Genomic DNA, 72,089 nt, shown 5'->3' with positions numbered 1-72,089 from the left:
ACTACTTTCAACCTAATTCATCAACCCTTAACATACAGCACAATACAATAAGTAAAGAGGGACAAAAAATTATGTAAAAATATGGCGATACCTAATAATTAAGTGTGGCCCAGAGCAGAAGGCAGGAAACAGAATATATGTTCTTAAGAGTTGAGAAAAGTGGCGATGATGATGAGTAGACACGTTGTTCAGCCAGGAACAGGGGGCTACGTTTACGGCTCTTGTGGTAGGGAGGCACAGGCACGAAGTCTTCAACCGTAAAAAAAAAAAAAAAAAAAAAAAAAAATATTAAAAGGATGCCCACGTTGTAGGCTGGAGTGAACAGCACCAGGGGAAGTGTACAGGAACGATCAGTTACCGGAACCGGGGCAGGTATGAGCAACCATCTCCGAATTGTAGACAGTAACAGGTAGTAACTATAGATGGTGAAGGCCAGGTCATCGAAGGGAGACTGAGGAATCGCGCTCCGTTGACCCAGCATTCGGTATTTCCTCCGTTTCTTCACTTGCGATGCTTTCTACTGTGAGGATGAAGTCTTGATCGTTCGGGTCCTTTATATGTTATGACACAGGGCATGTAAGGCTATAATACCACCAGAAATCATGATACATTCTCCTTAGAGAGAAAGAAAAATAATTACAATAATTATCTAAGTGAGGCAGCACGGACAGGGTAGACGTGACGGTGAGCACACTCGGTTAAGGTGTCGGCACACTATAGGCAGTCCTTACTACGTCAGCAAACGGTCACCACTCTGTCCTCAATATTCTATGCTCTCGCTACGTTAATTTTGAGCAGAATCGAAACTGGTCCACGTTCATGCCGTCCTTTGAGTCCCCACTGTGTCCAAGCCGGTCCTCACCACGTTCTGGCAATTTTGTTAGGACGTGGGCGGGACAGGCTCTGGTGCGATTGCCCTATCACATCACCACACCAGATAAAAGATACTGGCCCACAACTGAAGTTACTGGACACAAGGCAATATGGTTACGTATCGTAAAGGTCTAAAACGAAGTTTTATAAAATTCTAACTTACTTTAACAGCTAACCTAACTTTGGTTACAATAATGAAGGTGCAAAATATGAGAGTAACCATGACGTCACGATTTCCTAGTACTGGGCGCGAAAATTGTGTTACTTCAATGAGCACATTATCATTCCCGACATACGAAAATGACATGGCTAGGTCAGGATTCAAATTGGAGAGGGGCATATACGACTTTCCTAGCTAACAATTGTTTATTTCTATATCCGTGCACCAGACTAACCGTTCCAGTTAGTGACGTCATCGTTGTGGGCTGGGCTTCCAGACTATGTTTCTCCGTCAACAAATCACGTAGACATTTTTAAGTTGTTTTTTTTACTTATACATTTAATTACCAGGTACGGCTGTTCTAGTAAACCATGTTCGTTTTCATTATTGCAATGCTACATTTAGATCCCCATATGGGATACTGATTGCATAAATACGCAGCAAATATTGTAGAACCTGAGAAGACTTCGCCAGGGGATGTGGAGCTGCCTCCGAAGCTTGACATTTTGTCCTATACACTTGCACTGTTGGGACAGGTAACAATCACTACTGGGAAACGGAGAGGTGTACGGGATTCGGACCCACAACTATGCAATTCCGAGACCAGCGCGCAATTTGAAGACTTTAGTAAAATCCCTTACGGCCCAGAGCTACGCAGCATTCCTCCTTAGAACTCTACCATCTCTACGATTCCACATATTTGATGCAATATTGTCTCAAACAATTACCGCTCGCAGAATATTAATACTCCTTTTCAAAATATGTAGCCTATCACATCAGGTCACCACACGACAAGTAACCAATTATTTCACTTTGACTAATACATCCATACATGCTCAGACACGTGCATGCGCGGCTTGGTAGTGTAGTGGTTAGCGTCGGGAGCCACAAGGACGCAAATATGAGGTCGAACCTCGCTCACGAACGCTGCAATTTGTTACTATCCCCTTGAGCAAGGATATGGGTTGTACATGTAAGATCACTCACGGTATTGATCGTACATTTGTCAATATACGGTCTATGAGTTATCACCCGGAAGAGTAAAAGTTGTTGCGCAGAAATCTAGCAACGATGCAAGACCTTGATGAATCACACACACATACGCATGGAAGGGTTTTAAGAGGTTATGAAAATAAACTGAGTGATATAACCCAAGTTAGAACAATACATGATTTCAAATCGAAGTATGACAATTAAGAAATAAGGATATAACCCAAATTGAAACCATACATGAATTTGAAGCTAATTATGACAAAATGGAGAATAAGAGACAGGACCCTGAATACTACAAAGTGGTCCGAATGCCTTGCCCCTACCAATAGAGATACAAGTATTACAGTAATACAAAATGCATATCTTGGATTCATCTTATTTATTGTAAGAACAATAGAACAAAATAAGAACACTGGAACAACATGTTCCCTACGCAGTAATGTCATCTTCGGAGGAGCTGGTTTGCTGAACCTTTCAATGACGTCATGTCGCACAGCCCCAATGTTCTTGCCTGAATGCACACGCTCATGTGTCCATACACTTACAAGCAACCTGAATCCAGGACATGCATTTTGTATTACTGTTGGTAGGGATAACAAGATATTCGGGACACCCTGTGCAATTAGGTAAATATACACAAGCACCCTCAAGTTCTGTAAATCGTTAGAGAGTACTCGGTAGAGAGCGCCTATATCCTGTTTAATACTGAGGAGGTGACAGAAATCAATATGCTTGCCGGAAGGTGCAAGATCGAGACACAGTAGACTATCTTGGTGAGGTGGACAGTATTGATATGGGGAGTGGCTGCCAACCGCTAGGGAAGAGGCAAGATGAAATAGAATTTAACTTCTATTCTACCAGTGAATGTCGTAAAGATATTTCAATAGCCTTCAGGCGGCAGCTAGAATGGAAGGTATGGTGTCACAAGGTACAGAAACAATTGAAAATCTACCCTTATCTGTAAAAGGCGTTTTCAATTAAATTTAGTTATTTTGTGTATAAATCTGTAATAACAAAATTGTAGTTTTAAATTTCATTATACAAAATACTGGTTTTCTCTTTAAAAAAATTATCTCATGTTTTAACTTTTTTCCAATATAATCTTGTATGCATTAATAAAATTTGTGACGACATATAACCCTGCAACTGTAGTGTCAAGTCATTATGGTCCCTTGATCTACTAATGGTGGGCGTCTCATGAATCACAAATCACGTTTGAATTGTTTGAATAGTCTCCAAATCGAAGTTCGAAAGAAAACAAAAAGAAAAGAAAAATCGTTACACCTCATCAAGGGAAAAAGTTGTCAGTCTTTGGAAACCGTATGGTACTGTGGGAACCTGCACTGAATTACGTCATCGCTTCCTGGCCCGTGGATGAAGCAACAAATGATGTTCAGCACTCGTTTCCCATGCTCTAGCACACACTGTGCGTCGTGTGGGTTTTGTCGACGACTTCCGATTACAGTCGACTCAGGTGCCGCCGACGTCAATCCCACCTCCACTACCCCATCGCCACACTCCCATCCAGTCACCAACGGTCTGTTATGATCCATTTTCCTTCATGATATCCATCGGGTCAAGGAGGCGTCTCTGGTTTTGATAAAACCGATACCCAGTCTCTAAAACATATTGCCAGCTCTACGGATTCTATTCTGTCCAACGAAAGACAGAATTCTACTCAATTTATTAGAAACTCGTCCGATCTTTCATGTGTAAAAATGATCTCGATTAGCCCCTTAGAGCACATTATTCACACGGACTTTATTCTGGATAAGGTCATACGATAAACGTAGAGAAACCTCTGCCTTCGTGGGTGAATATATAGAAAACACACCACCAGTTCGAAGGACAATTCTGGCGTCGTTTAGTCCTTGCTGGACTTCCAGACGTTTCACCGGGAGCTGAAATGAACGGAGTGAAGTAGTAGATAGGAAGAGAGAGAAAAAAAACAGGAGAAGCAGCAGATGTTTGTTAAAGAGAAGAGTGGGAGAGAGAGGAGTAAGGAGGAAGATACATACAAATAAAATGGAGGGAGGGAAGATAAAGCATGGCAGAGAAAGGAAACGAGACCTGGGGAATACGGGAGTGTGGGAGGGGAAGGACGCGAAGAGGTGACGGGAGAGACCGACAACTCACGAGCGGGGATAATACTGACTCTGCCGCTTCGTCATAAATACAACGTAGTTTCCAAGGAGCGTGGATGATAAAGTCGTAAGATCTTACTGTATCCTGCTTATTGTGACACGGTCTGACCAGATGCTCGAGGGTGTGCAGTGAGGAAGAAGGAAGAGGGACTTTACTGGACAGATATCTTTTTATTATTATCATCATTACTATTGAGGTTATGATCACCATCTTATCACAATAATTATTAATATTATTATGACCAAGGGCATGGTTAATTAAATTCCACGTTACAAAACCCTCTGTAAGGGGCACCGTCCCAGCCTCCTCCTCATCATCATTATTGCTAATACTACTACTATCATTACTAGTGTATTGGTTGCATGGTAACAACCAGTCAGTACTTTGGGGGACTGCTTTTAGGATATCACTACATACCAGAGCCACATTTTATTAGCCTATGTTAGAATAAAATCACTATTGATAAAGAAATTACAACAAGTTTTCTACTTCTGTCCTTCCTTTATGCTGTCCCCTTTGAATATATCCTTTACCACTTCTATAACTCTTCTTCTTCCTTCTCTTATCCACATGTAGTGCCACCACAATATCCATTGTGTGTCATATAAAACAATTAAATGGGGCGGAGTGAGGGAAGTAGGGATCCCCCACTTTTATTTTTTTTTTCTCCTACCAAATGTCAAGGCATAAGAGTGTCTAGGAGGACTCCAAACAGAACACTATTAATTGGGTCACTGAATATGGGTGGGTGTGGTACGGATGAGATTCAAAGAAAAAATATATATATGTTTATAAAAATAAAGAAGGATATGTTAGCGTTGAACGCAACGAAAACGAAAAGGGTGAGTTGGTATTTGGGTGTGGTGGTAGGGAGTCGGGACTGGCGAGGGGCCGGGGGGTCTGAAAACGTATCTGTGTTTGTGTGTATGTGATTCACCATGGTCTTCGATCACGTGTTGGACTCCTGATCGACTGCTATTTCCCTCCCGGGAGAGAGCGCAGAGCTCGTATATGACCAATCTATGGGTAATCCCGTGACCTTACACGCACGCACACCCCTAACTCCCCGCCCACGAAAGTTGAGATAACAACCCGCTGCGCAGCGACACTGAAATTATTTCAGCCCTGGGCGGGATTCGAACCCGGACTGCCGTAGTGGCAGCCGGGAACTGTGCCATGAGTGTCTTTAAGTGTGTGCATGTAATATGACACCATTCAACGGCGATACCAATCGTACCACCAGGAGGCCTATTGCGTACATGGTAGTGCTGATAATGTCATCTTAACAAAGTAAACATGATGAATTGAAATAAAACAAATAATCCACCGAATAGTTGCAAGAAACGGAGCAAACCCAAGAAGAAAAGGGGTGAATAGGGGAGGAGTTGTGTATAGATGATGCTGTGATGCATGAGGGGGAGTGGGTGAGGGATGGGGGGTGAGGAAGTATGTATGAGAAAAAAGAAATTGGCGCAGCCCGACGGGATTTCTCCCCGTCTTCTCCTTTTCTGCATGGGGGGACGGAGAGGGGGGGGGGGTCGCCGAATTTATGAAGCGGCCTTGTTGTGTATAGATGATGCTGTGATGCATGAGGGGGAGTGGGTGAGGAAGTATGTATGAGAAAAAAGAAATTGACGCAGCCCGAAGGGATTTCTCCCCGTCTTCTCCTTTTCTGCATGGGGGGACGGAGAGGGGGGGGGGGTCGCCAAATTTATGAAGCGGCCTTGTTGTGAATGTGCTGTGTCTTGCGAACCTGCTTCTGACCCAGGGCAGTGGACAGGATGCAGGGATGACCCGTCATCCAGGAGGTGCCAAGATAAGAGGGAGGGGAGTGGAATATATAGGAAATGGAATGGGTGGGAGTGGTTTCTATGCCTTTTTCTTTTTGGCTACCCCCCCCCCCGTGTAGGGGGGAAAAGCCTTTGGTATATGTATGTATCTATCATAATAAAGTAGTAGCCTCTGTCTGATTGTTTATTTGTTTGTTTGTTTGTACACGAACTCCTCCTAGGGTTTTAGAGATAGACCCCCATAACCATATATATTCTGATACCCTATCACTCCAGGTACTTGGATAACTATATTTCATTTCGAAAAAAAAAATTGGTTAGGGTTAAGGGTTAAAGTTAGGAGGTTTATGTAGTATCCCCTGAAGTCGCGTAGTATTTTTTGTGACTTAAACAAACCATTGTATGTATCCATATTATTTACATTTGTGAAATTAATGTTGACACAAACCATGATAGCTTTTGTAAGAAGAAAACATGTTTATGGAAAATGATTGTATAATTTTACCAAATGTTGAAATATTGGTTATTTTCATTTAACTTTTGTACGGGCGGAAATAGTTCATTCACAAACTCCTACGTTTTTGCAGATAAACCCCTATAACTATATATATTCTGAAGATACATAAACTAGATACATTTCTTCACCTTTCAGCTGTAGACATTTATTGTCAATCCACACACACATTCACATACACACGCACACAAAAGAATGTGTACCAGGGCTGCCGTTTCGTAGAATTTTGTACCAAAAAGTAGAAAAACAGCGGCATGTGGCAACTGCACAAGGACATGAGGAAAAAATTTCTACATATCAGCGGGCTGTTCAAAACATTAAAAAAATCAAACTTTTGTTTAAAAATCATAGAACTATTTATCAAATAATAAATGGTACATCAAAATATGACTTTTATTGGTAATTGTGTTACTTATAAAATATTGTACCCCAAAAGATACGTTTTTACGGCGTAGAAAAAAAATTCTACGCTAAAGTTTCAGCTTTCTTTTAGCGATAATAATATAAAAATATATATATATCTTACTGAATATTTAGGGCATGGGGGCCTTATATACATTCAAGAATAAAAAACTAGAACCAACATTTTGACCAAAGTTTGAAAAGTATATCTTGCTATGAAAGTCTGCACACGCCCGAGAAAAATGTATGCCCCGGTATGGCAACACTCCCATTCTACACGGCAGTGTAGAAAACGCGGCAACCCTGATGTGTACACATGATATTTGTGTTTGTGTATGCATGTATTTTCAAACTAGGGTTTCCCAACCTTCGGGTAAGGGGTCGCACATTTGGGAGGAGGAGTGTTTAAAGCTATATTTCATTTAAAAATATATTTGGTTAGGGTTAAGGGTTAAAGTTAGGTATGGTATGCAGCAACGCGCGGGTAATTGGCTACTGTAAGAATATAATGAAATCTGAAGGCAAGTGTCTGTCATTATGTGCCTAATTGTGTGTATGAGTTTCCGTATCTGTGTCGTGTGTTTGTTGTGGTTCCGTGTGTTTGTTAAGCTTGTGTGTCTGTCCCTTGTGTTTGTTTGTCTGTGCTGTGGAGACGATGGGACTATAAATTTAAACATGGTCTTGAGTCACGTGTGTTGTTGCATATGCACGTGTATCGAACATATGTGTGTTTTGTATACGTGTGTGTATGCGTGTTGTATACGTGTGTGTGTGCGTGCTGTATACGTGTGTGGGTGTTGTACACGTGTGTGTGCGTGTTGTATACGTGTGTGTGCGTGTTGTATACGTGTGTGTGTACGTGTTGTATGCGTGTGTGTGTGCGTGTTCATGTGTTGTATATATGTGTGTGCACGCATGTGTTTATGTGTTGTATATATGTGCGTGTGTGTGCGCGCGTGTATGCATATGTTTGTACTATCATTACTATTGCTATTCCCATTACCGTTATTACTAATATCATTGATATTTTGGCCACCCCCCTATATTGGAAAGGGGACCTTTGGTATATTATTATCACTATTGTTATATTATAAATTCTATTGCTATTACTACTATTATTATATCATTATCATCATTATTATTATCGCCATTAGCTGCTCTCGTATTCGCTTAGTTGCGGGTTTGAATCCTGCACTTCTGCCCCCAACAATCCAAGTACAAAGAAATATATCTTTATTATTACAATTATTTTTTATTGGTATTACTATCATCATCATTAGTAGCCCATCGTAAAAAGTTTCTAAATATTCATCCTAACTCTACGGTACACCGATAGACGGAAAACAGTCAAAGGTAGAAAAATAATGAGCCTCCCCCTTCCCTCCCCCCACTCCTTCGGGGGGAAACCATGCCCCCACCCAAACGATGGCAGGTCGCTCCCACAGGACACTTGTGATGTCACGGGTTGTACAAGGCGGTTTCCGGAGTCGGAGTAGTGAGTGCGTGGGACAGGATGCCAGCCTACGGGGACACGGTGGGAGTGCCACGTGAACAGTATTTTTTTTTTTTTAGTGTGCGCGTGTGCCCATGGGTACATACACACACACACACCTGCATGGAGAAATGCGTACATATGTTTATTTCTTGATTTATGCAAATACGCCACACGTTTATGGTTTGTATTGTATTGCCATACAGAGATTCATGTATTCTTTTGGAAGTGGGGGATGGTGCCAAATTCTGCTGGGAAATGCTTCCTCCATTAGCTACCGCGTTTTCCACAAAGGGAAACGGGTGAAATATCATGACTTCTTTATACTCTTCTATGTTTACCATACCATCAACAATGGCAAGTCGTTCAGGGCATGCAGCAGTGGAAATACCCTAAACAGGAAACATATGTGCATATGTAAAGTATGCACTAAAACACAATAGAGGCCAAATCAATGGATTCGTTGTTTCATGATGAGCCTTGAAAAAGAGGAAGCCCTGTTCCCATTGTATAAAATATAGTCATTAGCACTCCCAGCCCGCGGTCCTCCCGCTGCTGGGTTGAGACCCTGTTCAAGGTGATGTCTCTACGGCCGCTGCAAGGACCTAAGAGAAAATGCACTGTTAATGTTTTCTCTATTGTACACCAATGACTTCTTTCCGTGCCGGCTGATCCTTGTTTCCTTCCCTTGCTCTGGCTGCCGCCAGCCTGTTCCGTTAATTTACGCGGCACCTTCCCCTTCGGTAGCGTAGAGGTGAATTTCTGATGGCAATCTCTTTTCTGATTCTCTAGTACAGTAACCCCCACCCCCACTTGTCATTAGCCAGACCAAACAGACAAAACTCCCCAAGTTCCTTAAATGTACTGTCCGGCGTGACGGCAGCCAAAGACTTCGGTTCTTCTGCCTGAGGTTTTCCTGGTCACAGCTATGGATGATCCCACAGAGGAGCTGGTGTCCCTCCCGCTCCATTCAGAGACCTTCGATCCGATGAAAAACTCGGTACTCCTTCTCCTGCACAATACGGGTAGTGAATTACTTAACTGTAACTCATTGCTTCCTTCGCTGTCGAGGGTGGAGGGATGTACCACATAGATGAAAGAATTAGCCGAAACATAGGTTGAAAAACCACACGGCACGGAATGGGTTGGTTCCAAACAGGCTGCAATAACAGCGTAGCTATTGAGAGGACGAACAGGATTGATAGTCTGAAACGGCGCCACCGAAGGATTAAACAAGATGTAATATACACATTCTGCTCTGGCTCCTGAAGAGCAGCCTTGGCCAATGCCAGCCTTAGTGATACAGTCGTGTTAGTGCAGTGGAGCTAGCGCGGGCACACGTACACACAAACAAAACATCCATATCTACCCGCCTAATCTAACGGTAAGAGTACAATAACTTTGCAAAATCGAAACAAACTCATTTGTTCATAAGCGTAACTTAAGAAAATTACCAGAGAAGACACAAATATTGCTTAGAAGTTATCAGACCATTGCGAAAAGATAACGGGAGGAGGCAAGTCGATCGTGAGAAGAACGACGTGACTCTTCACCTAGACCAAGTGGGGGAATGACCGGTCGGACAGAAGAACCACTGTCTTTTTTTTTATTAATGTGTTTTTGTTTGTTTCTGGTGTCTTCTTGTTGTCACATTAAGGGCCGTAAAATGGCACAAAAATACTGCATGGGTTAAAATCGAATTTGTCAAAGACCGATGCTGTGGTGGGAAATGGAGAGTTGGCTCACTAAAAAGTGGGGAATTGGAGAAAAAAGGTTAAGAACCCCTGATCTAGACGGAAGGAAATGACGAGAAAGAACCACTAACCTCTGGTTGTGGAGGTTTGCATGCAAGACGACAGTTGGAAGTAAACAGGTAGCAAGTTTTTGCTCACTCTTCTGTATTTTGCTCAAGTAATTTTATTATTTTTAGCGCTATGATAGGAATATGTAATTTGTGATTTTAGATATCAAAACATATATCACCAACATTTACTAAATTCATATTATGGAATATGTATATAAAATTATACGATAATGATACTGTAGGCACCGTACCGAAGTCATAGGTTGGCTTGTACCCGACTCATGCCGGAATTTCCCTTATTTCTCTGATAATCAGGATGAAGCTGTCGCGAGTACTGAGAAGGGACGATGTCGGTGCGGTGGTACCGATATCATGAATGAACGGAGTAAATACAAATGTTGATAAAAATACAAATTTCTTGGTGCAGTCCAGCAGCCGTATTCGCTGTAGATAATTAAATATGGCCAAATGAATAATCAGTAAATACATATAGACCTACATGAATGAATGAAATAATACAATTAGATTATTTATCACACCAGTATATGATATCTGTCTATAGAATAAAAAAGGAATTAAATAAACAACAGACAAATGAAGACATGAACATGGAACAAATAAATACATACACAAATAAAGAGTAAATAGGTAAAAAATAAACATGAATAATAAACTGATTGACATATAAGTAAATACACAAGTGAATAAATAATTTAAATAATTCATAATTATATGAATAAACTAATTGATTATAGCATATGTGTTTTAACACGAACTTTGGCCCCCAGTGTTCCGCGTTGTACCAGATAACCCAAACATATAAGAGGGGCTCGCTACGAAAACCGACCCCATGGTGGCGTCTCTGTCAATGACCCGACCTGCCAAGTGCGTCCAGGTCAAGTACACCTCGGGTGGCGGCACGTCGCATTAGCCATGTTGCCAAATCAAATTTAAATTTTACTGCCACTTTTTCCCTTCAAATCCCAGCCCGTTAACGCCATGCAGTCGTGTTATGGAATATATATATTCCATAAACAGATACTGAATAACAGTGAGGCAGATAGTCTTGCGCAGGTCATCGCTAAATATGTAACCAATGGGGGTTCCCCGGGTCACGGCAAAAGGGTCAAGTTAGGTTACATTTACTATAATAATTAATATAGGAATTATACATCCGAAGTGTGTCGTATTCTTCCCATGCCGCTTGCCTATTCACATATTTAAAATACATAATATATATATACATAAGCATCCATATACAACATAGAAAAATCACATAAATGCGATTCTGAAAAATGCAGAAAAACCGAAGGATAGGCGATTTCGTCTTATTTGGACACACAGGGAAGGTACTGGAGAAGCTTGTAGCTTCCACGCGTCACCGTGACCTGACACCATGTCTCTTCATAGGTCACGGATGTTTGGGCAACAATTTTCTAAACAAATGGAATTACCCAATTTGCACAATTCATTACTTAACTACAATTTTTCATTAGTTGAATGTGTTATTAAACGGAATTCACCACAACGATTTTCTTAAAAATAGAATTATCTAATTCGTTCAGTCCATGATTCAAATAAAAAAAATCCATTAAATGTATGTTTTATAAGACTGGATTCAATACTGTTTCTACATGAGCAAGACTTACTTTTCACAATCTATTTTGAATCTTTCCAGTGGATAGAATCCCTTGTGGGCACAAAGAAATCGTTGGATATTTGCCCACCTCCAACGCTATATTTGTATTGGTCTATCCTCATTTCAAATTCTTTTCTAGTCTGATTCATACAACATTTGTCACTGTTTACATGGTGTCCGATTGTCCGATCCACATCCTTATCATTCGAGAAATTTTTAATGATAAGGTTTTTCACTGTGTTGAGGAATGTTGCTTCAATGTTGAAATTCTTAAGAATATGACAGAGTATCACTAAATTCTCTTGAAAAGGTAATACTAGAAGATTTCTATTTTTTCATAATAAGTCTTCCTGGCTATTTTGAGTTAACTGTCTACAAATTTATTAGGATATTTCAACTGATACTGCATTAGACATTTTTAAAAGTCATTAAAAAACTCCGGACTAGCTGGTTCTTACCACTATCCCTAAAGATGAAGTACCGACAATATTTAAATAATACAATTATAAATGGAAATAAAATATTTCAATATTTTATCTACTATCCACGATATTAGGCCTATATAAATGAAATCTAGACATATGTACTAAACATGATATATCCCCCAAAAGATGAAAAAATATGCAGTCCAAATTGTAGCCATTTTATTAATTTCACTTGTGCTTTGTAAAATATGTCAATATTATTCTTTGATAGGATATAAATGTAATTGTTTATTACAAAAACATTTGCTATTTTCATACTACCTCCCGTGGCCCAAACGTCCTGGATTACAGAAAACTTACAGAATTGAAAGACAAATGTTCAAACAATGTAAACATTAATCAAATAATGCTCCACACTGCATATTTGTGTCATATCCTGCCTCTGGTCGGTTTTGGTAGGTTGTTTGCGAGACAACCACCATAGAATATTAATAAATGTACTGCATAAGAATAAATAGTGAGAATGAAAACAAAAATATATGAAATAAATATTATATATTTTGATATGCGATCTACATGGCCAACATAATCTACACCACAACACCCTTCAAATCATACAAAACAAAGCCCTAAAAACAATTACAGGCTGCACAAATACATCACCTACAGACCATTTACACCATGAAACAAAAGTCCTCAAAGTCAAGGACCACCTCGACATGAGAGGCACACAAACACTTGCTGCAGCCACCACAAACACATCACACCCGCTACACTACATAGCAGAACACCCACACACACCAAGAAACATTAAAACTACACCCAAAGACCTTTATTACGCACAGATACTCTCTTCTCTTCCTCCACAACCACCAAATACCAGCCTCCGGAAACATATTCATAATCATATCACTCACCGCTCCATTAACACACTGAAAGACAACACACTGCTGCATGCCAGACCCCCTGATATCCACCCTTGGCCAGACTGCGATGCGGTCACCACCCAGCACTTCTAAGCTACCAGAAGAGGCTGGACGACCGTGTTGTGAACAGCTGCCCAGGATGTAACACTTCACCCCATACCATACAACACATAATGGAAGACTGCATTATACACAATCATGCACGCAAACAATACAACATACACTCTATAAAGGATTTGTGGGAAAACCCAGTTTCGGCTGTGGCCTTCCTTGGGGAGACGGGACTGCTCGGACAGACAGTCTAGGGAACGACAACAACAACAACAACATAATCTACGTATAACTTGCATGGATACCAGCAAGGAATATTGATAGATTTCCTGCATAATAATAAATATTGAGAATGAAGACAAAAATAATATGATATAAATATGATATACTTTGTTATCCAATATAAATTGGAGATTGAATACCAGAGTACCTTTATTACAGGTACATCGCAAAAGATTTTGAACATTTGTCGCTTTTTCCATGAGCCTGCAACCTAGATATACAATTTCTCTACATATTTTGTGTTGGTTATAATAATCTAGTCCAGATAACTTGTTTGTACACATTATCTACAAGCTATTCATATTTATTTCTGTAACTTAATTATTATTTCTATGCTTTTATAATGTTTTCGGTATTTTGGGTTTCATTCATTTGAATTCGTTATTATGACGTTCGGTATTGAATTTCGTCATTCCGAGATGATACCGGATTAGCATACAGTATTTGTAGTCTGGAGTATTTGGATGGTTAGCAGCTGTATCGTTTCCTAGTGTATAGCTACGTCTTGCATTGGAACATTACGACTAATCCTAATATACTGTATACAGGTGTATACTTTTACGCTTAACGTCGCTGAAAACATTAGGAATAATAATCGGGTGAACTAAAAACACCCTAACTGAACACCTACAAAAAAAAAAAATCTCCCCAGAGTCTAACGCATGAAAATGATGGACACGCAGTTCTATGGAAGAACACTCAACAAAAGGCCACTTTTTAAATATGGTAGTCACCCTTTTACTTTTTTTTCAAAAGTGGGCGGCAGAGAGGTTTTTTGCAGTACGTAAGACAGAATGAGTGGTAGGGTGGTGAGGTAAACTCCAAAAATCGTTGGAGTTTTATTACTGACGTTTCGTCCTAGAAGGACTTCTGAGTGTACGCAAAGAAATAAATTAACAGCTTAAATACTCCCAGCTTATCCTGGTGATCGGGGAGGAACAGGATAAGCTGGGAGTATTTAAGCTGTCATTTTATTTATTTGTGTACACTCTGAAGAAGTCCTTGGACGAAACGTCAGCAATAAGACTCCAACGGTTTTTGGCGTTTACCTCACCACTCTTTCACAGAGAGGTTTTTATTTTTATTTTTATGAGAATCTAGGGTTTATGATCTGATGACACCACCCAGCCTTTACATAAAACTTGCCCTTGCGATAGAAAATTAAGGGGGAACTGAAATCCCTAAATGGTTGTGCATGGAACTACAAGAACTAAAATCAAGATTCAAAACATATAATATCATTTCAAGATTACATGCTAATCACTAATGAAATAATATAAAAAAAAATTGGGAACTAATTTCAAGGTTGGTTTGATCCATGGAGTTCGGCAAAATCAGTTTCTGCAGTGACCCTTTAAGAATGTTGTAAGACATCAAGAGTACACTAGGCGGCAAAGACTTATGATAATAATAACAATAAAATGGTCGGGCGTATTTTTATAAACGGGTGGGGACAATCACCAATTATTTTTTCCTATGGCCTAAATATAACCAACTGCACGCAAAAGAACATACTACTCAAATATCTAGAACTTGCTACCTACTGTATATCTTACAACGCATCACACTCCGATCACAAAACAAGTGTCCTTGTATCTAAAATGTATGAAGAAATATTTTAAAACTATTGGACCCACCAAAGGGAGGGGTTATTGTTGGTGGTGTTGTTTTGGTGGCAGTGTTCGGGTCATCGATGAGAGCAGGTAAAAACATCTCTTGGGCCAGTAACCGAAGAGTCACATGGTCATGGAAACATTGAGAGATCTCATGTCTGAAGGACGTCGAGATTTTTTTTTTTTTTTTTTTAATATAGATGCTTCAACTCAGACGAGTCCAAATTAATATAATAAAAAGGACCAAAGAGGTGTTATACTTGGGGTAAAAGAGACAAGACTCTACAAGTGTAACCCCTGTCTTTTATATGTTACTATCTCTCTTGAGCAAATGTATAGGTATATGTATACAGTTGTACTAATACGTACTAAATTTTTATTTGGAAGGTTAATAGTTGTTGATCAAGAGTCCAGCACTAATAAAAAACATTATGCGGATTAATAAACTATCGGGCATTTAATTTCTCCCACGGTAATCCTGAGATCGTGGTGTTATCGGAAATTGGTTCCAGCAACACATCGAAAAACCGCGTTGGGATTACTTTTCGTGTTGTGGGAACTGCTCTCGCATTCGTCATGGCGGGGTTACCCAGCACAGGACTCTGTAAAGGTTGCCAGAGGTAGGATGTTGTTCTTTTTATTGCTGAATTCTATATAAAAAATATCTAAGATCATCACTGTGTTAATAAAAACTGATTATATTTAATCTCGTACTACGAGTCGTTCATATAGAATGTTCTAGTCTAGCGCACGACTAGAATGTGTCACTTTTTGACAAGATATACGATGCGCGCGTACAAAATTCTGTGCACGGCAACTGTTACGACCATAAATACCACTGTGCAGGTTTGTACCGTCATAGTCTCCCAAGCTTACGCAGTAGCAGGGCAGTGAAATATCGAAAAGGGATACAGCCTTTGGGTCAGAAGTAATCCGAGTGACATTATTTAGTGACAACATTACCCTTACTTGGAAATAACTTTAGCAAAAGAAGAAGACCTTGCGTACTACGGAACCAAAGACTACAACGACTGGCAAGGAGCGATCCAAGGTGAAACTTCAGTTTTATTTATTGAAAACCACACATAAGGTCATTATTGTGCCGGTAAATTTCTCCCTTCTAGGGCGTCCGATGTGTGGGGCGGTGGGCAGTTGTCCTCCCCCAGGAAAATTATACGATGTTTGTGCCAAAAGTTGTTTAAACCAGTCATGATTCATGTGAGAATGGTCGTGCTCAATATTCCGATTAAAATGATTGTTGATCTAGAATTTATATAGACAAGAGGTAGTGTTTATTTACAGGGTTCCCCCATCCTTTGCGAAAACTCCAACAACGGGTGTTCCCTCTAGTCAATGTTCATAGTATTCAGTTTCCACCCTGCTAGCTCTAGTACCGCGACTCAGGTTTTTTGTGGTTGACGAATTCACTCTGATTCACCTCGGTCATGACTTACCTGATGAAATCTGCTGCTGTCATTTTACCTTTGATATTCACAAAGAACGTATCGTGCGTGTGTATTTACCTAGTTGCATTTTACGGGAAGGGGAGCTATGCTCGTAGTGTCCCATCTTCATATCTCATTTTATCTAAAGTGTGTGTGTGTATATATATATATATATATATATGTATATATATGTATATATATATATATATGTATATATATATATATCTATATATATATATATATAAATAAACACACACACAAACCATTCAGCGTGTCTTGAAGAGTAGATCTTTCAGTCCATAATTCAGTGTTTATGTGCTTGGCCTTACCCCACTTGCATGGAACCCAGTTATGCCTCATATTATGCCAGCATTTTTTTTTTTTTTTTAGCTAGACTGAATGTGTATGTGTTTACCTCATTAGCAATATACAGGGAAGGAGTTGTGTCCATTATATCGCCCTTTAGTGTCTCCATCTGTCATGTGTAGCCTTGAAATAATTTAGGGATTTCGTTTGGGAAATTATTAGCATAGAAGTTACTTCTGAGGTTTATGCCTGTGGAAAGCTTTCTGACACCCTTTAGCAACCAAGGTGATGACACTCATCGATTATATTATCTTTAATATACCCAACACTATCTACATATTATAGCATCTTAATATAAATACATTTATGGTTCCGATCGGTTTATCTTCTCCGAGGTTACTGCATTTCTCGATGCGCGTGTGTGACCGAATGAGTGTACGCGCGTCTGTGTCAATGTACGAGCTCGCTGTAATGTGTGTGTGGGTGAGTCGAGAATGTTACCAAGACTAGAACTGTTCCTTCCCCCGTTACACGACCAACGGAGGAATTCTCCTTGCCCCATAAACAGACCGTACTAACGTTGCACGAGAGCTGACCTGTACTTAATACATTCATAAGACCCTTTGCCTCACACTAAAAGTGAATCTCCCCCAACTACATATACCCAAACAACACCGGTGTTCGGTCAAGCTGGAGAAAGTAGTGGTGAGGCGGGGTGGGGTGGGGGGTGGTTGACCGGATGCCCTGGAGATGGATCGAGTGGCCAGGGATTGTTTGGACATCAGAACTATTCCCTGAATGTGTGAAACGATATACTAGCCCCCTAGTAAATTGGTATTTTCATACCCACGTATCAAAACCAAATCCCTGGTCAACAGGGCATGTTTGTATCTGAAGATCGAATCGTTCGTCTGTAGTCTTGTGTATGTCTTTTATGAAATAATGATGGGTGTGGCGAATGAATATACATGAATTTGGAGAGATCACTACATAAATATTTTCATGCTCAAAGTGAACCACAATAACTGAATGAAATCCATGCTGATTGGTTAATGTTTGTATTTACCTAGGCTAATTTTAGTATACACGAAAGGAGCAACGATAGTCGAGTTCTGTATCGTTGTGTTCTCATACAATTGTAGGCGGGAACAGTCATCGGGCTGTATATCACAGATGTGATCGTAATATACGTATCTTCATACGTTTTCCACTTTTCTCCGATAGTGGAATCTACATTTCATCTTACCAATGTGATAGAACACATATCGCTTGGATGTATTGTACATTTTCGGGATTCCCTGAATCAAGTTGATAACGTAACCTTTTACGATTGTGTATAAGTTGGTAAACAAAGGAGAATATTCAGTCACCCTGTTCTGTCCACTCTTGTCCACACTTGTTCACTCGGGTGTAAGACAAAACTAGACAACCGCTCAAAATAAGACGTTTTATTTTTGCTCTCATAAAGGTAGATAACTGTGAACCCTGGAACGATTGTCATAAAACTAAGCACCTGGTTACCGACACTTCTATTTCCATTATTACCCCCACGCTTGCGCGCTCAAGTATATCACATAATGTCGGAAGTGGAATGGTGTCAGAACACCATTCATCCTCAACAGTTAAATGAAAGATTTACAACGTTTCAAGTTCTCATTCTAGAACAATTTTATAAGTCTTGGTGGGAGAGAAAAATAGTTTAATATCTAACGTGTTCGTCCCTCTGTAGCATAAAATCAATTGGCTTTTGATAGGTGGAATATATACACAATTGTAGTATACGTGGTTGGACTGGACTACATTTGCTCTGGGTTGTTCCATCTATAAATCTCAATTTGTCAAACTTTGCTGCTAGCCTGGATTATTTCTTCTTTTTTTCCCATAAAAAGATGCATATGTGTGAAAAACTACTGTCTTCTCATCTACCATTTTGCTAACCTCTTCATACTATACTTACAGCCTGTCATTTTTCCCTTTTTTCAATTCTTAGTATACCTATCCTCTTCTCTTCTTGCTCCTCCAATATGTGGAGCAGCTTTCCCAGTCTGCCCAGTCTTGTTAGACAGCCTTCTGGTTGCCACACTTTGTATTCTAACATTTGTGTGTTTATCCATATTTATATAATTTTCTTTTTTTTCAGATACTGGATCATGGCGAGATATCTTCTATTAGCTGTGCTTGTGGTTCTGGAAACCTGTTGGGCCATGCCACAAGTTGGGGACTTCAGCAATTCTTTCCATGCCTTCACACAGCCTTCCCCTCCTATAGTCCCCAGGGCTGTGCAGAGCCTCACCCTCGACCTAGCGTTTGAGTCATGGGCCGCAGGCAATACTGGGAACGTGATGATGTCACCCTTGAGTGTGGCCTCTGTGTTAACACTGCTTATGTTAGGGGCCAATAATTCCACTCACAATGAGTTGCAGGTTCTCCTTCACTACAGTGGAGCAGTAAATGAGGATGAACTTCATGAAGAGTATGCCGACATCCTTAGTGAACTAGCCCGCACAGACCGTGGTATTATAGTAAACTTGGCCAATCGTATCTATGTACAGACCGAATCCAGGTCAGATCATCATACACCAGAATAGCTGAGTCACATTACGATGCCAAGGTGCGTGCTCTCGACTTCAAGAGGCAACCTAATGAGGCAAGAAATACCATCAAACACTTGGGTCAATAAGAAAACAAAGGGTAAAATTCCTGATCTCCTCAAGCAGCCACTGTCTTCTGATACAAGTGTAGTTGCTGTCAATACATTATTCTTCAATGGTTCCTGGTTGTACCCCTTCCCAGTTAAGGACACTGCTATTGGAAACTTTAGGGTAGGGAACAACAACAATGATGTTGTAGAGGTCCCAATGATGAGAGCACCTATCAAGGCAGACTATGCAGTCATTTCACAGCTTGATGCAGAGATCATTGCCCTTCCTATACGGGCAACGAGTTTGCCATGTACATCCTTATGCCCAGAGGGGATGACAACCTCTTGACACGCTTGTATGGAATAGAACAAAGTCTTACACCTGAGAGCCTCCAACACATCTTAGCCTCAATGAAGCCCACACTTCTGAATGTTCACCTGCCACGCTTTAGCCTCCAGCACGAGATATATCTAAAGGACACTATTTCCAAACTACTGGATAACAAAGTTAGTATGTTTGGCACATCTGCAGACTTCTCCAATATGGTGGTGAGCAGAGATACGTATCTGACTGACGTTGTGCATAGGGTAGTTGTGGAAGTAACTGAGACAGGCACAGTGGCTGCTGCAGCAACAGCAGCCACCCTTACACGCCTGGGCCCTTCTGCTGAATTTATTGCCAACAAGCCCTTCCTAATTTTCATTAGGGATATCCCACAAGATCTGACCCTCTTCTGGGGTCGTGTTGTCAACCCTGAACCTGTAATCTAAGTCAGGCACTATTTGATAGACTGCTGTGAAGGTCTTTCCCCTCCATCCTCTTACCCTTTTGTGTGAAGACAAGACATATCCTGTCCCTGCTGGATCCCAAGGAGCACCCTTGCACCTGGAGGTGCCGCCGGCCGGTTAACCCTGGCCTTAGTCTAGATACAGCCAGGTTCCTCCTTTGTACATATTTATATTTATTCATTGAACATAAACACTGATGTAGTGAGTCTTTGGTTTTGCACACATGCACCTGTGGTGGTAACAGTCTTCTCTTGTTAACAAATGTATACCAAATCCCACAGTTATAAACAGTGGTGAAAGTTTTGACTACAGTGTGTACAAATTATGTGAGAAAAATATAATTTTTTTTATATATTAAGGAGTTTGATTTAAACCAAGTAGTCAACAGAAAATGACACATCCTTCCACTGTCATTTGTTATATTAATAAATTGGTCTGGTTTTATCCTGACTACTATCAAGCAATCTGATTCAGTTATATACTGATGTAGGGGTGTTGCTATACTGGTGGGCCATCAGTCTATCATAAGTCTCTTCAGTATGGTGATATCCTATGTCAATTTCATTCTGGCTAAAATTTAGCTGAGATGTTCATGTAACTGCCATCTAGCTTTAGCAAAAATATTTGCACAATGGCATTTCAGTGTTCGTGTTAACACTGAGGTCTCGCTACAAGACTGAAATGGATAACTAGATAATGAGGGAAGAAGGTTACCACATAAATGAAGTGGTAGATGATGAGGGAGGAATGTTGCCATATTAAAGAAGCCATACAGATGGCAACATCTAATGGAATCAATAACATTATGCTAGAGGTGTAATAAGAAATCCAAAGTCAGCTGAAATGAAGGACAGTACATGTTGAAAGTGGCCAGCATTATTTTTTGAGAGTTCCGTCTCCAATTATGATGAAATTATGTCTATGGTTTGAAGGAATGTCAAGCACAAAACATGCAGTCCATACCCTGTATAATAGGAAACAGGAGTGAGGGTTAAGATTGTTCTTGATTTCCAAAAGCAAAATTATACAAAGTTCAGTATTGTTTTTCAAGTAGTTATGAACCTGAAGCATCATTGCTAATGATTCACCAATTTCACAATATGCAGACTCCCAAGGAGTGAGGAGCTTATGCCAGAAGGCACACAGCCATGGCAAAAGCAGTATTTATCTACTCACCTGGTTGTAAGGAGCTCCATATGAATATCTGTTACTATCAATAAAACTTAACCTTATATTTATTTGTGGATTTTGACTGGGTCATTTCCCCTTTCACTGTTACAGGTTTTTTTTAAATCTGTACTGAACTTTTTTTTATGTCATTCCAGCATGAAAGACATTTTCCCCATCCCAAACCAAGATACCATCTTTGTCAATTTTGTCTATTTCCATTCACCATGGTTCTTCAATGCATACATGGATTAGGTGGTACAGGAAGTAAATGATGGTTATGGTCGGGATTGGAGATATTTAGTGTGAATTGAGGGAAGGGGAAGGTGAGCCAATAGTCGTTTGCACATGACACTGCCTGGGTCAGAGAGTTTACCTCTCGCACCACCCCATATATACATTGAACAGCCATGGCGACATGACACATCCCTGGTGAAGTCCCATCTTTACCTCAAACTACTCACTCTCTCCATTTCTAATTCAAACATAGGCTCCACTACTCTTGTAAAAATTCTTGACTGCTCTCAACAGCTTTCCACCTATCTCATATATCTGCAATACCTACCACAGTGCTTTCCTGTTTACCCTGTCATAAGAGGGAGTTGCTGATTAAATGAAGCGGTCTTGCTGTGGATGTGCTGTGTCTTCCTGTATTGCTTCTGACCCAGGGCAGTGGGCAAGATGCAGGAATGACCTGTCATCCAGGAGGGGCCAAGAAAAGAGGGAGGGAGGAGTGGAATCTGTGGGGATGTAATACGAGGGATTGGATTTATGCCTTTTGACTTTGCCTACTCCTATAAGGGAGAAAAAGCCTTTGGTATATGTATGTATGTATGTATATACATATATGGAATGGGTAGGAGTGGGTGTGTGCCTTTGACTTGTCTACCTCCCTAAGAATCCCTTGTTGTCTGTATATGAATAAATGTATTACTATATTTTGGCAGAAAGTCAAGCATAAGTACACATGGGAGAGGGTGGTGGATGGAAGAGTGGTAAATAGTGTTAATGGACTATATAGTAGTAACCAAGAGAATAGTATGAAGAGTTAAGGATGCACATATTTTAAGGGGAGAAAGTGGGGGAATATCAGATAATTTTTTGGTGGAAGGCAAGTTGGGAGTGGAGGGTAGATGGTGAAAGAGGAAAAGGACAGAAGGTAGGGAAGTGCTTAAAGTAAAGTGGTTAAATGAGAAAGAACAGGAGTATAATAAGAAGCTGAGAGAAGAGTGGGAGGGAGTGAAGGATAGAGTAGAACTATGAGTGGAGGAGGAATGGGGATGCTTCAAGGAGGGTGTCACAAGGTGGGCAAAGATAGTATGTTGAACAAGTAGGGCGGGAGGGAATAGAATGAAGGGTAGTGAATGGTGGGATGAGGAAGCAAAGAAGGGTGTAGAAGAGAAGAAGCAGGCTTTAATAGATTGGCTACCAATTAGGACGAGGGAATCGTATGAGAGGTACAAAGTAAAGAAAAGGGAGGCCAATCATAAGATAAAGAAGGCAAAGAGGAGAGCAGATATTAAATGGGGAAAGAGTATGACAAAAATTTTGAGACTAATCAAATGATGTTTTGGAAAGAAATTAAAAGAGGAGGCGAATCAAGTAGAGAGGAAAAGGTAAAAGGTGCAGATGGAGAGATGATAATGGAAGAGAAAGCAGTGGAGAGGAAGGTGGGCAGAGTATTTTAGTGAGTTGCTAAATGTGAAGGAGGATAGGGAGGGAAAGGTAGTTGCAGTGGGAAGTGCTAAGAAAATGACCATGATGAGTGAGGAAAATGGAGGAGAAATAAGGAAAGATGAAGCGAAGGCAGTTGTTAAGATGATGAGAGTGGGTAAGGCACTTGGGTTGGATGGATGTCATGCAGAATGTCTTAAAAAAGGAGGTACAATAATGGTGGACTGGCTAGATAGGTTATTTAATGTTTGTTTAAGAAAGGGTAGAGTACTGGAGGAGTGCTTGAATAGTTCCACTTTACAAGGGAAAAGGGGACAAGTGTGAGTATAGTAATTTCAGAGGGATCAGCTTGTTGAGTGTACTTGGGATGGCTTATGGGATAGTCTTGATTGAGAGGATTAGGAGAGGAAGAGAGGGAGTAATTGGTGAGGAACAGTGTGGGTTTAGGACAGGTAGGGGTTGTGTGGATCAGATTTTTGTGGTAAGACAGAAATGTGAGAAAGCTATAGGAAAAGTTAAGGATGTATTTTGGGCTTTTATGGATCTGGAAAAGGCTTATGACAGGGTAGACAGGAAGACACTGTGGGAGTTATTGTAGATATATGGAACTGGAGGAAAACTGTTAAATGCAGTCAAGAGTTTTTACGAGAGTGATAGAGCTTATGCTATGATTAGAAATGGCGAGAGTGAGTGGTTTGAGGTAAAAGTGGTACTTCGTCAGGGAAGTGTTACGTCGCCCTGGCTGTTCAGTTTATACATGGATAGGGTGGTAGGAGAGGTAAATGCAAGGGTAGTTGGTCAGGGATTGGAGATAGTTAAAGAAAATGGAGAAAAGTGGGGAAATATGCCAGTTGTTGTTTGCTGATGACTGCGCTTGTGGCTGGATCAGAGGAGGGATTGAGGAAGTTAGTAACAGAAGTTTGAGGTGTGTGAAAGAAGGAAGCTGAAGATAAATGTGGGCAAAAGTAAGGTGATGAGATGTACAAGGGAGAGAGAGTGGCAGCAGGCTGGAAGTGAGTATTAAGGGAGACTGGAGGAAGTGGATAGTTTTAGATACTTGGGTGCAAATGTGGTCAGGAAGAGGGAGGAGTTAGGTGGAGGTAGAATGTAGATTGAGAGAAGCGAGTAAGTCTTGGTGGATTAAAAAGTGTAATGGAAAATAGACATTTGGGAATGGATGCTATGAGGAGGTTATATGAAGGAGTAATTGTGCTGACAGCACTGTACGGGGCAGAAACATGGAACATAAGAGAAGAAGAGAGGAGTTTGAATGTGCTTGAGATGAGGTGTCTGCAAAGTATGATAGGGGTTACTAGACTAGATAAAGTGAGAAATGAGGTGAGGAGGAGAACAGGGGTGGAAAGGGAGTTGTAGAGATAGGGTTGATGAAAGAGTATTGGGATGGTTTGGAACACATGGAAAGAATGAGTGAAGAAAGATTAGTAAAAGGTGTGGAAGGCAAAGGTGGAAGGAGTGAATATGAGGGGGCATCCTAGGAATGAGATGGATGGATGGGGTAAAAGGGAACATTACGAAAGAGGAATGTCTGTTGAGGAAGGATGGGAAGAGGACAGAAGATAGGAGTGAATGGAGAATGGTTTGTGTATGGATGATGCTTTGATGCACGAGGGGGTGGGGGATGGGGAGTTGAAGGTGTATGTATGAGAAAATAAATTGACACAGCTGCAAGAGGCCAGTAGATAGAGTAGATCGAGGGGTAGAAGGACAGGAAGGATACATTTATAGTCTTTTTATTAGGATGTTATGATACAATGGCCAACAGGAAGGGCTTGTCATCCACGAGCTTGCTTGCGCCTTTGTATATATAAAAAAAATGCTGAGTTGCAGGTTGAAGGAGAGTGTCGCCTGGTGTTTTGCAATATTGTTCAACAGAGGTGACTGTTTGTAATATTGCTTATGTAGCAAAAATTGTAAGCGTACAAGCCATTTCTGTTGCGACATAAATGCTTACATGGTGTATCGTTTGAAACAGTATAACAGCCTCTCTGATTGGAGAAAAAGGTTGTAGAAAAAATTATTGGCGCAGGGAGGAAAAGTCACGCCCTTAAGGTGTGGCACTTCATTGAGAAGTTAAAAGACTATTGGATGAATGAAAGAGTGACGTCAGAACGAAGGTGGCTTGATGTAATGTAGAGGGATCCCAACGGGACTCTCGGGGTGTATATCACAAGACCAAGAAGCATATCTAAAATACACCCTCCTTTTATTCACCCCTTAAGCTTAAAGAAGAAAAGGCAACAGGGGCCTTAAGAATTGCACAAGAACCCACTCTAGAGAATTACTGAATCGGGTAGTGACAGCGGTGACGGGGGTGACACAGCCCAAAGGGGTTTCTTCCAGTCTTCTTTTCAGCATGAGGGGACAGAGAGAGGGGGGGGGGAGGGTGGTCACCAAATTAATGAAGCGGCCTTGCTGTGGATGTGCTTTGTCTTGTGACACTGCTTCTGACCCAGGGCAGTGGACAGAGATGACCCATCATCCAGGAGGTGCCAAGATGTGAGGGAGGGATGAGGGTGGAGGGGAATGGAATATGAAGAGGATGGAATAGGTGGGAGTGGTTTCTAATGCCTTTTTCTTTTTGGCTACCTTCTGTGTAAGGGGGAAAAAAGCCTTTGGTATATGTATGTATGTAAATTTCTCTTGTAGACATGTCTTTTAAAGACCAGAGGTAAGTCAGTTTTGATTATCTTATTAGTCCTTTTTCCCATTCATCTTAATGTTTTTTATATTCCAGGGGTAAATTAAACACAAGTGTACTGAGGTACATGGTATATTTACACTAATTCTATAAATACAATGGCAAGCTTTTGGTTGTTACATATAACCAGCACCATGACTTAATTCCACAACAGAAATCCCACAATAATAGACTTAGTTAACAATACAAAAATACTCAAATACTGTAACAACCAGAAAAAACTCACAACACATACCAATCATTAACATATAAACAAACACATTAGGAACCCTACTCCTAACAAAGAATCCACAGCATCTGAACAAAAACCTCTGGACAATATAGTCCATAACAAAGAGTTCATCACTATTTATCTATATACCAAGAGTATTTTCCCTTTTATAAGAGAGGTAGCTAAGTTAGAGGCACGTAACTATTCACATCCATTTCACTCCCCTCTACCACCCTTTCCACTCCTCCCATCTCAGCTCCTCATGGATGACAGGTCATCCCTGCATCTACCAACTGCCCTGGGTCAAACGCAATGCAGTAAAAAACAGCACATCCACATCAAGGCCACTTCACTTAATCAGCAACCCCCCTCTCCATTTCCTTATGCAGAAAAAGTGAAGACAGGGAGAAATCCCTTCGGGCTGCATCAAAATATCATTCACACATAAGTGACCTCTACCCACCCCTCCCCCTTCCTTGTATAACAATGTCATCCATACAAAGTCATTCTCCACTCATCCCTATCTCCTGCCTTCTCCCTTCCTTGCTCAACAGACATTCCCCTCTTACTCAAAGCCCACTTTACCCCATCCATCCATCTCATCCTTGGCATTCCCTCAAGTCACTGGCTCCACCTCTGCTTTCCACACCTCTTTTATTAATTTTTCATCACTCATTCTTTCCATGTGTCTAAAACATCCCAATAATCCCAATAGGGGTCCAACACACCTGGACAAAACTCCCCGGACAATATGGCACATAACAACTGACGAACTGATGCTAACCTTTCCCAGTTCGCTGTCACCCCCCCCCCCCACCCTGTCCTTTGATCTGACTCTAAACTCTCCCAGTTCCATCTCAGTTTGAACCATGAAAAGCCTGCCAACTTATAACCTTTTAGCATATTTGACATGGACCTTTTCCTGTCAATTTATTCACTTGAAAATGTGAAAATGGTTTTATGTAACAACAGAAAGCTTGCCATTGTATACATACATATGTACCAATATATAAGTATACAATGGTGAGCTTTCCGTTGTTATGTACAACCATTTTTACCAGCCAGTCCACCATCACTGTACCTCCCTTTTTTAGACACTTTGCATGACATCCATCTAACCTAGGTGTCTTACCTGCTCTCATCGTTTTGATAACGGCTTTCACCATTTTCACATTCACACCAGCCAGTCCACCATCACTGTACCTCCCTTTTTTAGACACTCTGCATGAAATCCATCTAACCTAGGTGCCTTACCTGCTCTCATATTCTAATAACTGATTTCACCTCACCTTTCCTTATTTTTCCTCCATTTTCCTCATTCATCACTGTCATTTTCTTAGTGCTTCCTACTACAGCTATCATTCCCTCCCTATCCTCCTTCACATTTAGCAACTCACTAAAATACTCTGCCCATCCTCTTCTTACTGCCATCTCTTCCATTATCATCTCTCCATCTGCACCTTTTACCTTTTCTTCTCTGCTTGATTCGCCTCCTCTTCCTCTCTTAATTCCTTTCCAAAACATCTTTTTATTACTTTAAAATTTTTGTCATATCCTTACATTTTATATCTGCTCTCCTCTTAGCCTCCTTTATCTTATGCTTTACTTCTCTTTTCTTTGTACTTCTCATTTGATTGTCTTGTCCTATTTTGTAACCAATCTGTGAATGCTCCTTTCTTCTCTTTTACAACCTTCTTTGCTTTATCATCCCACCACTCATTACCCTTCCTTTTATTTCCTCCCATCTTCCTTGTTCCAGACGCTACTTTTACACACCTTGTCACTCCCTCCTTGAAACATCCCCATTCCTCCTCCACTCCTAGTTTTACTCTACTCCTTATCTTTTTCTTTCTCATTTAAGCAGTTTACTCTAAGCACCTCCCTACTTTCTGTCCCTTTCCTCTTTCTTCATCTATCCTTCACTCTCAACCTACCTTTCACCAAAAAATGATCTGATATTATACCATTCTCCCCTAATAACATGTACACCAAAAACTCATCCTACTCTTCTCCTGGTTACCACTATATGGTTCATCAAAGCCCTCTCTACCACCCTTCCATCCACCACCCTCTCACATGTGTACTTATGCTTGACTTTCTTCCTAAGCACTGCATTAGATATCATCAACTCTCTAGATACATCTTTACCATCATCTACAATTTTTTCCTGGAACTCCACACTTCCCAACCACTCTGTCTATTGGTTTCTCTCCTACCCTAGCATTGAAATTTCCCAATACCATCACATTGACATTTCTCCCTAAACACTCATTCAAATTTATCCAAAAAAAACTCTCTTTCCGCTACACTCTTCTCACTACCAGACCCATATGCACTTGCAAAGACCCATATCTTCCTTCCCAGTTTCACTTCATCCACATTAACCTTGAAGAAACCTCCTTCCACTCTACCACATGCTTACCTATCTCTTCACTTACTAATATAGCCACCCCTTCTCTCCCTTGTCCTCTCTTCACTCCTGACACCCTCCCCACTACACTCCCAAACTCAAACTCACCCCTCCTTTTCAGCTTTGTTCCACTCAATGCCAATGCATCCATCTTCTCATAAACATACTGCCTACCTCTTCCCTTTCACTGTTGTCTGTACCACACCCATGCACAAGGAAAGACCCAAACCTTAGGGTTCTGGTTGGAAAACTCCTCCCAGACCTTCTAATGCCTTTGCTTTTTAAAGGAATGTCTCCTTCGGGCCTACAGAGAGTAGGATGCCTAGTCCTGTCTCTTGTCCTTTTTTTGTTGCCTTTTACAACTCAAGTAGGAACACTCGTTGGGAGTATTCTTTCTCTCCTACCACAGGGTTTACCAAAAAAGTATATGAATATCCAGAGAAGTGGTGCAAGAGAGTATTAAGAGTAGGGGAACAGTATAACAAAGGAATAGTCACAATATAATACATATATATACCAAACCTTTTTCCTCCTTACAAGGGAGGTAGCCAAAAAGAAAAATGCATAAAACCATTCCCACCCATTCCATCCCTAAAACACTCCACTCCCCTCCACCCTCCCTCTTATCTTAGCACCTCCTGGATGACGGGTCATCCCTGCACCCTGTCCACTGCCCTGGTTCAGAGGCAGTGTTGCAAGGCACAGCACGTCCACAGCAAGTCCACTTCATTAAATCGGCAATCCCCCACCCCCGCTCCGTCCACCCCATGCAGAAAAGGAGAAGACGGGAAGAAATCCCTTCGGGCTGCGTCAAATTTTGCTCACACATACTACTTCACCCCCCATCCCCCCACCCATTCCACCTCATGCATCACAACATCATCCATATACAACCATTCTCCATTCACCCCTGTCTTCTGACCTCTCCCGTCCTTCCTCAACAGACATTCCCCTCTTCCCAAAAGCCCCCTTCACCCCATCCATCCATCTCATCCTAGGATGTCCCCTCATGTTCACTCCCTCCACATCTGCCTTCCATATCTCTTTTACTAGTCTTTCTTCATTCATTTTCTCCATGTGCCCAACCCATCCCGATAATCTTTCATCAGTCCTATCTCCTAACTCCCTTTCCACCCCTGCTCTCCTCCTCATTTCTCACTCTATCCAGCCTAGTAACCCCTATCATACTTCTCAGACATCTCATCTCAAAGCTAACACATCCATCTTTCTTCTCACAAACATACTACCTATCTCTTCCCTTTTACTCACATCTGTACCACATCCACGCACATTAAAAGACCCAAACCTTAGGGTACTGGTTGGAAAACTCCTAAACCCTCTTATACCTTTACTTTTTTTAGGAATGTCTCCCGTAGGGCTACAGGGAGAAGGATCCCTGGTCCCAATCCCTGTCCTTTTTTTCTAATAAAGTAGCATAATTTCTCTATGAATAGAGATTTCCTCTATCACAGACATAATGATGTGTATCTCTGGTCCATAGGGGTGCCCCATGTAGGACCTAAGGTATCAGCTGCATGCTACTGAGCAACTTTTAACTCCACAATAAAATGCAGCCAATACCCCAGGCAGGGACCATAGGGGACTAGACAGAAACCATACTACTGATGCATATTCCAGTCTTGGATGTATCAGGGTTTTGATGAGTTTTTTCATCATCTCTTCATCCATATAATGGAATGCCACTTTAATCTTCTGCAGTAGTCCATATGTCTCTCCCACAATCCTGCTGATATGTCTGTCAGGTGACAGGTTGTCTTTTATCAACACTCCCAAGTCTTTCTCCTCTTTTGCTTTTGTAATGGGTTCACTTCCTAAGAAATAATTTAAGGACAGTGTTTTGCTGCTACTGCCCATTTCCAGTATTTTGCATTTTTGGTACTGAACTTTATTTCCCATTCTTGGCTCCATGCAAAACTAGTATCTAGATCTTTTTTGCAATAGTCTACTGTCCTCCTCATTTTTCACTCTTCTCATGATTTTTGCATCATCTGCAAACATGTTGGCATAGCTTGTTGTTCCTTCCATCATGTCATTAACATAGACAAGAAATATTATTGGTGCAAGCACTGAACCTTGTAGAACTCCACTCATTACTGCTCTCCAGCTTGACATCTTGTCCTTTACTACTGTCCTCATGTATCTTTCCTTTAGTCTTTAATCCATTCTAGTAGTTTATGAGGGTGGGGTTGCGCTGGGGCTGTTATGCCACCACGGCATATGTACATGGACATAGGTATGGGAAGTAAATGTAAGGGTGATGGGTAGAGATGGTTAGAGAGAGTGCAGGGAAGTGGGAGGTAAGCCAGTTGCTATTTACCAATGACAGTGCACTAGTGGCCACAACCCTATGCGTACAACTACTTTCCTCTCTTTTTCTTCTTTGTTTATACTCCATCTTTTCCTTTGCTTGGGACTGCACTTACTTATCCTCCTTAAACTTGTTCAGTCCAGTGGTAATGCTCCATAGCTCCTTTCATGTGGACCACAATTATGTAAATACACTGAAGTCCCAAAAATGTTATCTTCCATGGTCCTGCACTCTCTCATTCTAGAGTTTCATAAACACTCTTCAATGAGTGATCTACAGGCTGAATCAGTGACCAAAGCCATTTCCTAAGGACTGTAGATCTCTTAGAGACAATTGGGGCAATGGGCTGATCACAAAAAAATAAATAAATAAATGAAATAGAATAAATAAAAAGTACAACAAGCAGACGTGAATTAGTCACAGGACAGAGTATAGTTGATACATTCAAGAGTGGAAGTAAAACCATGCTGAAAAAATAATTAAAACACAACACAAAGTCCCATTGGTATAAGTAAGTAAATACTAAAATGATGTCCTGATGTAGAAAAAAAAAAGTAATCTTGATTTTCAGTTGAACTTAAGAATTCAGAGAGTTGTAGTTCCCAGTTTGAATATTCACTGCTTCATCCCGTCTTTGTGCATTGAAGTGTTTAAACTGATTTCCAAATTTCCTTGCCCTTATTCTGCTTCTCTGTTCCTTCCCCTTGGTTTCTCTTGATGGTGGCCATGATATAGTAGAGGGGTGGGAGGTAGAAACTTGAGGTCGTGCATGCTGTGGGAAGAAGTGCATAAGTTGAGGAAGAGACAAAAGAGTGGGATTTTTGACACCATTTAATCAATTTGCTAGCCTGGTTCTCTATTGCTGGTGACCCATTGTCTCAAGGAAACTGGCCACAGCTACCACTTCAGTCTAAAAGAGACTTGGTGAAGAGATTCATGTTCCTTCTGGAAAGAGCGAGTGTACAACAGCATTGTATAAGGTGCTTCAACTCCTCCATGTGGTGGTTGCATCTGGGGCAATTACTGAAAGGATGATTCTGTGTTGTTACTCTTTTAATGCTGGGTGGCAACCTTAATGCAACTGTGCCATTGCAGTTCTCAGTTGTCTTGGAAATTAATTTCCCTATTAGGTTGACTTATGAGGGCATTAGAAGTGCTTGTTTTGTGATCCGAGTGTTTTTGTACAAGTGATATGTTTTGCTGCATACCTCTGAACACAGCAGTGAGGCAGGAAACATATACTCCTTTGTAAAGACAGATTAGAAAGAGAGTGGAAGGGCTAAAAATTTAGCCCTTATTTTGAAACAATCAACAACAAGGACCTGTTAGTGGTGGTCTTGCAGGAATAATAGCAGAGAGTTTCATCTCCTTGGTACCCATATTCCATATCTAAAACTCATCCATACCCTCACCACCTGAAGGTGCAGATCCAAAGGGACACCTGGTCTTCAGACTAGTCCAAAGATTGTTTGCAAAATATGTTTATCAACTCAGGACACATTTACTGTATACTAACCACACTAATGGAATGATGAACGAATTCTTGCTGCCAGAATATCTGAGATAGCTGTACATCCCTTTGTGATGTCCATTGTCAGTCATAATTATACCAGTCAATTGCAGCAGCCAAGTTGAATAACTATCATATGTTTGCATAATCAAAACCCAGCTAAATAGTCTGTGACTCAGCTTCACTGGTTCCGTATTATACAAAGTTTAACTGTAGAGTGAACTCAATGAAGTCTACATGAACTGTGAACTAAACAGATCCTGAACTGGTACTGAGCTGTCCTAATAACTGGATGGACTCCACTGATGAGTTAACTTACCAATATGGTGATAATCTTTACAATTATGATGAATGTATGTATAATGGTCAAAAACTTAACAATCTATATCTAATAAAGAAATTCTCAAGCTATGCTGTTTTGCATTTTCAACTAAACTTGCTACAATTCTTATGCAATTTAACATTGTTCTCTATCAGTTTTGGTTGTATTTTCTCTTTCATTATGAAGGGCTAACATTTAGTGACTGTTCCCCTCCTACTGTTATAACCCAATGGTACAAAAAGTCCCAAACTAAAAAATCAAAGGCAACAAATGAAACTCAGAGGAAACAATTATTATAGTCAACTACAAATCAAAAGAATAAGTAAACTGTCAAGCAAATTTAACCATATATTTGTGCACTAAGGAACACCTAGATTCTTGCCTTAGGTTTCTTGTTGAAATGATGTGTGAGGTGAGAGATGACATCACACCTAATATCACTGAAGGGCTCCAGAGGGTCTGATTTCAAAGAGGACAAGAGCTTGTCAATCTCTTCCTCTACCTGTAATGATAAACCTAGATTACCTAACAGCATATATTGAGGCTTAACTGAGTTTCAGTAAAAATATCTATTACTGAATTTGTAATTCTAATCCCTTCAATTTATGAACTACATATCCATTTGTTATCCTGGATACCCCTAAAACTGGAAACCCACAAGTCCAAAATCCAGCCAAAGCCACCAGGTTAACCTACATGTTACACACTGATAAGATTTTGTGGAATTGTCTCATGTCATAGTATTTTTTCTAGTTCTACCAATGGATGAGGGGTGAGTTTATGCCTGGACTTAGCCACCCCCTCATGAAGAGAAAAGGTCCTTTTGGTATATGTATGTACATATAATCTATACCTATAAACTAAAAGCTCACTGGACAACAAAAGTAACATCCACCTAAAACACCTCGGACCACATGGAATACAGGGTGTTCGGGATAAATTGGATAATTTTTTTGAGAGGGTGGGAGATGGGGATTAAGGAGTGGTTATGTGTGAATGATATTTTGAAGCAGCCCAAAGGAATTTCTCCCCTTCTATTTTTCTGCATGAGGGGATGGAGAAGGGGTTCATTGATTAAATGAAGCAGCATTGCTATTTACATGTTGTGTCTTGCTACATTATTTCTGACCCAGAACATGAGGAGCTAAGATAAGAGGGAGGAAAGGGCGGTGGATGGGAGTGAAATGGGTGGGAGTGGGTATATGCCTTTTGACTTTGGCTATCTCACTGTTAATGGGGGAAAAAGCCCTTGGTATACAGATAGCTATATTCCAAACTACCCAACCACTCCATCTATTGGTTCATCCCCTAGTGCTTAGAAAGTTTTGCAAGGCATGCCAATATAGCAGTATTAGGAGATGAAGTAGGATGGAATGAGAAATATGGCAGCGAGGCAAAGAATGTAGGTAGAAAGAGAGCTATTGCATATGGTAAATCAAAGAGCAAGAAGTAAATAATGTAAGAATTACTGACCTGGCTGCTCAGGTTCTCTGGTAGAAGGGCTGGAATGGGTAGAAAGAGCTGAGTAGGGACATGTGCCCGAAGAAGAAAGGATCCATCTACACCTGAAAATACCAATTCATAACATAACTCTTGATGATGAGGAGAAGGGCTTCATTCAAAATAAGGAGAAATATGGAACCCCAGAGAAATGCAGCCACCACAAAGAAGACACAGAGAACATTATATTACATTGTCCCATGCTCACTGACTCTATACAGCTCAAGAAAACCTCTTCATTGAGAGACTTGTGTCCTGAAACTGTGGCCATGACTAGTTTCCTGTGGGCCATGGGTCTCCTACAAGAGACAATGGACTGATTGATTAATAATCATACAGAGCCTGCCAGTGGTGATACTGCAGAGGAAAAACACTTTTCCCTGCCTCCATTTGGTGTTGCTTCAAGAGGCCTGCACATTTTCTCCAGAAGAGCTCCATAAACTTATTCATTATCTCCCATCCCAGTTTCACCTTTGCCTACATTTATCTAGAAGACACTTCCCTCCACTCCACCACATGCTTTCCTATCTTGTCAATTATCAGCTGAGCCACTCCTTCCTTCCCTGGACCACTCATCACTCCCGACACTTTCTCCACTAACACTCCTACACTCAATCTTGCTCACTTAATACTAACACATCAATCTTTCTCACAGTCAAACTGCCAATCTCTTCTCTTTTGCTCTCATCTGTACCACAACCTTGTACATTTAATGAACCAATTTCTAGGTTTTTGACTGGGACCATCCTTTCAGACTCTCTTATGCCTGCACTTTTTGTAGGATGATCATGCAAAGAGCAGAATCTCTAGTCCCATCATTATGCCCCATTTTTACAACAGGCATGGGAAACATGGCAGAATTCTTTCCCTCGCCCCACCACAGGGAGATCCAGAAGAGTTCAGTCATAGAGGTAGTACAGTACATAGCAGAGAGGAGCTGTAGTACAAAGGAAGCATCATTCCTCTATGAGTGGAGATCTCATCTCTAACACAGACAAATGATGTACAGCTCCAGTCCACAGGGGCACCCAAAAACAATGCCTAAAACATTGGCTGTATGTTACCATGCCAAAAATGGAGATTAAATTTGAATACAAGGAAATGCAAAGTATTGGAAATGGGAAATAGCTAAAAAAGACCATGATTGAATTGTTCACTGGGAAGTAAGCAAATTACACAGGCAAGAGGAGAAAGCAACTTTGCCAACTGCGTAGTTAATGAATGGAATGAGCTTCCTGCAGAGGCAGTGTAGTATAGTTCAGTTTGAGGCTTTGGAATTCATTTACATAAACATGCATAGTTGCAGTGGGAGGCACTGGGAAAATGACTGTGGTGAGGAAAATGCAGGAGAAATAAGAAAAGATGAAGTGAAGGCAGTTGTTAAGATGATGAGAGCAGGTAAGGCACCTGGGTTAGATGGATGTCATGTAGAATGTCTGCAAAAAGGAGGTACAGTGATGGTGGACTGGCTGGTGAGATTATTTAATGTTTGTTGAAGAGAGGGCAGAGTGCTGGAGGACTGGAAGAGTGCCTGTGTGGTTCCACTTTGCAGGGTAAGTGGGAGATAAGCCAACTGTTGCTTGCTGACAACACTGCGTTTGTGGCAGGATCAGAGGAGGGGTTGAGGAAGTTGATGACAGAGTTTGGGAAGGTGTGCAAAAGAAGGAAGTTGAAGATAAATGTGGGTAAAAGTAAGGTGATGAGATGTACAAGGGGAGAAAGTGGCAGCAGACTAGAAGTGAGTATTAAGGGAGAGAGACTAGGTAAATACACAGAAGGCAATGAGCATCTTATATCTTGTCCTATGTTCACTCTTTCCAAACAGGAACAAAAAATATATTCCCTAAGTGACTTTGGTCTGAATCAGTGTCCATGGCTGGTTTTCTAGAAATTAAGGGTCTCTTATGAGAGAAAAATGATATGTTTTCATAGTGAGGGTTGAAAATACCGAAAGAATGATTTTAGGTGGCTGATCAATCCTCTGATCTCTCTTGCAGCAAGTTATTGGACTGACATGGTCGATTCCAAAGAGACAAAACCAGTTGGTAACTGAATTTGGCAGGATGTGTGAGAAAATAAAGATATATGTGAGTGTGGATAAAAGTAGCCTTACTATGATATAAACCATCTGACATGAGCCAAAAATAAACATGACAGATCACCTTTACACAAGTTTCTTTTGGGACTTCAATTGTGCAGGCATCAACAAAATCTAATTCTTTCTACTTCCCTGGGACTTTCACAGGAACTAATGAGTAAAAAACATGTATGAAGTGATAGAAGAAGAACAAGTTATACAGCATATCTGTGCAACCCAAAATAATTAATAAAAACTAACATCTTGTTAACTGATGTGCAATACCTGGAACCAAAATAATTGTAGCAAAAAGGTTGTCCAGCTGGGAACTAGATGAGTTCTTTCCTCGTCCAAGAGATGCACCTCTTAAGGCACTTTTTGAAAGAACAAGGTAACCAACCAATACTTCCCTACACGCCTGCAGCTTTTTAGAAAGTCCAATGAATATCTGCAAGAAAAAAACACATGCACATTCAATGAAGCACACACAATCGTTCTTTGTCATCGTGACAACACACATAAATTGGTGTTCCAGAGAAATGCATTAATAACAGAATGTCTTAACAGTGCTACAACTATAGAATACCTAGGGTGTGATATTTACCTAGTTGTATTTTGCAGGAAGGGGAGCTATGCTCGTGATGTCCCGCCTTTGTATCTCGCAGTGTCTAGTTTGTTTTTAAACTCATGAATGGTTTTTGCGCATACTATTTCATTGTCCAGTTTGTTCCAAGTGTCCAAAACTCTATGAGGAAAACTGTTTTTCTTCAGTTCTCTTCTATAGCTATGTTTTTTGATTTTCTTTCCATGTCCTCTTGTGTTTCTTTTGTCCCAGTTAAGTAAGTTCTCTCTATCGAGTACCTCTGTGCCTCTCATGATTCTGTAGATGGTCAATAGGTCACCTCTCTCTCTTCTTTGCTCCAGTGTCGGTAACTCCAGTTTAGCCAATCTCTCCTCGTATGATAGATTTGCAAGTGCAGGTGCCATTTTTGTAGCTGCTCTTTGGATTCTTTCTATTTTCTTTATATTCTTTTTGGTACTGGGGGACCACAATGTCGCCGCATACTCTAATCTAGGCCTTATCAATGTAACCAATATTTTTTTTATCATGTCTTCGTCCAAGTATGTAAACGCCACTTTTATTGATCTTAGCAAGTTGTAAGTCTCCCCGACAATTTTGTTAATCTGTATATCATAGGACAAGTCGTTCGTGATAATTACTCCCAAATCTTTTTCGGATCCTACTTTCTTTACTTCTTTGGTTCCAATTGTATATTTTCCTGATATTCTGTTTTTGCTTTTTCCAAACTCCATTATGCTACACTTCTTAGTATTAAAGTCCACTTCCCATTTCTGACTCCAGTTCCATACCCTATTTAGGTCTTCTTGCAGTGCTTCACAGTCTTCATCAGTTTCTATTTTCCTTAGCAGTTTGGCGTCATCAGCAAAGAAGCTCATGTAGCAGTTCACGTCCTCGTCCATGTCATTCATATAGATAGCAAACATTATTGGTGCCAGCACAGATCCTTGCGGTACTCCACTGATCACCTCTTTCCAATCTGAATATTTTTCTCTGAGCACTATTCTCATCTTTCTACCAGTCAGAAAGTCCTCTATCCATTTTAGTAGGTTTCCTTGTATTCCTCCTATGTGTTCCAGTTTTTTTAGTAGTTTTCTGTGTGGTACTTTGTCAAAGGCTTTTTGCAAGTCTAGGAATGCACAATCAGCCCATCCATTTCTTTCTTGCACTATGTCTATTAGTCTTGAGTAAAAGCATATTAAGTTTGTGGAGCATGATCTTCCTTGTCTGAATCCGAATTGTCTTGGGTTTAATATGTCATTGTCTTCCAGATGTTTTATCCATCTATTCTTGATTATTTTCTCACAAATTTTGGATATGGTGCTTGTTAGTGATTTTGGTCTATAGTTGATGGGTTCTTCCTTGTTTCCTCCTTTGTATATTGGTACAATGTTAGCGTTTTTCCAGTCCTCGGGTATCTTTCCTTCTTTGAGTGAGCTGTTTATTAAGATGTGTGATATATGGGAAGGGGAGTGCTTGTGGATACCTAAACAGTTAAATAATGATATAAAAAGTGTGAAATTGAAGCAAAATGGAAGAAAATGTAGCCAGGTCAGAGAAACCCCAAAATGGCTATTTGTTGTGTTCAAATGTAAACAGATACACAGAGTTGGCTACTGGTGCAAGAGTGAAACAAAATATAAATCTAGATTTCAGATCACTAAGAGGTATCAAAAGATTTCTATATAACAATGGTGATGAAAGTAGTTTTTCTGGATTCAGTGGGTATGAAAGAAGACACTTTAGTAGAATTATAGACATTAAAAAGGACATGAGAAATATGAATGATTCATTGAAGAAACAATTGATCTATGCAAGACAAATAAAGACTTAAAACAAGGAAGTGACTGACTTAAAAAAGTAAACACTGAAACAAAACTGGCTCCTGAGAGAAAATGAGGACAAAGAATTGGTAAAAAAAATTCCAAAAGTAGTACAGGATAATGAGCAAGAAATAGATAAGGAAATAGAGGAAATGCACAGAATGGGTATGTAGAAGGAAAAAGTCAACCACTAAAGATCAAATTAAGGTCACACATGGCAGTAGAAGAAATCTTAGCAAGAACTGGAAAATTAGCAAATAAGCAAACACTATAAAAAATATAAGTGGGAGGGTGGAGGGGTGTGGAGTGTATTCAGGGATGGAATGGGTGGGAATGATTTTGTGCCTTTTTCTTTTTGGCTACCCCCCTTGTAAGGGGGAAAAAGCCTTGGTATATGTATGTATGTATAAAAAATATATGGATAAAAAGAGACATGAATGACGAGGAAAGAGAAAGAATTAGGGCATTAAGAAATAAAGTTAAAGAAAAAATTAGAAGAGAACGGAGACCAAGATAATGCAGTTCTATTGGAGAGTGTTAGATATGAGACTGAAAAAATGGTATACCCAAGGAAAAAAATGAGAACAAGATGGAGTAGAAAATTAAAATTAACTTATACTAACATAAATGGACTGATCTTGGAATTAAACAAGCTTAACAGTTACCTGTCAGATGCAAAACCAGACATAAATGGAATTATGGAGACAAAATTAAGGGGTCCACTTGTACCAGTGTTGGACATGGATTATATAATCACTGGCTTAGAAATAGAGAGGAAAAACAAGGTGGAAGAGTCATGTTCCTGGTTAAGAAAAAATCAAATGTGACAAAAATTACATATGGAGAGAACAGGGTAGAGATGATCACAATAAGAGATGAAGACAAGGACATGAAAACCAGAAAGTTTGCAGTTATTTATGTGCCCCCAAAAACAGGGTCTTGGAGAAAGATTACTTCATAATGTTAGATGATACAAAATCTTAATTAAATGATATGCTGAATGATGGAAGTAATGCAGTACTCATAGGTGATTTTAATTGCAAAGAAATATGTTGGGAAGAGATGACAGTGAAAGGTGGAGAGGATCAATGGGGAAATGTATTACTCGACATGACTACAGAACATACAATGATACAATGGTTAAAGGAAAACCCTAAATTTAGAAATAATGAAGAACCATTGAGACTAGATTTATTATTTATGTCAGAACCTGAAATAGTATACAAATTTTAATACAAGACACCAATTGTGAGGAGTGACCACATACTATTCGAGTTAGAATTAAAGGAGGAAACATATATAAAGAGAAATAAGAAACACAGAAAAGAAAGACTGATGTATGGTAAAACAGACTGAGAAACTTAGGAAATTTTTTCTTAACCCCTTCCATACGGTGCCGCACACGTAGGCGTCATGGGGAGCGAGTGTATTCGCGAGGCTGCCATATCGGCGTCTTGATTATATTTATTGTAGTCGCCCCTGTATTTTTACATTCTCTCAAATGTGCCCTGAATCCCATTCTCTGTGGTTTTCAAAATTCGCGGGTGAAAGAGAGAACGATCGATATAAGCGGTGACTATATTTTATGATGCGAGTATCATTACGACACGTCGAACGGCTGGCATTGGCTGCTGCCACCGAGATCCAAGTCCATGACGCCTACGTGTGCGGCACCGTATGGAAGGGGTTAAAGGGAGCTGGGAAAAATTCTACAAAGAAGAAACACAAGTGGAAGGAAAATGGATGATTGTGATGAAAATCTATAAAGGAGTGGATAAATATGTCCCAAAGCAAAAACAGGAAAAGAAGTACATTAAGTGATGGTTTAACAGAAGGTGCAGCAAAGTGAATGATAGAGACAGAGATTGGAAGAGATAAAGAAAAGACAAGAAATCTAGAAAGTGGCAATTATATGTTCATTAAAGAAACAAATCTGTACAAATATGCAGGGAAGAAAAATGTAACTGTGAGAAAGACATAATAGAAAAATGTAAGGATCACCCAAAGCTATTCCATAGATATGTAAATGAGAAACTAAAAAACAAACAGGAAATAGTGAAGCTACGCCAAGGAAACACTGTTCAGAATACAGAGAAGATACCAAAATGGCTGAAGTCATGTGCAAATACTTCAAGTCAGTTTTCACTAGAGAAAAAGTACATCAAGATGAAGGGAGAAAAGTGAAATCCCCCCCATGAAGGAAATAATAGTAACACAGAAAGAAACAGAAACAATGGATCAAATAACAAACCTCGATGTCAGGAAATTGCATGGCCCAGAATAGCAAATTGGATATTAAAAGAAAGTAGAGGAACTAGCAGACAAAATATACAACATAATAACTTGCCTCCTCAAAGGAAAAATGCCAGAAGACTGGAAAAATGTTGATATCATACATGGAACATAAGAGAAGAGTTTAAATCTGTTTCAGATGAAATGCCTGAGAAGTATAATAGGGGTTACTAGGCTGGATAGAGTGAGAAATGAGGACGTGAGGAGGGAGAAGGAGAGCGGGGTGAAAAGGGAGTTGGGAGATAGGGTTGATGAAAGAGTATTGGGATGGTTTGGACACATGGAAAGAATGAATGAAGAAAGATTAATACAAGAGGTGTGGAAGGCAGAGGTAGAAGGAGTGAACATGAGGGGGCAACCAAGGATGAGATGGATGGATGGGGTAAAAGGGGCATTGGAAAAGAGGGGAACCTCTGTTGAGGAAGGAAGGGAGAAGACAGAAGATAGGGGTGAATGGAGAATGATTGTGAATGGATGATGCTGTGATGCATGGAAGGGAGTGGGTGGGAGATGGGGTGAGGGAGTATGTGTGAATATTTTGATGCAGCCCAAGGGGATTTCTCCATCTTTTCTTTTCCTGCATGAGGAGGCAGAATGAGGGTGTCACCGATTAAATGAAGCAGCCTTGCTGTGGATGTGCTGTGTCCTGCTACATTGCTTCTGAGATGAGTGGGCAAGATGAAGGGATGTCCCATTATTCAGGAGAAGCCAAGATAAGAGGGAGGGAAGGGATTGAGTGGGAGTGGGGTATAAGGGGATGGAATAGGTGGGGTGGATTTTATGCCTTTGTTTTTTTGGCTACCTCCCTTATAAGGGGGAAATGGCCATTGATATATGTATGTGTATAAACAACATGTATGTGTACTTCACAATGAAGTAGCTTTTTGATCAAATGATATTTAATGCCTCTCCTGAAATTTTCTCATTACTTACTGAACATACCTCATATACTACAATTGGGTAAATACAATTAGGCAAATACACACACATTCATACATAAATCCACTGACCTGTCTGTTCTTCCAGAGCTGATCCAGGGTGAGGGATGTGCAGGCTGAGGGATGCAGGACCAAGGAGGGACCAACAATCCATTCAAGACCAATGTTATCATGTGACACACGCTTCAACACTGTGATCACATTCTGTGGCCCTTTGAATTTCAGAAAGAGATGAAAAAAGTGAAATACAGAAGTATACAACTCCTCCTTCTTTGTTTTAAAGAAATATTTGCAACACTTGATTACAGCACTCTTTAATTTGTAGTTTTAGAACCTCGTCTACAAGAACCCTGCAACATTCAGAGAGCTAGTGAAAGACACCAACTGAACTTGATGATCTCTTAGTTGAGTTCCTGAACCTGCCATAGGAAATGAATGGTTGTCCATGGGGCTGCAATCCCCAATAAGACTGAGGAAAGGAGGAAATGTCCATGGGAGGGAGGTACCTCCAACTCCTGGACAGCTGAGGCACAAGTGCAACCCCTTCCAGTTTCAACCAGTGCAGTCATTAAAACAAAAGCTCTAAGAGTTTTTATTCTTGCGACACTGCCTCTGACCCAGGGCAGTGGACAAGACGCAGGGATGACCTGTCATCCAGGAGGTGCCAAGACAAGAGAGAGGGTAGAGGGTGGAGGGGAGTGGAGTGTATTTAGGGGTGAAATAGGTGGGAATGGTTTTTATGCCTTTTTTTTTGGCTACCTCCCTAGTAAGGGGGAAAAAGCCTTGGTATATATATGGAATTGAACCTAGTATTGAAATAAGTAAGAGTACTAACCACATATTCTCTGCAGTGTAGAAAATAATGAAAACCTATGGGGAACAAAAAAAAAAAAAAATGAAAATAAGAATAATAACAAGTTACACCAAAAGAATGGAAGAATTGAATAGTCTTTAGTATTTTGGGTCACATATAAAGTCTGTAAGTAAGCTCTATTGGATTTTCATTTTTGACAAAATGAATGAAAAACTTGAACAACTCTACTGCATCAAATTTTGTGTAAAGCTTGATGATTCTCAAGTAAAAACAATCCACAAGATCCAACAGGCCTTTGGGGATGAAGCAATGGGCACCACACAGATAAAGGAGTGGTACAACTGAGCAAAAGTTGACGCAGCCCGAAGGGATTTCTCCCCGTCCTCTCCTTTTATGCAATGGGGGGACGGAGAGAGGGGGGGTCGCCGATTTAATGAAGCGGCCTTGCTGTGGATGTGCTGTGTCTTGCGACACTGCTTCTGACCCAGGGCAGTGGACAAGGTGCAGGGATGACCCATCATCCAGGAGGTGCTCAGATAGGAGGGAGGGTGGAGGGGTGTGGAGTGTTTTCAGGGATGGAGTGGGTGGAAATGATTTTGTGCCTTTCCCTTTTTGGCTACCTCCCTTGTAAGGGGGAAAAAGCCTTGGTATATGTATGTATGTATGTACAACTGCTTCAATAATGGCCAATCAGTGAAGAGTGAAGCACACTGGTAGGCCTTCAATATCCCAAAATGAAATAGTCATTAACCAACTGAGGACCCTGGTGATCCAGGATTGTCAAATAATAATCAGAGAACTTGTAGATGAGGTGGGCATCAGCATTGGATCTGTTCATTCCATTATGTAGGAGGAATTGGGCTTCATGAGAATCTCAGTGACATTTGTACCAAAGCTGCTAATGATTGAGCAGAAGCAACTTCATTTGGAGATTGCACAGGACATGCTGGAAACTATGAACAGTGATCCCAATTTCCTTAACACAGGATCACTGGTGATGAGTCCTGTGTTTATGGATTCAATCCAGAAACCAAGTTTCAATCATCACAATGGAAGCATCCAACATCCCCGAGGCATAAAAAAGACAGGTCCGCAGCAATATAAAAGTCATGCTGACCATCTTCTTTGAATCCATGAGGAGCTGAGATGGGAGTGATGGAAAGGGTGGCGGAGGAGAAAGAAATGGATGGGAACAGGTGCCTCTGACTTAGATACCTCCCTTATAAGGGAGAAAAAGCCCTTGGTATATACATACATACATATACCAAGGCTTTTTCCCCCTTCCAAGGGAGGTAGCCAAAAAGGGAAAGGCATAAAAACACTCCCACCCATTTCATCCCTAAATACACTCCACACCCCTCCCACCCTCCCTCTCATCTGGGCCTCTTGGTATATAGTGTAGCTTTAATGATTATTTTCAACAGTGCCACAATTATCATTATTATCTTTTTATTCGGTAGGATGTCTTCTACCTATTATGAAACTAAACCTACATCAATCAATCTGTTATCCATATCTCTCATGCAGAAGACCCAAGGCTTCCAGGCAATCAGCTATAGCCACCTGGCAGGCCCATAAATCCCTAAGGGAAGAAATCTTGTGTTGTTGTTTAATGATTGTTAATGTGAGGCATTGTAGGATGAGGTGTTCAATGCCCTCTGTGTGGTGGTTGCAGATAGAACCTATGACTAGACCTTTTCTGTGTTGATACTGTTTTCATGCTGAATGGTATCCTGTATACAGGCATGCCAGTGGAGTGCATACTTCTCTTGAGAGGGGTTTTTCTGTGGGGTCAAGGTCTGAGGGTTGTAGGTTCACCATTCACCATGGTCTTGAATCACATGTTGGACTTGCGATCAACAGTTATTAACCTCCTGGATGAGAGCTAAGAGCTTGTATGACCAATCTATGGATAATACTGTGACCTTACACGCACACACACTCCCAACTCCCCACCCACGAGAGTTGGAGTAATAAACCACAGCGCAGCAATACTAAAATCATTTCAGCCTTGGGTGGGATTTGAACCCAGACCACCGTAGTGGCAGGTAAGAACTCTAACCACTATGCCACAAGGTTGTGTCAGAGTACTCTGTTGGTCTGAGTGAATGTGTTTATGAGTTGTATTGTGTGGTACTGGTGGTAGATTGATGTATATGTTAGAGCAGTGGGCATCCCCCCCCCCCCTCCAAATTCAGCTGGTCATGCTTGTGTGATATAATGAAATGGAAGATTACAGTTTAGCACTCTAGCATAGAACTATGTACCCATCATATTCATATATCATTCTATGAGGTGGATTTTTGTGTCTGTGTTCAGTTTAACCCTCAATCTTTACCATGCAATATAATTATACTAACTCATTTTAGATATTGCCAGGTAAATTTGTAACAAAGATTATCTTCTGATCTCAATACAAGAGTAAATCATACATACATACATACATACACCAAAGGCTTTTTTCCCCATTACACAGGAGGCAGCCAAAAGAAAAAGTCATAGAAACCACTCCCACCCATTCCATCCCCTAATACTCCACTCCCCTCTACCATCTTCCCTCCATCTTATCTTGGCACATCCTGGATGACGGGTCATCCTTGCATCTTGTCCATTGCCCTGGGTCAGAAGCAGTATCGTAAGACACAGCACATCCACAGCAAGGCCACTTCATTAAATCGGCGACCCCCCCCTCTCTCTGTCCCCTCATGTAGAAAAGGAGAAGACAGGAAGGAATCCCTTCGGGCTGCGTCAGTTTATTTCTCATACACACTCCCTCACCCCCCATCCCCCATCCACTCCCCCTCATGCATCACAGCATCATCCATACACAACCCTTCTCCATTCACCCCTATCTTCTGTCCTCTCCCATCCTTCCTCAACAGACACTCCTCTCTCTCCCAATGCCCCTTTTACCCCATCCATCCATCTCATCTTAGGATGCCCCCTCATGTTCACTCCTTCCACACCTCTTTTATTAATCTTTCACCATTCATTCTTTCCATGTGTCCAAACCATCCCAATACTCTTTCATCATAACATCATATAATCAACATCAAGGAAACTAAACGAGTTAAAATGGTTTCTCTTAAAAGTATTCAGTATGATAAACTCTATTGGCAAGAAAACTTTACAATGGGAAACTACAACTGTCTACCTCACCTGTAGCTGGCATTGCCTGAACCATAGTACAAGGCTGTAGCGCAGTGTAAAAAGCAAGATGTGCTGGGAAAGATGACGGGTCTATACAGTTTTCCTTCACATCTGCAAACACTAAAAGCATATGTACTAACATTATTAACGAAATAATCAATTGGTGGTTATGCAAGGGATTACAAAGGATTACAAAGGCAGAGCATGCTGACAGGAGACCTTTTGGTCCATAACTAGGTTGAATGCAAAAAAAATATATAATAATGATAAAAAAAAAATAATAATAAATAAAAATTATAATAATATAAATAATAATAAATAAAATAAATAAATGCATAGGTATAGTTAAATATTAAACAAACAGGTAAATAGTAAATAATAATAAATTGACAGATAAATAATAATAAATGAAAATCAAACAAATAATAAATACAGAGAAGGAATCATCTACTTGCCACCTGGTCTTCACATCCCAACTACAACTTTACTTCCATCAGGATGTGCAACCCTACACCCAGGTCACCATCCATCATTAAGACAGTACAACACAGTGTAGTTGTACATGAGTTACCTCTGGATTCTGTCAACTGGATTGATCATATTTTCTATGTTTATTATTACTCAGAGTAAAAGAGAATAAGTAATACAGCAGTGACTTTATATATTTTATGATACAAGTAGTGTGATGCATCTTACATATGGCAGCTGATGCTGTGTGAGAATTTGACTCGTACTGAAGTGATCTTTTGTGATTTGGTTTAACGTCACAAACTCCTCCTATCAGGAGGCTAGGACAGTGCCCCTTACAATGGACTTTGTGATGTGGAATTTAATTAACCATGACCTTAGTTCAACTCACTCCGAGCAGGATTTGAATTGTCATCATCTCAACCTCCGCTGAAAATGATGACGCCCTAACCCGCTCGGTCAGCGAGCATCCTTATCGTACTGAAGTGGTTAATAATAAAAGGTTCAGTGGCAGATCTAAAGGGTCTTTCCTGGAGCAGCCACTACACCAGGTAGGGCAATTGGTTTTAGGAACTACAATTTCACCAAAATCAAGCCGACTCCAGACAGAAGTAATGACAAAACCACTACCACCATTCATCCCCTTACCTGGAAGGCACAACTTCTGATTGCAGCTAAAAACTTCTTATTGTAACTAAAAACTCTTTTCTTTCCTAGGCACTATTACTAAAACTTACATGTGCAAGGTTCCACAGCTTGGTCAATAGAACAGTTGAAGTGAATATTGACATCACATTCAGTACTAGGTTCAGGCTGAAGCCATTGCTGTAAATAAAATTTTCCAATTAAGTAAAAGTCCATTATTATCAATAGGTATTGTGAAACATATACTGATGGAGCTAATACTGGGTTGATTGGTCTGTATAAAATTATTTCTATCTATATACCAAGGGCCTCCCCCTTTTAAGGGAGGTAGCCAGCCAAGGCATACACCTACTTCCACCCATTCTCCTCCCATCCATGACCCCTCCTCTTAGCTCCTCAAGGATGAAAGGCCATCCCTGTCTCCTGCCCACTACCTGGTTCAGATGCAATGTAGATGACACACTCTGGTCAATGGGTAGAGTTTCAACCCATTCATTTCAGTGATATCCCCCATGCAAGTAAAATCATTCAAATATTACCACATTCAATTCTGCAAAACCAATGTAAAGTCTAAGTATACAAAGACATAACAGGACCAATTCTTACCCTGAAGTAGCGTTCAATTGAATAGAAATCACAGGTGATCTCTGTCTTGGTCACTGTCACATTGACTTGAGAAAATAAATCATAACTCAGGTTTGCTGAGGAATTCTTTTTCTCCTCACTGTAAAAGGAGTGAGAAAAAAAAGTAAGGATTGATGTGTTACCATAAAAAAGATATAGAAAAGTAGTGATTTTAAAGAATCTCAATGCCAGTGCAAGAGATGAAAAAATAGATGGTAGCAGGGAGTTAAGAACTATACTGTAGAGATATTGGAGATGCATTTAGAAAAGGATTTCATGACAGTGAACACAGTGTATAAGGAGAAATACAATCCAAGTACCCAAAGGAAAGGTGGTGGATGGGATGGTGGCTGAAAGGGCATAATCATATTAAATGGTAGTACCCAAAGGGAAATTTGGAAGAGTTCTGGATGTAAATGTTTTCGGGAGAGAAAGCAGGGGACTGTCAGATTTTTATCTAATAAAAGGTGAATTAGAAATGGAGGTAAAGTGAAACAGGAAAACAGAGGGAGACAGAGAAGTGAAGGTGAAAAAAAAAACAAGACTAAATACCAGAAGCTGAGACAAGCATGGGAGGTAGTGAAGGACTAAAGAGAAGCATTGAATGAAAAGCAGGTATGTTTCAAAGAGGAAATGAAGTACACAAAGATGTTGTGGGAAAAGGAGAGGTAGTGAATGGTGGAATGAAGAGGTAAAGGCAATGATGAGCAAAAAAAAAAAAAAAGACCTTATGAGGATTGTTTACAAAATAGAAGTTGGGAAGCACATTAAATGTACTGAGAGAAGAACCAAAATTAAGAGTGAGGGAAACCAAAAGGAGAGTAGGCAAAGTTGGTAGGTGTTTGGTAATAAATACTTAAAAGAATAATATGTTTTGGAAAGAAATGACAAAAGTGAGGTGAGTCAAGTAAAGAGAAATAGATGGACAGATATTAATGGTTGCAAAGGTAGTAAGGGAAATGTGGACTTAATATTCCAAGGACTTGTTGAATGTGGAGAAGGATTAGGAGATTTTGATTGTGGCAGTGGGAAATGCCAAAAAACAACTGTAAATGAGCCAAAAATGGTAGGGCTATGTGAACTCCTCATCTACACTCACTGCACTACTCTTACCCACCACATACAACACCACTACACTCTCTTTCTCAAGTAATTTATGGGCCTATTTGATGGTTGTTGCTGGTTACCTTGGAACTATGAGTCTCCTAAATGAGCTCTCAGGAAGTGCTGTATCTCACTGCCTTGTATGATCCAAACAGAAGGGCAAGGGACAGGAATGTTCCTTCATCCAAGATTAGGTGAGATGGGAGATGTATTAAATTAATTTTAACTATATATGGGATGAGTGTCTCCTTTGATTTGGCCACTCCCCTTACAAGGAGTGGGTTATTGATGTATATAACTAATTGTTATATACAAGGGCAGGATTAGTACAAAGAAAGCTATCTTGTAAGGCAGACTAGAGTGATAAGATGGTTTGGGCGTAAGGCTGCGTTTAGAATTGAAGCAAATGACAGGAATGAAAAGAGAACAGAAGGGGAAAAAAACGAGTTTTTTTGGAGAGTGCTGGACTTGAGACTGAAAAAATGGCATATCAAGAAAATGGAAACCTAATCCAAAAAAGAAAAAAAAATGCAAAATTAAAAGTGGCATATACAAACATTGACAGCATGATCTCTGGATTCAATGAACGGAAGGACTACTTAGAAACTGATAAAGCTGACATCATGGGTGTAGTGGAGACGAAATTGAAAGGACCACTATTTACAACCATTGTGGCGAAAAACAGAACCGAAAAGAGAGGAGGAGGTGTCATGATACTAACCAAAAAAGGATTAAATGTAACCAAGGTTATTGAAGGAAAAGGAAACACAGAAATAATCATGATTAAAATTGATTATAAAAAGACAAAAAGCAGAAAGTTTGTAGTACTGTATGTACTATCAAAGACCCATGCATGGTCAGATGGTGATCATTCCAACTTATTGGAAGAAACAAGTGAGGTGCTTAATGAGTTGCTAAAAGGTGGAAACTTAGTAATCATGGGCGATTTTAACGCAAAAGAAATAATTTGGGAAGAAATGACAGTCAAAGGAGGAGAGGAACTTTGGAGCAACACCATACTGGATATGACTATCGAGTACACACTAACACAATGGGTTAAAGAAAACTCTAGATATAGAAATAATGAAGAACCATCAAAACTAGACCTAATATTAACATCTGAACCGGAAGTTATAAACAAAATGGAGTACAAAACACCTATTGGAAAAAGTGACCACATACTAATAGTCTTTGAATTAAAAGACTATTATAAGATAGACATAAATGATAAACATAGAGAAGGAAGATTTATGTACAACAAAACGGACTTTGAAAAACTAAGAAAATTTTTCCAAGACGCAAATTGGGATGGGTTCACTAATGACGAAACAAAGACGGATGACAAGTGGAACATGTTTAAAGAGAAGTACAATGAGAGGTATTTTGGCTGCTTGTTATTGTGGCAAAGTAGCATGCAGTCGATACTTTTGGGTCTATATGGGACGCCCCTACGGACCAGAGCCACACATCATTTTGTCTATGATAGAAGAAATTCTGTTCATAGAGGAAATGATGACACTTTTATACTACGACTGTCCCTCCGTTATGCTGTCCCCCAACCCCTTGTTGCTGTCCTGTACCATTTCTCTGAGTATTCTCTTTCTGATTGGGGGAATTCCCTGTGGTGGGGGAAAAGAATACTGCCACCAAGTTTCCCACTTGGATCGTAAGAGGCGAGAAGAAAGGGACGGGGAGAGGGACTAGGCATCCTTCTCCCTGTAGCCCCAAGGGGCAATTTTTTTTAAAAGCAAAGGAAAGGCATAAGGGGTGCTGGAGGGCCTCGGGCCAGCACCCTAAGGTTTGGGTCTTTTAATGTGCGTGGATGTGGTACAGATGAGAGTAAAAGGGAAGAGATAGGTAGTATGTTTGTGAGAAGAAAGTTGGATGTGTTGGCTTTGAGTGAAACTAAGTTAAAAGGGAAGGGTGAGTGTAAGTTTGGGAGTGTAAGTGGGAGGTTATCAGGAGTGAAGAGAGGGCGAGGGAGGGAAGGGGTGGCTATTCTAGTAAGTGAGGAGATAGGTAAAGGGGTAGTGGAGTGGAAGGAGGTTTCCTCAAGGATAATGTGGATGAAGGTGAAACTGGGAAAGGAGATGTGGGTCTTTGTAAGTGCATATGGGCCGGGCAGTGAGAAGAGCATGGAAGAAAGGGAGGCCTTTTGGATAGATTTAAATGAGTGCATAGAGGGTTTAGGAAGAAATGTCAATGTAATAGTACTGGGAGACCTTAATGCTAGGGTGGGAAATGGTCCAATCGATGGAGCGGTTGGGAAGTGTGGAGTTCCAGGAAAGAATCGTAGTGGAGAGTTGATGGTGGAAATGTGTCTAGAAAGAGAGTTGATGATAGCAAATACAGTGTTCGGAAGAAAGTCAAGCATAAGTACACATGGGAGAGGGTGGTGGAGGGAAGGGTGGTAGATAGAGCGCTAATGGATTATGTAGTGGTAAATAGGATTATGATAGGAAGAGTTAAGGATGTACATGTGCTAAGGGGATAGGGTGGGGGAATATCAGATCATTTTTTGGTGGAAGGTAAGCTGAGAGTGGAGGATAGATGGAGAAGGAGGAAAGGGACAAAAGGTAGGGAGGTTCTTAGAGTGAACTCCTTGAATGAAAAGGAAAAGGAGAAGGAGTACGAAAAGAAGCTGAAGGAGGAGTGGGAGGGAGTAAAGGATAGAGCAGAGATGGGTGTGGAGGAGGAATGGGGATGGTTCAAGGAGGGAGTCTTAAAGTGTGCAAGGATGGTGTGTGGAACAAGAAGGACAGGGGGAAATAGAAGAAAGGGTAGTGAATGGTGGGATGAGGAAACAAAGAAGGTTGTAGAAGAGAAGAAGCGAGCATTCACAGATTGGTTACAAAAGAGGACAGGGGAGTCATATGAGACGTACAAAGAAAAGAAAAGAGAAGTAAAGCAAAAGGTAAAGGAGGCAAAGAGGAGAGCAGATGTGAAATGGGGTAGGAGTATGACAGAAGATTTTGAAAGTAATAAAAAGATGTTTTGGAAAGAAATTAAGAGAGGAAGAGGAGGCGAATCAAGTAGGGAAGAAAAGGTAAAAGGTACAGATGGAGAGTTGATAATGGAAGAGATGGCAGTGAGGGGAAGATGGGCAGAATATTTTAGGGAGTTGCTGAATGTGAAGGAGGATAGGGAAGGAAAGATAGCTGCAGTGGGAAATGCGAAGAAAATGAGAGTGATGAGTGAGGAGAATGGAGGAGAAATAAGGAAGGATGAGGTGAAGGTAGTTGTAAAGATGATGAAAGCAGGTAAGGCACCTGGTCTGGATGGATGTCATGCAGAATGTCTGAAAAAGGGAGGTTCAGTGATGGTGGACTGGTTGGTGAGGTTATTTAATGTTTGCTGGAGAGAGGGTAGAGTACCGGAGGACTGGAGTAGTGCCTGTATAGTTCCTCTTTACAAGGGAAAAGGGGACAAGTGTGAATGTAGTAATTTCAGAGGGATTAGCCTGTTGAGTGTAGTACGGAAGGCGTATGGGAGGATCTTAATTGAGAGGATTAGGAGAGGAACAGAAGGAGTAATTGGTGAGGAACAGTGTGGATTTAGGACGGGTAGAGGTTGTGTAGATCAGATCTTTGTGGTAAGACAGATATGTGAGAAAGCTATAGGAAAGGGGAAGGATGTTTTTTGGGCTTTTATGGATCTGGAAAAGGCTTATGATAGGGTAGACAGAAAGGCACTGTGGGAGGTTATGCAGATTTATGGGATAGGAGGAAAGCTTTTGGGAGCTGTCAAGAGTTTTTATGAGAGTAGTAGAGCATGTGTTAGGATTAGAAATGGAGAGAGTGAGTGGTTTGAAGTAAAGGTGGGACTTCGTCAAGGATGCGTTATGTCGCCCTGGCTTTTCAACTTATACATGGATGGGGTGGTGCGAGAGGTGAATGCTAGGGTAGTGAGTCAGGGATTGGAGATGGTTAAAGAAAATGGAGAAAAGTGGGAGGTGAGCCAGCTGTTGTTTGCAGACGACACTGCGCTTGTGGCAGGGTCAGAGGAGGGATTGAGGAAGCTGGTGGCAGAGTTTGGGAGAGTATGTGATAGAAGAAAGCTAAAGATAAATGTGGGTAAAAGTAAGGTGATGAGATGTACAAGGGGTGAAAGTGGCAGTAGACTGGAAGTGAACATTAAGGGAGAGTGACTGGAGGAAGTGGATAGTTTTAGATACTTGGGTGCAAGTGTAGCAGGAAAAGGTGGAGTGAAGGTGGAGGTAGAATGTAGATTGAGAGAAGCGAGTAAATGCCTTGGTGGTTTAAAGAGTGTAATGAGGAATACACATTTGGGAATGGATGCGAAGAGGAGACTGTATGAAGGAGTGATTGTGCCAACAGCACTGTATGGGGCAGAAACGTGGAACATAAGAGAAGAAGAGAGAAGGAGTTTGAATGTGTTTGAGATGAGGTGTCTGAGAAGTATGGTGGGGGTTACTAGGCTAGATAGAGTGAGAAATGAGGAGGTGAGGAGGAGAACAGGGGTGAAAAAGGATTTGGGAGATAGGGTTGATGAAAGAATATTAGGATGGTTTGGACACATGGAAAGAATGAGTGAAGAAAGACTAGTAAAAGAGGTATGGAAGGCAGATGTGGAGGGAGTGAACATGAGGGGACGTCCTAGGATGAGGTGGATGGATGGGGTGAAGGGGGCTTTGGGGAAGAGGGGAATGTCTGTTGAGGAAGGAAGGGAGAGGACGGAAGACAGAGGTGAGTGGAGAATGGTTGTATATGGATGATGTTGTGACTGCATGAGGAGGAATGGGCGGGGGGGTGGGGGGTGGGGTAGTATGTGTGAGTAAATTTTGACGCAGCCCGAAGGGATTTCTCCCCGTCCTCGCCTTATATGCAAAGGGGGACGGAGAGGGGGGGTTGCCGATTAAATGAAGCGGCCTTGCTGTGGATGTACTGTGTCTTGCGACACTGCTTCTGACCCAGGGCGGTGGGCAGGGTGCAGCGATGACCCGTCATCCAGGAGGTGCTCAGATGAGAGGAAGGGTGGGAGGGGTGTGGAGTGTATTTAGGGATGAAATGGGTGGGAGTGTTTTTATGCCTTTCCCTTTTTGGCTACCTCCCTTGGAAGGGGGAAAAAGCCTTGGTATATGTATGTATGTATGTACAATGAGGGAGTAAATAAATGTGTACCAATAAAGAAGCATAATGAGAAATATATAAAATGTTGGTTCAACAAAAGATGTAGTGAGGCTAAAGCTAGGAGCAATAAAGCCTGGAAAAAATGGAAGAAAAATAGAAAAACATCCAAATAGCAAACATATAAAGTACTTAGAAACGAATATGTAAACATACGCAGGAAGGAAAAAGGGAATATGAAAGGGGTATTATAGACAAATGTAAGGACCAACCAAAACTCTTTTACAGATATGTAAATGACAAAACAAAGGACAAGCATGACATAGTAAAACTACGTGAAGGAGACAAGGAATACACAGATGATACAGAGATTGCAGATGTTATGATCAGACATTTCAAATTTGTATTTACAATCAAGAACTCTCAACCCTGGGAGAATGATCAGTTAGAAAGTTCACCCATAATGAAGGAAATAAAAATAACACAGAAGGAAATAAGAGATCAAATAAAAAGCCTAGATGTCAGAAAGTCGCACGGACCAGACGAAATTGTAAATTGGGTATTAAAAGAGTGCATAGACGAACTGACAGATAAAATACACAAGATAATAGATTTCTCATTAAAAGAGGGAAAAGTACCACAAGATTGGAAAAATGCAAACATAGTGCCAATACACAAAGGAGGAAACAGGGAAGATCCTACAAACTTTAGACCGGTGTCCCTCACAAGCAGGGTCCGACGTATATTCATATAAACATATATATATTAAATATATAATGGTATTATTTATGCTCATGATCATCTACTGGCTTATGAGCACTTTCAAATCTGTCATGGCAGAGTTGCCACTTCAAGCTATATATTTTCTTTTTCCTTTGTGCCCCTCCCCTCCCCCCAAAAAAAAATCATCTGTTATTTCATTTGTCAATTCTCATAAACCTTCTATCACAATATTAGGAAAAAATGTGAGGAAAGGTTAATGGAGGATGCCCTACCTAGTACTTATTACAGAATTAATTTCACCATGTTATCATAAAAACCAGGAATCAGTTCAGGAAAGAGAGAGACAACCTTCACCTGTGCACACTGTTCATAGCTGCTGTTGTTCCTCCCCTTTTCAGTCATCACCAAATGCTGTGACATATGCTCTTATGTCATTCCTATCTGGCCTCTGAGACTGGTAAAAGTTTATCTCAGGGCATTATCCCAGCATGACATAGCTCCTACAAAACAGTAAACCACACAAAAACACTTCCATTGACTTTTACATACATGAAGATGTACGTGCATAGTGCATACGTAGTGGATATTTATTGGACTTAAGGAGTCGGAGTCCGAAAAAAAATTCCAACTCCGACTCTGACTCTGACTCCTAGTACTCTTAGAAATCCGACTCCGATTCCCAGCTAAAACCTCCGACTCTCTCCGACTCCCCAACCCTGCTCACAAGTACAGTAGCTAAAATATGCGAAAAGATCATTAGAAGCAGATGGATCAAACATTTGGAGGAGAACAATATAATAAATCTCAAACAATTTGGTTTTAGAAGTGGAAGATTGTGCACCACAAACCTAATATGCTTTTACTCGAGACTGATTGAAATAATACAAGAAAGAAATGGTTGGGCGGACTGTGCCTTCCTGGATTAGCAAAAGGCTTTTGACAAGGTCCCACATAAAAAATTAATAAACAAAATTGAAAAAATAGGAGGAATTCAAGGCAGGCTGTTGGAATGGATGAAGGATTTTTTAAATGGAAGGAAGACGAGAGTGGTTCTTAGGGATAAAAACTTGAAATGGAAAGAAGTAAAAAGTGGCGTTCCCCAAGGCTCTGTTTTGGCCCCCTTAATGTTTGCCATATACATAAATGATATGGACAAAGGAGTGAATTGTTACATGAACTTCTTTACCGACGATGCTAAATTGCTCAAGAGAGTGAAAAGGGAAGGTTAACTCAGAGAGGGACCTAGGAGTAATCATCTCAAGTGACTTGACTCCTGACAAACATGTAAACAAGATATTTGGAGAGACTTACAATCTGTTAAGATCTATGAAAATGGCCTTCGACTACATGGATAAAGAGATAGCTAAGAAACTAATTGTTGCATTGATAAGACCGAAACTAGAATATGCTATATCATTGTGGGCACCAAGCACAAAGAAAAACACAAAGAAATTAGAAAGAATCCAGAGAGCGGCTATCAAGATGGCACCTACACTATCAAATTTGACATATGAACAAAGATTGGAGAAATTACAACTGATAACACTAGAGCAGAGAAGGGAGAGAGGCAATTTGTTGACCATCTTTAGAATTATGAAAGGAATGGAAGTTCTTGATAGAGATGACCTATTAAAATGTGACAAAACAGAAACAAGAGGACACGCAGAGAAACTAAAGAAAGACAGTTACAGAAGAGACCTGAAAAAGAACAGTTTCCCACACAGGATGATTGATGTCTGGAACAAATTGAACGGTGAAACAGTTAATGCCAGAAATATACACGAATTCAAAAGCAAACTAGATGTAGAGAGATACAAAAACAGGTCAACACGAGCATAGCTCCAGTCCCATAAAATACAACTAGGTAAATACAACTAGGTAAATACACCAAGCGAATTGAATCGATTCAATTCATGAAGAATCAACATGACTCATGAATCGTGTTGATTTGCCACACTAGTTTCAATGTAACTGTTTACACCAGACAAATAAGCAGGATCTGAATTAACTCAATTCGCCTGGTGTAAACAATTAAATTGAAACTAGTGTGGTGAATCAACTCAATTCATGAATTGTGTTGATTCTTCATGAATTGAATGATTCAATTTGCTTGGTGTAAATGCAACCTAAGGAAAGAATTAACATGAAATGACAAGCAAAGCACAAATAGGTGGAGTGAACTCAAAGAACAAGACAAATGGATGGATAGGGTAAAGGGAACTTTGGATGTATGTGGTATATCTGATGAGCAGAGAAAATTGAAGGGGGAGAAAAATAGTAAGAGACTGTGAATAGATGAAAGGATGATATGGGCTCTGGTATGTTCTTATCTTAATGAGCAGATAAGGAAGGGCATCACCATATAGTGAGGCAATGATGATAAACTAGCCTTTGGCTACCAGTCCCTACTATACAAGAGCTGTGCCTCATTGCCCTGCTTATGACCCATTCAGTATTACCCAGGGACAGGGCAACCCTTCATCCCCAAGGTACTAAAGTAGAAAGAGTGGTTGAGTTTTGTTTATGATGAGGGTGTGTGCTTTGATTTAGCCAGCTCCTTTCAAGAGGGAAAGAGCCTTTGATACATATATACCACATATGGTCACAGGAGAATATGGGAAATGCTGACCAGTGTTGTTGTCACAGACCCAAGCTAAAGAAATCTTGAGATTCCCTTGACCTATCATAGTCACTGTTCCATTTTCCCTTACCTGTTAGAGCAATTTTCGATACTGGAAGTACAAATGTCTGGACAATTTTCAACACCATTAGAACTCGCAATTGAGGATGAGGCTGTGACCAAAAGGTTCTGAAGAGGAGACAACATTTGTACAACCTGTAAAGATAAGATCTCATGAAATATAAAAAAATCCAGTCAAACTTCAGGACAAGGGAAATTAAAAATAGAGAATACACTTTTGTAGGGACCAATAACAGACACTTGCTAATGGTTGTCCAGCATGGTGGTCACTAAAGTATAATCTTGTTGTTGTCTTTATCAAGACCAGTCTATCCCCTTGCAATAAAGTGTTATTACTACATGGTACAGATATTCGTCCATGAGAGAAGGATTAGAGAAATTCAGAGTTTCTCAAGACTTGTTTATTGGAAACACAATGCAACTCTGGGTGAATCAGACTGCTGACTTAGCAGTGAAACTCAAAAAGGGCATATGTTACATTTAGAAAAATAGTGCAAAAATTAGTTTACAAAATATAATTATTACACACAGAATATTAGTATATACACTCATACATATTTACATATTGCTATTGGAAGCATGTAACTGTTATTAAAGATATAGTTGCATAATTAATTGATACAGGAAATTATATATGCTGTGCATAAACTAAAGAAAACAATTTCTTGAAGGCTCGACGTTGCTACACCCTTCCCTCCATGTGGAGGTAAAGCCCGAAGGGAACGACATTTAGAGTCTGGGCCAGGCCAAAGATTCTCTATCACCTTAACCCAGGGCCCTCACATAGGTGGGGATGGGGGGTGGGGGCATATGCCCTGGGGTGGCACATTTAGGGGGTCGGCAATTCTAGTCTGGACATGCCGCCCACAAGGCTGACAAAATAATTATAATAAAAAAAAAGGTCAAAGGAGCCCTGAATATTTTACCGTAATATATGAATTTTGCATTAGAATCAACAGAATATGAAATATTTTTTCCCTTATCCTTCCTGCAATAGGGACCTTGAATACAAATTTTAAAATACGTTTAATTATTTCGCAAGCCAATAGCTAAAACAGGCTGTAAGGGATGGTGGAGGAGAGGGTGTCACTGAGAACTTTGCCCCGGGGTGGCACTTTGCCCCGGGGTGGCATTTTGCCCCCAGGCAGCACTTAGGCATGTAAGGGCTTCGACTTAACCACTTCGGTACGATGACATCTATGTATTTACCTAGTTGTATTATACGGGAAGGGAGCTATGCTCGTAGTGACCTGTCTTTGTATCTTTCAGCATCTGGTTTCTTCTTAAATTCTTGTATGGTTTTTGCACATACTATTTTTTCCATCTAATTTGTTCCAGACATCTATCACTCTGTGTGGAAAGCTATTCTTTTTCAGATCTCTTCTATAACTATCCCTTTTGAATTTCTTTTCATGTCCTCTTGGTTTTCTTCTGTCCCACTTTAATAAATCTTCTCTGTCAAGGACCTCCATACCTTTCATGATTCTGTAAATGACCAGTAGATCTCTTTTTTTCTCTTTGTTCCAGGGTTGTTAGTTCCAGTTGGGACAATCTTTGTTCGTATATCAATTTTGAAAGTGTTGGTGCCATCTTTGTCATTGCTCTTTAGATTCTTTCTAATTTCGTTATATTCTTTTTTGTGTTGGGTGTCACAGCATACTCCTATCTTGGTCTTATCAGTATGACTAATATTTTCTTAACCATTTCTTCATCCATGTAGTTAAAGGCCACCTTTATTGTTCTTAGTAAATTGTAGATTTCTCCAACTATTTTGTTTATATGCTTGTCTGGTGACATGTCTTTGTTAATAATTACTCCTAGGTCTTTTTCTGAGCTAACTTTTGTTACTTCCTTTGTACCAACCTTATATTGCCCTGATATTCTATTTTTACTTTTTTCCAAACTCCATTATAGTGCATTTCTTGATGTTTAAGTTCACCTCCCATTTTTGGCCCCATTTCCAGTCTCTGTCCAGAACTCTCTGAAGTCATTCACAGTCTTTCTCTGTCCTTACTTTCTTTAGTAGTTTTGTGTCATCTGCAAAGAAGTTCATATAACATTCAACACCTTCATCCATGTCATTTATATACTGTATATGGCAAACATTATTGGAGTTAGTACAGAACCTTTTGTATCATTTCTTCCCAGGTCAAGTTTTTGTCTCTAACTACCACCCTCATTTTTCTCCCATTCAAGAAATCTTCCATCCATTTCATTAAGTTTCCTTGTACACCTCTTGTTGTTTCAAGTTTTCTTATAAGTTTTTTGTGTGGTACTTTATCAAATGCCTTTTGTAAATCTAGAAAGGCACAATCAGCCCATCTATCCCTTTCTTGTATTATGTCTATTACATACATACATATACCAAAGGCTTTTTCCCCCTAACACGGGGGGGGGGGGGGGGGTAGCCAACAAGAAAAAGGCATAGAAACCACTTCCACCCATTTCATTTCCCATACACTCCACTCCCCTCCCTCCCTCCTATCTTGGCACCTCCTGGATGACGGGTCATCCCTGCATCCTGTCCACTGCCCTGGGTCAGAAGCAGTGTCACAAGACACAGCACATCCACAGCAAGGCTGCTTCATAAATTTGGCGACTCCCCCTCTCCATCCCCTCATACAGGAAAGGAGAAGACGGGGAGAAATCCCTTTGGGCTGCATCAAATTTTTTCTCACACATACTACCTCACCCCCCATCCCCCACCCACTCCCCCTCATGCATCACAAGCCTCATCTATACACAACCCTTCTCCATTCACCCCTATCTTCTGTCCTCTTCCGTCCTTCCTCCACAGACATTCCTCTCTTTTGTAAAGCCCCTTTCACCCCATCCATCCATCTCATCCATCCATCCATCCTAGGAAGCCCCCTCATATTCACTTCTTCCACCTCCGCCTTCCATATTTCTTTTACTAATCTTTCTTCACTTATTCTTTCCATGTGTCCAAACCATCCTAATACTCTTTCATCAACCCTATCTCCCAGCTCCCTTTCCACCCCTGTTCTCCTCCTCACCACCTCATTTCTCACTCTATCTCGCCTAGTAACCCCTATCATACTTCTCAGACATTTCATCTCAAACACATTCAAACTCCTTCTCTCTTCCTCTCTCATGTTCCATGTTTCTGCCCCATACCTTTCTGTTGGCACAATCACTCCTTCATATAACCTCCTCTCAGCATCCATTCCCAGATGTCTGTTTCTCATTATACTTTTTAATCCACCAAGGCAATTACTCGCTTCTCTTAATCTACATTCTACCTCCACCCCCACTTCTCCCTTTCCTGTCACATTCACACCCATGCATCTGAAACTATCAACTTCCTCCAGTTTCTCATCCTTAATGCTCACTTCCAGCCTACTGTCACTCTCTCCCCTTGTACATCTCATCACCTTACTTTTGCCCACATTTATCTTCAGCTTCCTTCTTTCACACACCTTCTCAAACTCTGTCACTAACTTCCTCAATCCCTCCTCTGATCCTGCTACAAGCGCAGTGTTGTCAGCAAACAACAACTGGCTCACCTTCCCAATTGGTGTCTTGTATTCCAATTGATCCACAATTTCAGGCTCTGACATAAATATTAAGTCTAGTCTCGACAGTTCTTCATTGTTTCTATATCTGGTATTCTCCTTTACCCACTGAGTCATTGTATATTCAATGGTCATATCCAGTAGTATATTTCCCCAAAGGTCCTCTCCACCTTTCACTGTCATCTCTTCCCAACATATTTCTTTGGAGTTAAAGTCACCCATGATTACTATGTTTCCTCCTTCTTTTAGTAATTCATTTAATGCATTCTGGAGTAGTCACTCTCAGTCCAAGAATATGTTTTTGGGGGTACATATATCACGACAAATTTTCTACTTTTCATGTCGCTGTTTTCAACTTTTATCATAATCAATTCCACTTTATTATTTCCTTCTGTTATCTTTGTCATCTTTAAACCTATTTCAATCAAAAACATGACTCCTCTACCCTGTTTCTCCTTTCTATTTCTTATTCAATATATAGACCTTGTCCTACAGTATTAAGTGGACCTTTTAGTTTCGTCTTTACAATTCCCATTATATCCAGTTTCTCTTCTTCCAGATAGTTGTTTAATTCATTTAATCCTCAAATCATTGGTGTACATTATTTTTAATTTTTTCCTTTCTTTTTTGTATTTTATGTTTCCTTTTTTTTATATACCATTTTCTCAGCCTCAGATCCAGTACTAAAAAAAAAACTCATTCTTTTCAGTCTCTGTTCTTTTCTCATTTTATTCATTTGTTTCAATTCTTAGTGTCTTTTCCTTCTCTTTTTCCTCATCACACATTTCTTTCTTTTTTGCTTTTTGCTGACTTTGCTGTTCTAGATAGTACTTCTGCTGTCATTTGAGATCTTAGTTTAATTTTTAGTGGTCTTTAGTGGTATAATTTTTAGTGGTGTGAATGTGTTATTGTGCACATGTGTGTTACCTAACCACAAAATTTTTATCCATACACCCTCTACCTTTCCTAAACCCACACTGCTCCTCCCCAATCACTCCCTTTGTTCCTCTCTTAATCTTCTCAATTAAAGCCCTCCTAAAAGCCTTTCCCACTATGCTCAACAAACTAATCCCTCTAAAACAACTACATTCACATTTATTCCCTTTTCTTTTGTAAAACAGAACTATACAAGCACTCCTCCAGTCCTCTGGCATATTCCTCTCCTTTAGGCACACATGGAACAACCTTATCAGCCAATCCACTCTAACCTTTCCTCCCTTTCTCAGACACTGCATGACACCCATCCAACCCAGGTGCCTTACCAGCTTTCATTACTTTCAATGCTCATTGAACCTCATCTTTTCCTATAGTCCTGTCATTTTCCTCTCCCAAGACCCTATATATTCCTCTTCCTGGCTCACCCTACTGCCATAATCAATCAATCCCTAATCTCCACATTCAACAGCTCTATGAAACACTCTATCCCTCTTCCCCTTACTACTTTCACTTCCATTAACACCTGTCCATCTACATCCTGTATCTTTTCCTATCTTCTTGACTCTTCCTACTCTTCACTTCCTTCCAAAACACCTTTATATATATATATATATATATATATACACATATATAAACATATATAAAAATATATATATACATATACGTATATATATATACATATACATATATATATACAGTGAGACCTCTCATTAAAGGACGTTAATTAGCTGTGTTTGCGGTGTTTTCGCTGTGTTTTTGGTGCTGTTGTTTAGTGCACAGAATTACTATGCCACCCAGGAACCACTCCAAAACACTGAAAACAAAGCGAAAACACTGCAAACACAGCTAATTAACGTCCGTTAATGAGAGGTCTCACTGTATATATATATATATATATTTTTCTTTTTCTTTTTTTTCTTTCTTTTTTTTCTGTCAAACTTGTACCCCATTTTACATCTGCACTCACTCCTCTCTGCCTCCTTTACCATATGTTTTGCTTCTCCTCTCTTCTTGTATTTCTCATGTGTTTTCCTGGTTCTACCTTGCAACCAAGCCTCATATGCTTTCTTCTTCTCTTCCAACACCAATCTTCATCCCACCATTTACTACCCTTCCTTCTTTCCCCCCCCACCCTCCTCATCCCACATACCATTTTGTCACTTCCTCCTTGAAACATACCCATTCTTCTTCTACTCCAACTTCTTTATCCCTCACATTACTGCAGGTTTCCAGTCAGCAGAACCCAAGGGTACAATTAATATGACTGAATTCTCTGCCTGCAACACTTATTCACATTTCTTTTCAATGAGACTTCTTGTATTGGGGAAGATCAAGTGTAGGTCAAATATGAGCCCAGTACAGTGAGATTTTTGTTCGGTGGTAGTTTCTGGTCAATCAATTGATAGAATACTTTTTAGATTTGTGGCTGTACAAATTGAGTAGTGTAAATGGATGACATCCTGTTTTGTAATAGCCAATGTTTCTGATCTACTAAAATTAATTGTTGCCTTAAGTTTCACTGATGGGAACAATCCATAAGAACCACTCAAGTACATTTCCACAACTTGGTTCCTAACAATCAGTAAAACAGATATTTTGCAAACTACATAAAATAAAGAATTGAGATGCTCCAAATACCTGCACTTAAGATACCAAAATCATCCCCATAAGATATATGAAAATAATAGGTACACACTTCAATGCTAGAATCCTCAAGCCCACTCACCAAAATCATTACATCATGCAAGCACAACAGGTTGAATGTAAATAAAAAAATAATAAATATATAAATAAATCAATAAACAAACATATAAATAAAATACAAGCAGCTTACTACTTGAATATATATAACCTACTACCTGTACCATACAATATATCCATGCAAAAACACATTCACACCCAGATTACCAAATTCAATACTCCAAAGCACCTCATCAACCCCCACCCCTGACATCAACTTAATAGGAAAATCCTCCCAAGAGAAGCAAGAACAATTCTAGCATGCTTGTGTTCAAGACATCCTCCATCTCTAAAACAGTACCAGCAAAGAACAAACCTGGCCAAAGAATAAAACTGTCCTAGATGCAGTCATCACATAAAGGACACTGAGCACCCCATCTTACACTATCCCATGACAACATATTTCTTATAAAAGACCTATGGGTCTTCTAAAACAGTACCAGCAAAAATAAGGCCTGGCCAAAGAATAAAACTGTCCTAGATGCAGTCATCACATAAAGGCTACTGAGCACCCCATCTTTCACTATCCCAAGACAACAAAATATTTCTTATAAAAGACCTATGGGTCCGTCCAGTGGCCAATGCTAGTTAGCTGGGAGGCATGGGTCTCCTGCAAGAGAGATCTGGGGCAGTGGATTGAGTGATTACTCGCTAAAAACATGAGGCCCCACAGTAATCAGCAGCTGTTCTTGGGCCCTCCCACAGATCTCTTTGGAAAGAATTACTGAATTACTGTCTGTGCTGTGTATGAGTGAGTATATCTTCATGTCACCAACTAGTATGAGATGGTGTTGCTAGTTGTCAGTTTTTATGTGAAAAAGGGTAAGAAAAACATAGGTGACAGAAATAATTTATCATAACTATCACCTAAGTTTCAGTGACAGGGAATCTAAAAACCTACAGTAATCAGCAACAGTCCTTGGGACCTCCCAAAGGTCTCCCTGTGAACAAACATAGGACTGTTTTCTGTATTATCCCAAGTTTCTCCCTGTGAACATAGGACTGTTTTCTGTATTATATTAGTGTGGGTCTGATTTTGTGTCTGGTTGGTAAGAGGAGGGGAGGAGTCATCAGTCATCATTTTTTTCTGTAAAAGGTGGAGGAAAGATAACTGAAGCTAATGGAGATCTAAGCCCCAGTCCTGAGACAATGTACCACAAATTTTATCTCCAATTGGAGATGAGGGTGTTGACAGGGTCTGAAGACAAAAGATGGTAAGATTGTTTCTTTTTTATTACCATCAAGCAGGAACATCATAAGTAGGTACCAATTAGTTGGTCCTTCCAAATCTGATGTGATGTATAATATCAAGATGAAGAAAAACCACAAGGTTTGAAATGAAAACCCAAAGGATAATTATGAAATATGTGAATGCTCATCCTATATGTTTTTACCTTTACAGTAAAGAACTCTAGAGAAAACTTACTGAATCTCTTCTTATTCTATAAAAGAAAAGCCTCAGCAGATAGGCAATTAATTCAATCAATTCTATAAACAATTCCCACATAAGCTTCTTACCTCAACAGATGCAAGAAATGAAGAATGCTCTTGAGTCAGAACTTGGCCAAGAATCTCAATTACAGGAGCATGGGAGTCCCAAGTGACTACAGTTAAACGTGAGTGCTTTACTTTACCATTCAGATGATTTGCTAAAAAAAAAAAAAAAAAAATTATGCATAATTTCCTTAATGGTTAGTGGGTCAACAATGTTACCAACTACATATACACATCAAATATGATAATATAGGCTTCAAATATATATATGAACATATTCTAAAGTGAGCAATAATTACATTCTCTATTTACTGAAACCACCAGGAAACTTTCAAAAGTCTATATTAATTATAAAGCAGCCCCTACACAGATGAGGTTCTGAGTTAAGTTCTTTAGTCCTGGGCCTACTCATCACATGAATAAAGTCAACTGGTATGGGCTGGACCATAAGTTATGCAGTGCACCATCATGTTGTGAGGATTAACAAGACCAGGATTACTTGGGAAGGCAGAAAAAGAGAATGATGATGAGTATGAGGGCAAACATAGTAACGGAGAAGGAAAGAAATATGTCATACAAGAAAGACAGCTAAGTGTCATACATGAAAGACAGCTAAAGTGTAAAAGAAATGAGAGGGAAGATGAAATTATACAGGAGCACTGGGCAGAAAGGGGAAGGAGAAATTAAGTGCTTCACTTATGGTCTTGGGGTTCCTATCACAGAAATCCTCCAACACTGAAAGCCAGCAATGGTCATTACCAACACATATCTTTTATCAAATTTCTATTCTCAGTCCAGGGAATGATAGCCAAGGCTGCCCTACTCACCCTCAGTAGGGGTCAGGAAAGATGGTGACAGCCTCTTACAGGTCTGTAGTATAATAAATTGAGAAGGAAAAGGAGGGAACGAGGGCAGTTGAATTAGGTACAGAGGATAAAGTAAAATGTACAGATGTTAATAGAAGTGAAAGGACTAAGGGAAAGATGAATAAAGCATTTCAGAGAGTTGTTGAATGTGGAGGTGGACAGGGAGGGATTGATTGTGGCAGTGGGAGGGGCTGAGAAAATGACTGATGGAGGAAGATGAAAGGGCAATAGTAACAGATTGTCTAGCAAAGAGAAGACCTCATGAACAGGTGGTCATGAATTTGATTCCTGGGACCCACTGTGGGTTTCCTTTGCTGGTTCCTGACAACCCTCGCCAGGCAATGAGGCAACCAATCATGGACCAAAACAAAACAGTGGCTTGCTGCAACTGATAGGGCTTGCCCTACCTGGAATTTCTTTCTTCCCACTTTGTGCTAGTGAGAGTGTGAGTTTTTGTTGTAATAGATTGGCTAGTGAGGTTACTTAATGTGTGCCTCAGGATGAGGAATGTGCTGGAAGACTAGGAGAGTACTTGTAGTTCCATTTTACAGAAGAAGAGGACAAATTTAAAAATAGTAGTTTTTAGAGGACTCAGTTTCTTGAGCATATGGGAGGGTTAGAACAGAATTAGAAGAGAAACAGAAGGAGTAATTGAAGATGAAAAGTGTGGGTTTAAGAAAGGTAGAGGCTGCATGGATAAAGTTTTTGTGGTAAGGCAGATATATGAGAAGTTTTTGGCAAAAGGTAAAGAAGTTTTTAGGTCTTTTGTGAACCTAGAGAAGGCTTATGACAAGGTAGAGAGTAAGGCATTATGGGAGGTGTTGTAAATGTATATATTAGGGCAGCGGTATCTTTTTTGGCACCTATACCCCTTGATATCTCAGAAAATTTTCTCATACCCCCATCCAATATAAATACAATGCAAACATATGAAAAGGATTAGCAATACAAACCTTGCTGAGAAATTATTAGATATATTCAATTACTGAACAAAGGTACTTTTTTATTTCAATTCAAAAATGTCAATAGTAGGATACAATGAATGTACTGAGAGGTGTAGCGATAAAGTTAAATAAAAAAAAAAGTTAACCTGGATACATTACCTTGAGTATTTGTGTCATCACATATAACATTCAAAACTTCTATTAGACCAGTGTTCAAGTCCTCTGCCTGGTAAATTCTATCTTTGGTGCCAATCCTGAACATCATAAAGCACTTGTTAAACTAATTACAAAGTCAAAGTTCAGTAATCAACAATGTAAATGGGTATGTAAACAGGAAAATTGAAGAAATTATGAGAACCAAGCTGGAATGGTAACTTTATATTAATTACAAGCTACTATGACACCACCTTGGTCATGATGAATCAATAATAATGAAACAAGATGGTAGGCCATCTACGGTATGATTCAAGTTAAATTGCCACCATCTTTCAAGGACATAAGCATCATTCTCTGGCAGTTGATATTCAGCATTTACAATTTTCAATATTTGGCCATAATAATTTTTCATGATTTGTTAAATTTCCAAAGCGTTTTTTAAGTCAACTGGGAGTCTGTTTGAATAGATTTTAGGCACAATTTTCATGCAATCTAGCTCCTATAATTTCATCGAGATGCTCACTAGCCAGAGATGGTGGAGGGAGATGGGAGGTAAGCCATTTGTCTGCCAATGACATTGAGCTTAAAGTGGGATCAGAGGAGGATCTATGGCAATTAGGGAAAGATTTTAGGAAGATATGTGATTGGAGGAAGTTGAAATGAAATGTGAGTGAAACAGAAGTGCTGAGATGTGCAAGGGGAGACAGTAGCAGTACATTGGAAGTATGTTGCAGTGGATGGGGGTTAGAGGAAGTAGATATTTTTAAATATTAAGGGTCACATGTAGCAGGATATGGAAGAGCAGAGGTGGAGGTAACCTGTAGAAATGGAAGCAAGTAAATGTCTTGTGGGAATGAAAAGTATCATGAGAAACTATCTGGGATTGGACACAAGAGAAGATATAAAGGGGTGACTGTGCTTACAACTCTGTATATAGTGGAGACTTGGAATTTAAGAGAGGTAGAAAAGAGAATTTTATATGTATTTACCTGATCATAGTATACAGGAAAGGAGCAATGTTCATTGGGTCCTGTCTCTTGTTCTCTAATTTTTTAGCATACCTAGCCTCGAATGCATTTCAGTTCCAACTTCACCTATATCCTTGATTTCCAACTATCATAATTAGATTTGAACTCATGTAGTGTTTGAGCTTGTGGAATTCCACAAGTGTTTGCAACAATAATGTTTCAGGTCTATCAATGACATGATGGAGGGTCCAACAAGCTATGCCAACATGATAATTTTTATGACAGTCACATGTACAATTCGAACCCACTGCTTTCAGCCACCGTAAGATTAACCTTCATGGGTGGCCAAAAGCAGTGGGTTTGAATCCTACATGCAACTGTCATAGAAATGATCAGATTGATGCTGCTGTTACTAACAAATTTCTCTCTATGCCAACATGTTTGCAGATGACACAAAAATCATGAGAAGAGTGGTAAATGAGGACAGTAGACTATTGCAAAAAGATCTAGACACTATTTTTGCATGGAGCCAAGAATGAGAAATGAAATGCAAAACCAAAAAATGCAAAGTACTGGACATTGGCAATAGTGGCAAAAGGCTACCCTTAAACTACTCCTTGGGAAGTGGACCCACTACAAAAGCAAATGAGGAGAAAGCTTTGGGAGTGTTGATTAAAGACAACCTGTCACCTGGCAGAATATCAGCAGGATTGTGGGAGAGACATAAGAACTACTGCAGAAGATTAAATTGGCATTCTACTATATGGATACAGAGATGATAAAAAAACTCATTGAAGCCCTGATCTGCCCAAGACTGAAACATGTCAGTAGTATAGTCCACACACAGAGAGAAGGATATAAGCAAAATTGAGAGAATACAAAAAGCAGCAACCAAACTGGTCCCCAGCCTGGTAGGTAGATATGAGGAAAAATTAAAAGTACTGGGTCTGCCAATTCTGAAAGACTGAAGAGAAAGATGTGACAGGATTACAGTATTCAGGTCACTAAAGGCGATAAATTGTATGGACAGAATAGATCTCCTGATTAAAGATTGGAGGGCTTTAAAAGGTCTTGGAAACAAATTAAGGAAGACCATATTTCTACAGGATGTGAAGAAATACAGTTTTCCATATAGATATATAAATATGTGGAATAGCTTAGAATATGATATAGCCCAAGCTCAAGCAATACACGAGTTCAAATCTAAATATGATACAGTGAGTCCTCCTTATACAGTAATTCTTTATCCGGTAAATTCACAGTTATGGTATTTGGTAATTACTACCCTTGATTCTATTTACAGTAAGAAAAATTCATAGATACAGTATCCACTAGATATTTTGAAGAGGAAAGAGCAGGGAGAAGGTACGTCTGCCATATCCTATTATTACATGTTATAATGGGTTCGGTATATGGTAATTTCAATTTGCGGTAAGGTTTTCAGGAACGCATATGTACTGTATAACGAGGACTTACTGTAATTGGAAATCAAAGATATAGATTAAGTTGAAACTATACTTGAACCTAAGTCTAGGTATGTTAGAAAATTAGACCCAACAAGTATGGCTCCTTTCCTGTATACTACAATTAGGTAAATACACATATGAGGAAAAACTAAAAGTTCTGGGTATGCCAACTTTGAAAAATCGAAGAAATAGAGGTGATATGATTACAGTATTCAGGTCACTAAAGGGAATAGATTGCATTGACAGAAGAGATCTCCTGATTAAAGATGGCAGAGCTTTAAGAGGTTATGGGAGCAAATCAAGAAAGGGCACATGTCGAAAGGATGTGAAGAAATACAGTTTTCCATATAGATGCATAAATACTTGGAATAGCTTAGAAGGTGATATAGACCAAGCTCAAGCAATACATGAGTTCAAATCTAAATATGATAACTGGAAATCAGGGATATAGATTAAGTTGGAACTACATGAATTTGAGTCTAGGTATGTTAGAAAATTAGAGAATAGGAGACGGGACCCAACAAACATTGCTCCTTTCCTGTATACTACAATTAGATAAATACACACACACACACATGTGGACATGACTCATGGAGCAGTGGTAGAGTTCCCACGTAACACTATGGCAGTCCGGGTTCGAATCCTGCCCAGGGCTGAAATCATTTCAGTATTGCTGCACTCCAACTCTTGTGGATGGGGAGTTGGGGTATGTGTGGATGTAATGTCACAGCATTATCCATGGATCGGTCATATATGAACTCTGAGCCCTCTTCTGAGAGGGAAATAGCTGTTGATCACAGGTCCAACATGTGATCCAAGACCATGGTGAATCACATATATAGTGCAAGGTTCTGCAGGGTTGTTTCAGGAATGGAGGCCTAGAGCTGGCAAATAGCGGATTCCAACTGTGGCACTGATGAGGTGTCCATGTCACGTAATTTTCTTTTCATTAAACCCCAAAGGTTTTCTATCGGGTTAATATCGGGACTGTTACCTGGCCAGTCTTTAATATAACTCACTTCACAGTCTCTTAGCCAGTCTGTCACAAGTTTGGCCATGTGAGCAGGTGCTCCATCCTGCATAAAAACCTCGGCCTTGGTCTCCTCAAAACAGTCAGGAAGATAGTCAGCCAATAACTCCAGATAGTTATACTGATTTACTTTTTCATTAGCAGGGAGTATAACCAGCTTGCCAACACCATATGTAAATCCTGCCCAAACCATAAGCGAGGCAGGGTACTTGACGACCTTGTTCGTGAAGCAAGGTTTCAAGGGGTCATCACCAGGCTTGCGGTAGACCTTGGCTACTGGGGTGCCAGTCACTGTGAAAGTCGATTCATCACTCCACAAGACTATTTTCAAGTTACCAGTGCGGGCACGTTAACTTTTATAATTCAGGTCATCGTTTAGTTGTTAAACGTCTAAAATTTGCCAGTCACCGTAAAAGTCGATTCGTCACTCCAGAATACTGTTTTCCACTGTTCATCTGTCCATGTTGAATATTTCTTGGCAAATCTTAGACGTTTAACAACTACACGATGACCTGAATTATAAAAGTTACCGTGCCCGCACTACTCCTTGGGTTACTCGTCGGCAAGTTGTTAAACGTCTAAAATTTGCCAAGAAATATTCAACATGGACAGATGAACAGTGGAAAACAGTCTTCTGGAGTGACGAATCGATTTTCAGTGACTGGCACCCCAGCAGCCAAGGTCTACTGCAAGCCTGGTGATGACCCCTTGAAACCTCGCTTCACGAACAAGGTTGTCAAGCACCCTGCCTCGCTTATGGTTTGGGCAGGATTTACGTATTAAAGTGTTGGCAAGCTGGTTGTACTCCCTGCTAATGAAAAAGAAAATCAGTATAACAATCTGGAGTTATTGGCAGACTATCTTCCTGACTGTTTTGAGGAGACCAAGGCCAAGGTTTTTATGCAGGATGGAGCACCTGCTCACATGGCCAAACTTGTGACAGACTGACTAAGAGACTGCGAAGTGAGTTATATTAAAGACTGGCCAGGTAACAGTCCTGATATTAACCCGATAGAAAACCTTTGGGGTTTAATGAAAAGAAAATTACGTGACATGGACACCTCATCAGTGCCACAGTTGGAATCCGCTATTCGCTAGCTCTGGGCCTCCATTCCTGAAACAACCCTGCAGAACCTTGCGCAATCAGTTCCAGGATGTCTCCAGAAGGTGATACAGAGGAAGGGATATTCATTTTAACCAATTTCTATATGTAAGTACCATAATTTGCATTATTTCATATATTTTCACATGCAAACTAACCTACACCTTCAGATTACAGGTTTCATTAAGGGCGGCATCATTACTTTCCACGCATACTGTATATGTATATATATATATATATATATATATATATGTATATATATATATATATATATATATATATATATATATATATATATATATACGTATATATATTTATTTATAAATATATATATATATATTTATATATATACATACATATACATATATAACAAAACAGTACATAAAAGTGATGACTTACACTGTTTGTAACTCCTCACAGAAAAGCTGGAGTTTTGCCACAATACTGTTAGGAAATCCTTGAATTGATGTGTAGGGCAAAACCATTCCAAAAGGTCCTACTACTCCTACTGCAAGGCCTGCCAACCGTCCCCCTCCATTTGCCACTCCACCAAGAATGGCTGTATTCATCAATGCCTTACCAAAAAATAAATAAAAATATATAAACAAATTAATAAATACATCAAGTAAATAAAAGTACAGTATAATGCAATTCTTCCTTTAAACTACACGTAAAGATTTTTTTTATATGTAT

The 72,089-nt window shown here is 40.0% G+C and overlaps 1 protein-coding gene and 1 pseudogene across 1 annotated transcript; one reads left to right on the top strand and one right to left on the bottom strand.

Moving 5' to 3' along the window:
* The first annotated feature begins 15,953 nt into the window (after positions 1-15,953).
* Positions 15,954-20,644, top strand: LOC143032448 (leukocyte elastase inhibitor-like; annotated as a pseudogene).
* An 8,980-nt stretch (positions 20,645-29,624) lies between these two features.
* Positions 29,625-71,486, bottom strand: LOC143032253 (uncharacterized). The gene is made up of 13 exons (XM_076196725.1): positions 71,429-71,486; positions 70,284-70,615; positions 66,834-66,954; positions 64,889-65,019; positions 57,169-57,293; positions 47,526-47,643; positions 47,012-47,099; positions 45,816-45,926; positions 41,915-42,054; positions 36,495-36,657; positions 34,106-34,197; positions 33,015-33,134; positions 29,625-31,572 (listed from the first exon to the last, which is right to left on the bottom strand). The coding sequence occupies exons 1-13, from the start codon at positions 71,484-71,486 to the stop codon at positions 31,378-31,380; spliced, it is 1,794 nt and encodes a 597-aa protein (XP_076052840.1). The 3' UTR covers positions 29,625-31,377.
* Between the last annotated feature and the right edge of the window lie 603 nt (positions 71,487-72,089).

The sequence above is a fragment of the Oratosquilla oratoria genome, chromosome 13, assembly GCF_046742065.1.
Source record: "Oratosquilla oratoria isolate Oo_2021 chromosome 13, ASM4674206v1, whole genome shotgun sequence".
NCBI lineage: Eukaryota > Metazoa > Arthropoda > Malacostraca > Stomatopoda > Squillidae > Oratosquilla > Oratosquilla oratoria.
Note: the sequence above shows the minus strand (reverse complement) of the source record. Positions and strands in the feature narration are given on the sequence as shown.

Bases quoted from the DNA above. Each gene is read 5' to 3' on its own strand.
- LOC143032253 (XM_076196725.1), bottom strand. From the start codon at position 71,486: ATGAATATCCCTTCCTCTGTATCACCTTCTGGAGACATCCTGGAACTG. The intron at 57,294-64,888 runs GTAAGAAGCTTA...TTATCTTTACAG, and splicing joins CATTTCTTGCATCTGTTGAG to GTTGTACAAATGTTGTCTCC. The intron at 34,198-36,494 runs GTATTGCACATC...TGGTATTTTCAG, and splicing joins TACAATTATTTTGGTTCCAG to GTGTAGATGGATCCTTTCTT.